This window comes from Mirounga leonina, unplaced genomic scaffold, assembly GCF_011800145.1.
Source record: "Mirounga leonina isolate KUSES-001 unplaced genomic scaffold, KU_Mleo_1.0 Mir_200, whole genome shotgun sequence".
Classification (NCBI taxonomy): domain Eukaryota; kingdom Metazoa; phylum Chordata; class Mammalia; order Carnivora; family Phocidae; genus Mirounga; species Mirounga leonina.
Genome location: NW_023270503.1, coordinates 11,386,660 through 11,456,316, shown reverse-complemented (window position 1 = coordinate 11,456,316; position 69,657 = coordinate 11,386,660). Strand labels below are relative to the sequence as shown.

General features: G+C 48.6%; 3 protein-coding genes across 6 annotated transcripts; 2 read left to right on the top strand and 1 right to left on the bottom strand.

Annotated features, from left to right (window-relative positions):
• Positions 1-16,337: 16,337 nt before the first annotated feature.
• On the top strand, positions 16,338-21,449 carry ZNHIT3 (zinc finger HIT-type containing 3). The gene is made up of 5 exons (XM_035026662.1): positions 16,338-16,495; positions 16,595-16,626; positions 18,339-18,425; positions 19,394-19,477; positions 20,903-21,449. The coding sequence occupies exons 1-5, from the start codon at positions 16,410-16,412 to the stop codon at positions 21,082-21,084; spliced, it is 471 nt and encodes a 156-aa protein (XP_034882553.1). The 5' UTR covers positions 16,338-16,409; the 3' UTR covers positions 21,085-21,449.
• A 144-nt stretch (positions 21,450-21,593) lies between these two features.
• MYO19 (myosin XIX) lies at positions 21,594-57,145 on the bottom strand. Of its 2 annotated transcripts, XM_035026656.1 has the most exons (26): positions 56,948-57,145; positions 56,097-56,253; positions 54,726-54,950; positions 51,677-51,815; positions 51,059-51,207; positions 49,234-49,347; positions 39,876-40,008; positions 38,908-38,977; positions 38,285-38,387; positions 37,531-37,627; positions 37,313-37,389; positions 35,445-35,535; positions 34,846-35,014; positions 33,026-33,099; positions 32,210-32,331; positions 31,929-32,042; positions 31,497-31,673; positions 31,031-31,183; positions 29,880-29,987; positions 28,901-28,971; positions 27,052-27,155; positions 25,269-25,435; positions 25,005-25,134; positions 23,801-23,886; positions 23,106-23,408; positions 21,594-22,076 (listed from the first exon to the last, which is right to left on the bottom strand). In XM_035026656.1, the coding sequence occupies exons 3-26, from the start codon at positions 54,735-54,737 to the stop codon at positions 21,948-21,950; spliced, it is 2,892 nt and encodes a 963-aa protein (XP_034882547.1). In that variant the 5' UTR covers positions 54,738-54,950; positions 56,097-56,253; positions 56,948-57,145; the 3' UTR covers positions 21,594-21,947. The 2 variants fall into 2 exon arrangements, with proteins under 2 accessions (XP_034882547.1, XP_034882548.1); XM_035026657.1 differs by lacking the exons at positions 51,059-51,207; positions 51,677-51,815; positions 54,726-54,950; positions 56,097-56,253; positions 56,948-57,145 and having other exon boundaries at positions 39,876-40,201; positions 49,234-50,366.
• Positions 57,146-57,225: 80 nt separating this feature from the next.
• On the top strand, positions 57,226-61,015 carry PIGW (phosphatidylinositol glycan anchor biosynthesis class W). 3 transcript variants are annotated; one of them, XM_035026661.1, is made up of 2 exons: positions 57,226-57,260; positions 59,187-61,015. In XM_035026661.1, the coding sequence occupies exon 2, from the start codon at positions 59,199-59,201 to the stop codon at positions 60,705-60,707; it is 1,509 nt and encodes a 502-aa protein (XP_034882552.1). In that variant the 5' UTR covers positions 57,226-57,260; positions 59,187-59,198; the 3' UTR covers positions 60,708-61,015. The 3 variants fall into 3 exon arrangements, with proteins under 3 accessions (XP_034882552.1, XP_034882550.1, XP_034882549.1); XM_035026659.1 differs by lacking the exon at positions 57,226-57,260 and adding an exon at positions 57,267-57,485; XM_035026658.1 differs by lacking the exon at positions 57,226-57,260 and adding an exon at positions 57,566-57,730.
• Positions 61,016-69,657: the final 8,642 nt, after the last annotated feature.

Genomic DNA, 69,657 nt, shown 5'->3' with positions numbered 1-69,657 from the left:
CCAGAGGCCCTGTGGTCTCTTGTTCGGTGGTCTCCGTAGCGAAAACTCGTTAGTCGTACCCGCTCCTGCAGCCCCCGTTTTGTAGGAGTGTTTTTCAAAGGAAATCACAGCAAGCGGTCTTCTGTGCCCAAAGCAGAGTTGGGGGGCGTCTAGGTTCCTGAACACCTGTCTACATCCAGAACTCTGGGGGTTTGCCTCCAAGCATATTCCTCTTCTTTCGCGGTCGCCCATGATATACAAGCATGGCGGCCTTGGAACATCCACTTGCCCCCCGCCCCCTCCACCCCCCGCACCTTTCTTCTGCTGGGAAGGGAGCTACGTTAGAGTAGTAAGATTTGAAAAAACAAATCGCAACACCAAAAAACCATGTTACGTAATGCAGTGCCATTTGACAGAACAAGCTGTCAACAAAAACAGGACTAGTTAATTCTCTGGAAGCGAAATTAATTGCAAATTCACAGGAGATGCCAGAACACTTCGCTGGGAGGTTTTAAGAAGTAATGGGACTCTGGAAAATTCCTAGTTGTATGGATACAAAAAAACCAAAGCTAAAGCCCCGAAGTGCAGGCTTCTGCCAGAGTTAGGGGGGCGCTTGTCCTAACTTCCATCCCACTCCCCCTGGGGCTGCCTGGCCTCTACAGGGGCTGAGTGGGGCCGGGAGCTCTGGTAGGGCGTTCTCTCCTGTGGTAGAGTCATAGCATGGGTAAATTCAACGGAGGATTAACAAGCAAAAAATAAAAGAGAAAGAGTAATTTCAAAGGTACGGGCAGTTCATTCTCTTCCACTCCAGAACTGAGCCTGAGATCAGAGGAGAAGGGGTTGGGCCCCCAGCCAGTCTCAGCTCCTGCTACCTCTTTTTTTTTTTTTTTTTTTTTTAAGATTTTACTTATTTATTCATGAGAGAGACACACAGAGAGAGGCAGGGCAGAGGGAGAAGCAGGCTCCCCAAGGAGCAGGGAGCCTGATGTGGGACTTGATCCCAGGTCCCTGGGATCATGACCTGAGCCAAAGGCAGATGCCCAACCATCTGAGCCACCCAGGAGCCCGCTCCTGCTACCTCTTAAGGTGCAGGCATTTCTCCAGGCTTAAGGGCAGTTGGAGGTGTTATTTATTTATTTATTTATTTATTTATTTATTTATTTATTTATTTTTTATTTAACATAGACACAGCGAAGGAGGGAACACAAGCAGGGGGAGTGGGAGAGAGAGAAGCGGGCTTCCCGCCGAGCAGAGAGCCCAATGTGGGGCTCAATCCCAGGACCCTGGGATCATGACCTGAGCCGAAGGCAGACGCTTAACGACTGAGCCACCCAGGCACCCCTGTTTGTTTTTAAATACCTTTTGAGGGGCACCTGGGTGGTTCAGTTGGTTAAGCATTGGATTTGATCCCAGCTCAGGTAAAAAATAAGAATAAAAAAAATACCTTTTGCTGTTTGTGCTCAGTATAGAATATAACCTTTATGAAAAAGCATAACACAACCTTCACAGAAAAGAATATTATGTTACTTCAGTGGCTGGCTTATCTGGTGGTGTATGTTTAACATTTTAAGAAACTGTGGGACTCTTTTCCAGAGTGGTTGTACCATTTTACATTCCCACCAACAGCGAATGAGGGTTCCATCTCCTTGTGTGAGGATGTATGACTTATACTTTTGTATTTTCTGCACTTTGTTTTTAAGTCAAAATGAGAAAATGCTGTTGGTATTACGTAAGACTCAGTATGTTGGCATTTGTAGATGAAACTAAAAACCACCTATAACCTCACCACCCCCCATGCTTTTGCTGTATTTTCCTGCAGGATTTTTTCTGATCACCCACAAGCCTAATGAAGGGTGTACCATGATTGAGTCATTCCTCTGCTATTAGATATTTGGATTGTTTCTGATTTCTTTAGTTTTTAAAATAATATTGCTATGAGCATGATGTTAAATAAAGTCAATTTGGTTATTTCATTAGGAGTGGAATTAGTTCATTCTTAGAAGTAGAATTATTGGGGGCAAAGGCATGAAGATTAAGCTTCTTGGTGAACACTGTCGCAGAACCAGGAAGGTATATATGCACATATACATGTACATATGTGTGTGTGTGTATCCCGGTCAAGGTGACATATGAAATTCGCCATCACAGGAGTGAATTACTGATGCATTGCTACAGCATGCATAAAACTTGAAAACACAATGCTAAGTGAAAGAAGGCAGTAACAAAGGACCACGTATTCCGTGATTCTATTTATATAAGAGGTCCAGATTAGGCGAATCTATAGACGCAGAAAGATTAGTGGTTGCCTAGGGGATGGGAGGATTTGGAGGTGATGACTAAGGGGTGCAGGGTTTCTTTTTGGTGTAATGGAAATGTTCTAAATTTGCCATGGTGGTGGTTGCACCACTCTGTGAATATAATTTAAAGCCACTGAATTGTACACTTTATTTTTTTTAAATTTTTTTAAAGATTTTATTTATTTATTTGACAGAGAGAGACACAGCAAGAGAGGGAACACAAGCAGGGGGAGTGGGAGAGGGAGAAGCAGGCTTCCCGCCGAGCAGGGAGCCCGATGCGGGGCTCGATCCCAGGACCTGAGATCATGACCTGAGCTGAAGGCAGTCGCTTAACCAACTGAGCCACCCAGGCGCCCCTATTTTTTTAAATTTTTAATGTAAGCTCTATGCCCAGCATGGGGCTTAAACTCACAACCCCGAGATCAGGAGTTGCATACTTTACCAACTGAGCCAGCCAGGTGCCCTGAATTGTACACTTTAAGTGGATGAATTATATAGTATGTGAGTTATATCTCAATAAAGCTGCTAAAAGGGATGCCTGGGTGGCTCAGTCGGTTAAGCATCTGCCTTCAGCTCAGGTCATGATCCCGGGGTCCTGGGATCGAGTCCCACATCGGGCTCCTTGCTCAGCGGGGAGCCTGCTTCTCCCTCTGCCTGCCGCTCCCCCTGCTTGTGCTCGCTCGCTCTCTTTCTCTGACAAATAAAATCTTTAAAAAAAATAAAGTTGCTAAAAATATATCAGTCAGTCATCGTAGCCAATAGAGTGGTATGTTTGGTATTTGGTGGGTGTCAGCTCAGTGACCTTATTTTTGTCTGTGTTTAAAAATTATGAAGTGGCTTATTTTGTCTCATTTTATCATGGTCTCAGAGTAACCTTCTCTGAGGTTAGTATTGTTGATTGCTTATGCCCAACAAGAGAAGAAAATGACTTGGCTGTAAGTGTTAGACCAGTTCGTAGCAACGCTGAGGTCTAACCTTGAATGTCAAATCAGTTGTGAATGTCAGGGGCTGTGTTTTTTCTTCCTCAGCAGACACTGGGAACCTCAGTGGGGGCCTCAGGGACCCTTGGGAATGCAAGTTAACACACTTGGGAAAGCCACAGAAGCTCTGGTCCCAGCCCCCTGCTGGTGTGAGCTTGGGCTTGTGTGCGTGGGACCTTGGGAGGTGGGGCCACTAGGCTGGAGGAGAATGTATGCCATCTGTGTTGTAGGGACTTTTTGTACTTCTTATGTCTGCTGCTATTTCAAAGTATTTAAAGGCAAAATGTTCCTTCACTCGCTCTGCCAAGGAGGCCCCGTCATACTCCAGTGACCACCTCTAGCCTTCTGCTTTGTTCACTCTCCTAGGATTCCCTCAGTAGCCCAGGGAGGACTTGTAGGGTTGAGGTGAAGGGGAGGGAGGGGAGCAACAGCTTTTTCAGGCCTGGCAAGAAGAGAACTTTTCCTGTCTTTGCTCTCTATTGCTGTTGATTAAGCCTTGTTTTCTGTTGGGTTTAATCCCAACAGACACCTGGGGGCACCCAGAGTCCCTGCAGACTCCTCCTGGTATCACTGCCTATCAGAGGATGCAGAGGGGAGGGTCCAGTGGAGGTTGGGGGTCCCAGTGAGCAGAAGGCAGGGGGGTGGCATAGAAGGAGCACTGGGAGGGGGCTTCAAATTCCAGCTCTGGTTCACCAGGCCTGAGAGCCTAGCATGTGTGGGAGGCAATCAAATCCAGAAAACATCTGTGCTTCCTCCAGGCCCCCCCCCCCCTTCCCCATGGTCCGCCCAGCATCATCATTTCTTCTTTGGATGCTGTTTGAGTCCTTGCCTTGGCTGTGGGGACAGCCAAGGGGTGACACATGGCCCTCAGGCCACATGTGCCCTCCTCCTGTCCCCCTAGGATTATGTTGTTGAGAGCCTAGAGTGGTTGTTTTTTAATTACTATGGTAGCCAGAGCTGTTAGGATCTGACTGAGGGGGACCTCCATTAGCATCAACTCCTTGATGGATGAAGTGGAAAGCAGAGGACAGGAAGGAGGGTGTTATGGTGAGCTGAACACCAGAAGTTGGTCTTCAGGCTTTCTCTGGGGCTTTGGTGACTGTCCCATGCCTTCTCTTGCCCCTCTGTCTTCCCATCTGCCTAATGGGTTTGCTAATATCCACTTTGTCTGCCTCTTGGGGTCATTATGATGCCCAGGGTGACATTAGTTACTATCCATTGCCATGGAGGCTACAGTATGGAGCCCATGTGTTGGGGGGTGGTGGGATTAGAACTTCTCATCTCTCAGTTGATTGTCCACTCCATCCCACACGGGTGTGTGCCTTCAACGGGCTGAGCAGTACTGCCTATCTTTCGACACTCATCCAGGGTGCACCAGCAAGCACCCTGCATAAGGAGATGGGCAGGTTCCAAGAGTCAAGCAACATTCACTATGCAGCACAATAATTTTAAGAATCCTCATTCTTGGATGGTTCAACAATCCTGAGGCCACTGCCTGCCCTTCCCCCTGGTGTGAATTCATCCCTACAGTAGTACATGGTCCCCTGGGGCTCTGCAAGCTATGTCCAGCCAGAATGCTCTCTATACCCTGGAGAGCCTCAAACTGGAATGGCTGGTATTTGTAGGCGCTGGACCTGGGTCCCTTCATAAATCTCTGAAGAGCAGGACGTGACATTTACTTCTGCCAAATGAGTGCTGACCACATGCTCAGCTCCTCTGGAGTGTTCTCTCAAAACCCTTTTGCCTCAGCTGGTACCTCAGCTCTCTTCTAGCCTGAACTGAGGCCAGCTGATGCTAAGGAGGTATGACTGGGCCCTGGACTGCCATGAGGGTCGCCATGGGATCCTGGGGCAAGCCAGGGCATATGTGGGGTTGGCCATGAGCACTGGTGCAGTCATCTGGCTGCCCCTTCTGGCGTCCTATCAGCCCTCTTCTCTGGACTAGTTTCTGGCCCAGGAGCTATATGAAGCTTCTTCCTGCTGCCCACCATTACTGCCGTCATGATTATGCTGGGCAACTGTGCCATTTACTCCTCCAGGACAAGATTCTAGACTCTAAGTTGCAGAGCCCTTCACTGGGAACATCTGGTCTCCCCTGCCTGCCTGGACATTGGGTGGGGGGGCATCCACAAAAGTTGGGGGTCATCCAGAGTGGAGGGAGAAGCATCTCCACTGCAGGGAATGTGTACAGGAAGAATTCCAGGGATTGTCTCACCTCATCCTCTTCAGGTAGCAGGGCCTAGTGGGTTTGGATGCAGGTGGGAAGAATCAAGTTCCTGGAAAGTGAGGCGACCCTCCCCTGGGCCCAGTCTCCCCGCACAACTCATAGGACAAGTTGGGAGAGGGCAGTGGAGATGCTCATGATGTGTGAATGCCTACTCATTCCAGAATGGAGCATAGGAATTGAGTACTGTCCACTTTCCTGTGCTTAGTGGCCCCTGGAAAACATTGGCCCTCCCTTGGCCCCCTCTGGGAAGCTCGGACCTCCAAGGTGATTCCCTTTAAACCTGCCTAGGCAGACAAGCATCCTTGTGGATTATTAGGCCAGCGTGAACAAGGCCTGGAGTCTGAGGGTTGGGAACCGTGGCTGTAGGCAGAGACTATTCTCTGTTCTCTGGCTGCCGGGCCCAGCACGCTTCAGCACTGCGGGCTGGACAGCGCCTTTCAGGGCGAGCGGGTGGCGCCCGGCAAGGACGACTGTCCTCTTAACCAGACCTTCTCACGGAAGGAACAGGACGGAGTTTCAGCGGTGGACCCTGAGCCGGGTTTGGGGTGAGGGGCAGCGTGTCCTTGTCCCAGCGCGGTGAGGCAGGTGTCACGTGACCTAGCGCCACCAATCCGCATTAGCCAATGCCTGGACTTACGGCGTTATACAAGTGCAAGGAGGAGCGGCTCCGCGGGGATGCTGGATCCCTGCCTAGGAAGCCGCCCTTTCTGGCAAACGCTACAACCAGCGACTGGCCCAGAGAGGGCCTAAGAATCGTCCCAAGCCACACAGTGAGGCAGGGGAGGGCCAGCAGTAGGTAGGACCTGAAACATCGGGAAAACCTCATTCTAGCTCAAACGTATGAGAAAAATCACCGAATAAGCAGCCCTGAATTTACCCTCCTGCTATGGGCATGTGGACCCTCAGTCTGTGTCATCTCTCCACTAACCGCCTTTGTCACAGCATCATGCAGCTGAGCCAGAACGTCCAAACATGCTCTCAAGGTCCTGGCAGCCTCTGTACCTTTTTGGACACTGTTCTGGGGTTTGCTATTCCCAGAAAGCCAGCCACGAGGCAGTAAGACTGGTTCTCAGGCCACATAAGTGGAGAATGTGACTTGAGAGAGTGGTCATTTGTCAGCTACCAGGAGAACCAGAGTTGTTTGGATCTGCTTGGGAGGAAGAAGTGCAGATATCAGCTGTCTGCAAGTGTTCCTTCACGGAGTAGCAGAGGAATCAGGTGGAGGCGGATGGGCAACACGCTCCAGCCTGTTTGTGTGATGGGAAATGTCCAGAGGAGACCCTGATGCAGGAAAGGGCACTCTTTAAAAGCTATGCTAATTTTTAAACTTCTTATTTTGAAATACTTTGAAGCTTACTGGAGAAGGTGGTTCTTTGTACCAGTAAACCCATCACTCACATTTTCCCAAGTTTCTACTATTCTCTGCCTTCATTTTCTCCCTCCCTCTCTGTTTCTCAAGTACACGCACACACATGCAATTGTTATTATCACTGTTGTTTTGAATCACTTGCCAGTGAATTGTATAGGTCTTACCTACTCGTAGTCTGTGAAAGAGCCAGGTCATTGGGCCCCGCTGGGAGCCACAGCCCAGGGGGGAAATCAGCCTGTGGGGGATGGGGTAGGTGGGGGTCTGAGTAGAGTGATCAATTTAGTGGGGACACTGAGGGAGCCTGGATCTCATGGTTTCCATCTCCTCAATGAGCCTGCGGGGCAGGTTGTTTGCACCCCCCCACCCCAGACTCTGTCAGGGGAGGTACCCAACCCAGGGGAGGAAGTCAGCTCTAGTTCCTACCTCAGTGAACAGGCTGGAGTTGGGGAGGGGCCGAATTATCCCCCTGCCACTTCCTGACCGCCACTGACTGTTTTCACCCATGTGATCTCTCTTCAGGGGGACCAGATTCTTGGCATGGGGCTTGGAAGTAGGAAGTGAGTCCTGTCTACACATAGCATGACACCCACGCAAGCCCTATTGAGACAATCTGCTTAGTTTTTCTCCCGTCTTGGGTGCAGTTTTGTTACTTTCATTCTCTCTCCCACCTCCCTTTTCTCCGTGGTTTACTTTCCTCTTCTGTGCCTCTTGCCTCTGGCTTCTGGTTGTAATGGATTTTTTTTTTAATATTTAATTTATTTATTTGACAGAGAGAGAGATAGCGAGAGCAGGAACACAAGCAGGGGGAGTGGGAGAGGGAGAAGCAGGCTTCCTGCTGAGCAGGGAGCCTGATGTGGGACTCGATCCCAGGACCCTGGGATCATGACCTGAGCCGAAGGCAGACGCTTAACGACTGAGCCACCCAGGCGCCCTTCCTCTATGACATTTTATGGTAGCATTTTTACAGATTCCCCCTGAGCTTTTTGGAAGAGAAGAGTGCAATCACCCAGGGAAGGCCAGAGTGAAATGTGACTTGAAATTTTGGCTGGGGAGGAAGTAGGGATTTGGCACAGAGTTCCTTTTGAAAGAGAACCAAACCTTAGTTTTTAATAAAGAAAACTTTGCCAAATATTATAATCTTTTATGTGGTCTACCTTCACTATACCAAAAATTCAAAGGTTTAAAAACAACCATTTGGCAGTAAGCAAATGTCATGTCAAGTTGTCTTTCCATAGGGAATTTGCCACCTTGAGTGCCTCCATATTTCTGTGGAGATGAGCCTGAAGGCTTGAATGACTAGAACATTTAAGGAGCGCTGGTCTCTAGTAAACTTCAACAGGTTCTTGCCTCGGAACCTATTCCCTTTTTTTCCAGGCCCTTTGAGAGATACACACCCTTTTCTCCTTAGTTCCTCTGACCCCTATTCATTTATTGGACTGATATTTCTTAGAAAGTATCATGCCAGAATTTCTCCCAAAAGGAGGAAATAATTCTAGAATTTGATGATAGTGATCAAAATAGCCAACCTGGGGAATTAAATGGCCCTTTGCCATCTCTTATTTGCTCCATCTCTGATAGCACTATACCTGAGTCTGGGGACACTGATCATTTATTCCTATGGATCAGCTACCCTCCTCCTCACGGGCAAAACCCTCAACTGATATTGCAGAATCCGCAGTGCACCTCCCATCAAGATTCAAATAGATTCCTTCAAACCTTTCTCCAGAATTAATCAATACCCTATAAATAACAAAGACCTTTAAGGTATCAAGCCCGTAATAGAAGAGTAGAAGCCTCAAGGCCTCATTATCCCCAACACTAGTCCCTAGAATACCCTTATTTTACCTGTGAGAAAACCCAGTGGCTGAGGATGGAAGTTTGTTCAGAACCTCCGAGTAATAAGTAACATTACTATCTTTTGCCGCCCTGTTGTTCCCAAACCCCATGTGCTACTCACATCCATTCCCACGGAAAGCAAACCTTTTCACTGTGATTGATATATGCAGTGCATTTTTAGTATGCCAGTTGATAAGGAGAGGCAATATCTTTCTGCTTTCATTTGGGAAGAATGGAAATGCACCTGGACAGTAACGCCCCAGGGTTTCACAGAGTCCTTTTTACCTTTCACAAATCTTAAAAGCTGATTTGGATGATGGAAGGGTTTCTGCAGCTTCCCCTTGGTCACAGTGAGTAGATGATTTGCTTCTCTGTTCCCCTTCTCAATCCTCTTCAAAAGGAAGATGGCATCCACCTGTTAAAACTTTTGACCTTAAAGGGACATAAAGTCTCCAAAGAAAACTATGCAGTTTGCTCAAAGTTGGGTTCAGTACTTAGGGCATCTGATCTGGGAATGAGGATGACATTCGGACTCAGATGAAACCCTCACAACTTCTTAACAATGACAGATTACCTTTTCACCCCCATGGAAATTTGCAGAAAACTCTAACAAATGCAGATTATTCGTAGTTTACCAATGGTTCTTATTTATTTTTTTTTAAGATTTTATTTATTTATTTGACAGAGAGAGACACAGCGAGAGAGGGAACACAAGCAGGGAGAGTGGGAGAGGGAGAAGCAGGCTTCCCGCTGAACAGGGAGCCCGATGCAGGGCTCGATCCCAGGACCCTGGGACCATGACCTGAGCCGAAGGCAGACGCTTAACGACTGAGCCATGCAGGCGCCCCCAATGGTTCTTATTGAAAGTATGAAAATGGGGGCGCCTGGGTGGCTCAGTTGGTTAAGTGACTGCCTTCGGCTCAGGTCATGATCCTGGAGTCCCGGGATCGAGTCCCACATCGGGCTCCCTGCTCAGCGGGGGGTCTGCTTCCCCTCCTCTGCCCTCTTCCCTCTCATGCTCTCTGTCTCTCATTCTCTCTCTCTCAAATAAATAAATAAAATCTTTTAAAAAAAGTATGAAAATGGTGCATTTCTTTCTGAGTCTGCTATTGTAACTCCTTTTGAAGTCACTGAGGCAGCACCTTAACCCTTCCCTTCTTCTGCCCAACAGGCCGAATTATCTGCCCTTACTCAAGCTTGTACCCTAGCTAAGGGTGAAACCACCAACATTTACACTGATCATTGGTATGCCTTTGGGGTAGCTCATGACTTTGGAATATTATGGAAACAACGAGATATCCTTACCTCCAATGGGAATAGAATTAAAAAATGGCTCTTATGTCCAAAAATTTATTAGATTCCATCCTTTTGCTGGCTGCTCCAGCTATTATGAAGGTTTCTGGGCATTCCAGACGTGACTCCCTGGGAGCCAAAGTAATCTACCTTGCTGATATTTCCACCGAAAATCCTGCTTTCAAGGAAGCCAATACCCAAACCTCAGTCATGGTTCAAAGGGATGTTCTCCCAAATGATAATTTGTAAAAGTTGACAAGAGATACCCAAACACTGTCCCAGAGAGGGAAAAATTTAATTGGAAATTTAGTAGTTATTGGCTCAATAACAGATAATTCGGTTTGGACCAAATAACAATCTGGGCCTACCAGAAATTCTAAATTCCCACTACTTGCCACTGTACGTGCATTGAACCATTGGTCTCCTAGCAGAATGATAGAATTCATAAATGGGTATTTGTGGGGAAAATTAATAAGGCCACAAAAAGTGCCCACTTCTCTTGTCCCAGCTGTCCAAAGTAGAACCTGGCAAAACCTGTTCACACAAACGGATTTCATACAACTTCTCCTCTCATTATGTTTCATGATATGTTGAATAAATCTGTTTTAGTCACGGTTTGTATATGTTCTCACTGGACCAAAGCTTCCTGTTGTAGACAGGCCAATGCTTTTTCTGTTGGAGATTATCCCTGCCTGGGGAACCCCTCTCAAACTTTATGGTGATTAGGGAACCTATTTTACCGGTCAGGTGCTTTGATGAGTCTGTGCTATTTGGCTAGTTTTACAACATATTTTTGTCTTGTTTTGTTTTAAGTAGGCTCCACGCCCAACCTGGGGCTTGAACTCACGACCCTGAGATTAAGAGTCACACGCTCTACTGACCAGCCAGCCAGGCGTCCCTACAACATTTTCATTGTGCACACCATCCTCAGTCCTCAGGGTTAGTTGAGCACGCTAAAGGCACCACTAAGACTCAATAGGCAAAATTTGTCAAGCCCCTCCAAAAACCTTAGCCAAAAGCCTTGCCATTGGTCCTTCTAAATCTCAGATCTACCCCTTAGAACAGGATATCCAATATACTTGGCCCCTGCCTCCTTTGACCCACTGTTGATCAAGGAGATAGACTTCAATATTGTAAAGTCCTAATTGCTTCTATTAAAAGTAATCATGCTTTGGGGCACCTGGCTGGCTCAGTCGGTAGAGCATGCAACTCTTGATCTCAGGGTTGTGAGTTTGAGCCCCACATTGCGTGTAGGAATTACTTTAAAAAAAGTTTCTGTTTAAAAAAATTAAAGGAAAAAAAAGACCAGAAAGACTCTTCCGCCTCGATGGAAATGTCCTTTTCAGGAACTGCTCACCAACTCTTGTGTCACCAAAGTCCAGGAAACAGACTCATGGAGTCACATGACACGAAACTTTGGACCAGCACATCATCTGATGACCCGAAAGTAAAGATTTCCAGGAATTGGAGCCGACGACACAGCTTTGCCAAGATGTCCAGACTAGGCCTGTACACCTTTTTCTTACTGTTGCTTCTTCTGTCTCTTTTGTGGCAAGAAAATGCCCTTGTCCATGTTTCCCAAACTCTTATGAAAGGGGGTAACCTCTTTCATAGACTATGGCCTTTCGGAGACAGTCTCATCATGCTCCTGTGACAAAGGAATTTTTCACTTGCTTTTTCTGAAGGGTTAGAGGGTTCCGAATTCACGAAATTCTTCTTTCATCTGAACTATTACCTGACTCTGGATTCTTATTCATGTTCATGGTTTCTGAATTTACATCTTTACAAACTGTATTACTGTATTACTGTTTGGTTCTAAACAGTTATTTTGAGATAACATTAGTGTTTTAAAACGTCTTTGAAGTTGTGCTGTTTTGCAAAAAGTTCGTTAGCTGTTGCTCTATGTTTATACCTGCCCTGAATCTTCCCAAACGCACCAGGTTCATTCTTTCAGAGCGTTCCTGCACGTTCGCTAATTACTGCTCTCCAGTTGCTTTAAGCGGAGACGGCAGGAGGCGTACGGGTCGCCAGGTCTGCTCTCACAGGACGGACCTGTCCCCCTCAGTCTCAGTAAGTGCCAGTTACTTTCAGACCTAGAGTCCTGGTTCAGAACCATGATTCCATTTGGAACTGTTATGATACCTCTTTTGGTATGTATAATTGTTTTAAGTTTTGTATTTTGTTGCCGGTCACAGTGTAAAAAAAACACAAAAAACAAAAAACAATGCACCCAATAAGGGGATGCTGGCTCAGTGCTTCAAGATGACCTCTGACACCTATGACCTTGAGAAGATACGGAGTTTAGATGGGAAGTACCTGAGACTTCTCCCTCCTAGTCTTCCCTATTACTCAAATGTGACCTTAAGTGGTTTCCAAGTGTTATGCACTTTCCCTCTGATGTAGGGCGTGACGAAAGATCTTGATCAAAAGGGGAAAATGTGGAGATTAATAAAAGGAAACCTTGTTTAGAATGGAGTGGGGAGGGGCGCTTCCGTGGCTCAGTCGGTTTAGTGTCTGTATTGGACATCCTGTTCCAAGGAGTAGATCTGAGATTTAGAAGGACCAATGGCAATGCTTTTGGCCAAGGTATTTGCAGGGGCTTGAGAAATTTTGCCAACTGAATCTTAATAGTGCCTTTAGCGTGTTCAACTAACCCTGAGGACTGAGGATGGTATGCACAATGAAAATGTTGTAAGGGCGCCTGCCTGGCTCAGTCAGTAGAGCATGTGACTCTTAATCTCAGGGTCGTGAGTTCAAGTCCCAGGGTTCTGGGACCGAGCCAGGCATCAGGCTCCCTGCTCAGTGAAGAGCCTGCTTCTCCCTCTCCCTCTGTCTGCAGCTCCCCCTGCTTGTGCTCTCTTTGTCAAATAAATAAATAAAATCTTAAAAAAAAAAAAAAGGCAGCAGCAGCAGCTGAGATTTGGCAAGGCAGCAGAGAGCCCAACCTTATGAACCTCCCACCTCTGATAACCGGAATATGTAGCTCAGGTTGGGTGATCAGATCCCTCTGCCCACCCCATCATGGCACGGAGGAAGGTGCAAGGAAGAGGCTCAGGCCCTAGTTAGTAACCTCGCGCTCCCGAGAAGTACGGTTAAACTTCCATCAGCTAATGTGGGTGGCCACCTTGCAGCTGGATCTCCAGCCCTTGGGAATGCCAGGAAGCGTTGGACGATAAGCATCGGTGAGTTGGCCCTGGAGGGCCAGTTGCAGTTGGAGCCCTCTGCTGATACGGGTCTCACTTTCGTGGAGGAGACACTCCTGCCCATCCAGTCGTCGGCTTCAGCACCGCGCCCTCCACGCTCTTTCCTGCCACTTGGCGATGGTCGAGGTACCGGCCAACGCCTGGATTTACCCTCCCCTGCGCCCCGAGACAGCCTTGGCTCAGACACGGAGTGGGGTGGAGTTTACTCCTATCCCGCTCGAGCTCCGCTACACCAGGCCAATCTGGACCTGGAGCGCCCTCTGGCGGTGCTGGGCGGCGGGCCTGGACCTCCACGCGCAGTGCGAGGCTTTGGGCTTGGTCCCCAGAAGGCGCTGCCGGGTGGCGGAGCTCTGAAAATCATTCGGCCTTGATTATTACCTCACCCCACTCCAGGTCCGGCTCGGGGAGGCGCGATGCAGCCTTACACAGCTGCTCGGATGGGTTTGGACGGGGGTCAGGGAGAACCAGGGTACTGCTAAGGATGGGTACGTCACTGTGGACATGCCGTTGCTGGGCCTGGAGTCATACGTGTTGTTTTTCTCTGAACTGGCCACTGCCAAGAAAATCTATACTGGCCTTGCTTGGCCTTTTGATGTTCCCCAACCTCATCACCACCGCTGTCCTTTCCTGGACATTGGAGCAGGAGGGGGGCAGCTGTTTCGGGACGCTGGGGGTCTCCCAGAGTAGAGGGAAGGCTGTCTTTACCACGTGTAATGTGCATGGGAGGAATTCCAGAAACTTTTTCTTTTCGCTGATGCCACCATCTCTGGACCCAAAGGTAGAGGAATCAACGTGGTTTGGATGTGGGTGAGATGGGGTTGAGCCCTGAAAATTGTGAAAATTGGCCTCAGCCTCCAAAGACAGCTCACGGTAAAAATCTGGAGTGGGTTGTGGTGATTCCACAGTCAGCAAATTTCTACCAGGTGCCAGAGAGGGCACAGGATTCAGATGTGGCCTGGACAAATCGCTGACCTTCTCTGGCCTTCCCAGGTAAGCGTGGACCTTCTGGGATGGTTCTGGGGTGGTCACGACTATTGAATACAGGGAATGCTGCTGATCATTGGGTCAGTGTGGACATGTCTTAGATTTCAGGCAGGTCCTGGTATACCCAGGGGTAGCTGCATGCGGGGCAGGTCGGCGTCTATGCCACCTCAGCACTAAAGACTGGACAGCACCCTCAGGACAGTTTCGCAAAGCCAAAGCAGGGACGCCTGGTGGCTTACGCCCACCGAGGGTGGCCCGTAGAGGCTGCCGGCAGAACCCTTTTGGAGGGGCCTGAGCTTCGGGACCCCGGCCTTGAGGGACTTGGGGCCTGACATCTGTACTCATAGGGTTGGGATCTGAGTTCCAGGAGTTCCAGACTCTGGGTATCAAAGAACCCTTTGTAGTGCTTCGAATTACAAACTTTTTAAAAATTCAGTCCATTTCTTTACATATATATTCTACATAAGTTACAAATCCTCACTTCTGCCACTCTGCTAGAACTTTTCCAGAAAAGCCTCCATTTCTTCCTTGATCTTGTTTTCTACCAGTAATGCGAAGTTACTGTGTTTTGAAGGTTATAGTTGTTTGTAAACACCTGTTTGTTGGTCTTCCTGGCTAAGTGCTGGGCAAGGCCAGTGGAGGTCGCCATGTCAGAATTGTCTCCAAGAAGGGAGGTAGACACAGGGATGGAATCGTAGCTTTGCACATGGCCACCTCGAGGCTGTGCAGGTGTGGTGTGGCCCCCACCCACGGGAAGAGCGAGTCCGTCAGCTGCATGATATGGAAATGGGTGAGCTGCTCCCACAGCCTTGTGCTGAGAGACGTCCTCGACCTTGGCGGCCCGCGGCCCCTTCATGCCACCCAGCGAGCCCATGGCCCTCAATCATCGAGACTCTGGCTCCGCCCAGATTACATACACTTTTACACATGGTCTTTTCTGTGCTTCTCAACAGCTCAGGAGAGCAGCCCTGCACATCCACACTAATAGGTGAGGGACCTCAGGGAGGGTAGAAGTCACATAGCCAGGGAGGGGTTTGAGCCAAGACTGGAACAATTGCCTTGGTCCTTGCAGATTTATCCACAAAAACAATGACAATCGTGTGGAGCCCTTATAGTAGTGGGATCCTGAGGGCTGATGGGCTCAACACAAGGGAGGAGGGACTTGGGAGTGAGAATGACTTATGGCCCTAGGTGGGCACTGTGCATGTGGGGTGGGAGCCCTGGTTAGGCTGGGCAGTGCTTAGGGCTTTAAGGAGGCCCAGGCTGCTAATGAAACATGACTGTTCGTAAAGCCTGAGGTGCCACTCAAGGCCCATCACAGTTCATCTATCCAGACTCGTTAGGCCAGGACCCCCTCCTTTGGGCCAGAGCTCACTCATCTATTGCCTGACCAAGCCATCCCAGCCAGGGCTGGGACTAGGGTGAGTCAAGTAAGGAGCCTAGGGTGCAAGATTTGAAGAGGCATTCACTGTCAGGACCGTGCAAGTGCAGGCTAGCACCAGCAGGACCCTAAGACAGAGTCTCTTCTACCTCCCCTCTCCCTCCTGCCTTCACTCTAAGCTTTGAGCTCCTAGAGGGCAGAGACTGTGCCTGCTACTCCCTTGGGGCCCCCGGCCCAGCATGTGGGCCGTGCAGTGCTGTTCTGAGAACTCAATAAACATTTGTCCGTGGTCAAGCCTCAGCTTTCGTTCCTGAAAGAAAAAGAGTTTAAGCAGGGAAGAGCATGTGTGTGTCACTCAATCTAACCGATTCTGGTTTGGCCAGGGTCTGGACTTCTCATTTGCTAAATATAAGCAAATGGAATGTCGAGGGGGAGAACCCAGTGCCCTTGCAAGATTCACAAAGTCCAAGTCAGGGGCGCCTGGGTGGCTCAGTGGGTTAAGTGGCTGCCTTCGGCTCAGGTCATGATCCCAGGGTCCTGGGATGGAGCTCCGCATGGGGCTCCCTGCTCAGCGGGGAGCCTGCTTCTCCCTCTCCCACTCCCTCTGCCTGCCACTCCCCCTAGGGACGACAGCGAGATCTAATCCGGGAAGTCAAAGCGGCTATTGGATGTGCATCGAGTGTATCGACTTTCTACTTATCAGGACTGGAGCAATGAGCAGGATCGATCCATTGCTTTTGACTGCCAGTGAGTGCTGCGCGCTGATTGGTCCGGGTTAAGGAAACGAGGAAAAAAAGGCGTGCACGTGGGGGCCTCGGTCAGAGACTGGCGCGGTGGTGGGAACGAGGCCGGCGAGGGACCATGGCGTCGCTCAATTGCAGCGCCGTCGTCTGCGTGATTTGCTTGGAAAAACCCAAATACCGTTGCCCCGCCTGCCGCGTGCCTTAGTGAGCGCGGGGGTTGTGGGGAAGGGGACCGGGCGGGGGCCCCGGGAGGGTCCGCACGACCTTCCGGGCTGACGCGGCTCGTGGCCTCTCTCGTTACAGCTGCTCGGTGACCTGCTTCCGGAAGCACAAAGGTAAGGCCCCGGCGTCCCCCGCCCCCCGAGCCGCCGCTCTCCTCGTGCGGGCAGCCCCCACGTCCCGCCGCGCTCCCTCCCGGCCTTGCCTCGCCCGATCCTGTCGGAGCCCCAGGGGGAGCCTCTGCCTGTGAATGCCTCCCCGGATTTTGAAGTCAGAAACTTCTGCTCTGCCTTTTCTCCTACAGACTGTCCTCCCCCCACCCCCGGCGCCCCCCTTAAAAATCGGCGACTGCTTTGGCCATCGAAGTCAGCCCTAGCAGTTTCTTCATCTTAGTATTCTGACTCAGAAGCAGCGCTGGCTGTAGTTAAGACCATTTTCTTTAAGTGCCTGGCTAGAAACAACGAGGTAGATCTGTTTGCCTTAAGGAGTGATGAGTGCTGTTAAATCTATATTTTAACTACAATCGGGAGCCTCTTAGTCCTCAGAGACCGTTCCCCACGACCTCATGCTGAGTTGACTCTGGTTAAAGTCCTGTTGGTTTTTTGCGTCTAGTGTGATTCTACCCGCCCCGCCCAGTCTCTGGCTTAGAGGTATGTTTCAAGCTGCATTGCTCCGCCTGCTATTTTTGTTTTTTACCCTAGTATCTCTGGAGCATTTTTAAAGGAAATTTGTCAGTTCCAGATAGAGAGGAAAGAAGTAGAACTGTTTTGCTGGAAATAGGGTTGGGGAGCCAGGTAGGTTAGCTTTGCTCTGGCTGTGCAGCCCTGGGTGGCCCCTCTAAGAACCCCTAGGGCAATCCGGGGCAATCTGGAGCTCTTCAGTGTGGCCCTGCTGCTGTCAGGGTTTCTCCTAAAATGCACATTTGAGTAATTCACTCCCTTGTTGAAAACTCCAGCCTCTCTAGCAAAGGGAGGCGGTGGTTCTTAGCCTAGGTATTGCTCTCCCTAGGGAGACACATTGTGACAATGTGTTTCAGGAGCTGAGGAGGGTTGGGGCCACTTCTGGCAATCGGTATTTGTGCAGATAAATATCCTTTGGTGTGTGAAACCATCTCACACCGGTAAAGACCCTTCCACCCTGAACATCACAGTGCCTTTGATGAGAGACACTGGTCTTGGGAAGAAAGGCCATCCTCCCGTGTGGCATTCTTCTCCTGCTTCCTCCACTTGCAACCCAGCCACCTGCCAGGCCTGCCCCGTCAATCAGCCGCTAGTCGCGCATCACTGTGTCCTTGCATGTGACCCTATTTTTCAGGGGTCTGGTCCAGCTGTAGACCTTTCCCTCTGCCGGGAATGCTCTTTCCACCTGGCAGCACCTCCTCTTTGTCTCTCAGTCCTCTCAGGTGACATCAATCAGACTCTTATCGCGGGCTCTAGCTGCCAGCCATAAGGCTCAACTCCTTGAGGTGGGCCTGATGACTTTCATCTGTGTCATCCCAGTGGCACGTAGTACATGCAAATTTGGTATCTGCAACTGCTGAGAAAATAATTTCGCTAATTGAAGTCAGTGTGCTACTTAATCTTGGGGAGAGCCCTGTGAGGTTAGGCAGGGTGAGAAGGATGGGGACAGACCTCAGGGTGCATGAGGCCTGCTTCCTCCACCCTCTGTCAGGCTCAGGATTGCTTGTTTTCTGGGTGCTGCCCTTTGATTGGATCCCTCAGTTCCTCTGCGTCCATCTCCATCCCCACCCACATCCCTTACCACGTACATGTTTCCCACCTAGATGCTGACTCGGTGGGGAGGTGCATCTGATTTGTGTCTCTTTCAGAACAGTGCAACCCTGAAACTCGTTCTACTGAGAAAAAAGTAAGGTCAGCTGTTACGGCAAAAACTATAAAGCCTGCGGAAAACAAAGGTGGGTTGCTTGACTTCAAAAAAACCACCTCGGAAGGGGTTTCAAACAGAAGCTGAAGGAGGAGACGTGGGTTGGGACAGGGAGTCAGGAACGAAGCCTTCATCTTAGCTCAGAGCACCAGGAGGGGAGGCACCTGTTGTGTATTTTAGAGCAGCCTGAGGGCATTGTTAAGGACAAGAAATAAGGGGGTGAGAGGCAGCTGGCTGTGGTCTGGGGGTGAGGGGTGGACCCTGCTGGCAGGAACCTTCTCCAGTCATAGCTTCAGGTCTCCCTCCCTGGGCCTGGATGGAGCGGTCCGTTCACCTGAGCTAGGCTCAGGTGGGAGGCTGCCTTTGACCTAGCTTACCTCCCTGCTGCTGGGGGCTCCTCATGGCTTATTGTGGGAGTGGGCTGTCAGCCCATCCATCTCTACAGATTTCAGTATCTCCTAGGTGTCAGGCACCATGCCAGCGTCGGAAGGCAGCCCCTCCTGGTGCCAGCAAAGAGGTATTGAACATTCACAGCATGGGATAGCCTATTTCTGCCCTTTGAGAAACTTCCTTGTTGGGTTTAGGCAGTGTCAGAAATTTTTGGCCATGCTGAAAGCACAAGGTATTCATGGTAGGAGGTTTTTACAGAGCACCTAGTTTTTTGGCCCCTGACAGAGCTGGAGCCATAGTGAGGAGAGCTGGGGGGATAAGAACTGGAAAGTCAGGCTCCTGGCCCAAAGACCACAGAGAAACAAGTAGAACAAGCATGTGAACATGCTAGGATGCATTTGTTAAACTCCCCAATTCTTAGCTTCACCCTCCTTCCCCAAAAAGAGGAATGTTGGTAAAGTCACAAATTCCAGAAAAGGTCATTTTTGTTTTGTCAATACCTGCTTACCCCTGCTGCTGTCAGTCACTGGTGTGCACATTTATCTGTTGGAGTAGTTCGTCTGGCAGCTAGGTTTCTAGTCGTAATTAGTTGTGTTCTGTATTCCTCAGATGATGATGAGGACTCTGTAGCTGACTTTCTCAATAGTGATGAGGAAGAGGACAGAGTTTCTTTGCAGAATTTAAAGAATTTAGGTAAGTGTGCTGTGCTTGCTTCTGTATCAACCACTGATACATTTAATCCAATGTATAGAATGTGATTTTTTTTTTAAGTTACTAAATACAGGTGACCTTTGAACTGCACAGGAGTACGGCTCCCTTCCGTCCACCCTGCAGTTGAAAATTTGTGTATAACTTCGGACTCCCCTAGAACTTAACTACTAATAGCCTACTGTCGACTGGAAACCTTACTGGTAACGTAGTCGATTAACATACAGTCTGTATGTTGCATGTATCATATGCTGTATTCTTACAATAAAGTAAATGAGAGAAAAGAAAACGTCAAAAAAATCATGAGAAAATACATTTACATCACTGTATTTATGGGGAAAACTCCATGTATAAGCAGACCTGTGCAGTTCAAACCTGCGTTGTTCAAGGGTCCCTGTACTTGAGTGTGGCACGCAGAGCCCTTCAGCCACATGACCCTGTAAACACTCAGGGCTTCCACACTTCCCTGCCTTCTTACAACTCCCTAGGCCTGGAATCCTACTGGTTCTGTGAGTTGGCAAAATTCTCCTCCCTCAAGCTTGGTTCAGGTTACCCTTCCTCAGCTCAGTTTTTCTTGATCTTTTGTCTTTCTCAGAAGCAAGCACTTTTCACCTTCCCATGGCGCCTTGCAATATACCACTCGTATTTTATGGTACCTTCTCTCCCCCACACCGGTCTGTATGGCAGGGGCCTGCATTTACCCCACCTCCCCAGTGCTCTGTACGTGGTCTAGCCATTCAAGCAGACGGTAACCCCAGGAGTTGGGAGTTTTAGAGGGATGAGGAGGTTCGTAACACCCGGTGTTTCTGTAGGCCCGTGTGGTCTGGCCTTGGGGCCATTCTGTGGCCCAAGTGATGAACGGGCCAGGGTAGTTCCTACACGTGGGAGGTTTCACTTCCGTCTCACCGTCAGGCCTACCCTGCTGCGCACCCAGTCCCACAGCAGGGAGGAGACTGAGGGCAGGTGTGAACAGTTTTGTAAACTAAGGCACCATGCAGATGTTGGCGTCTGTTCATTGCTACTGAGCCTGCAGTGAGGGTCATGTGCTGGTTTCTGCAGCGTTCAGAGTCTTTGGCGTAATTCTCCTCATCAGGGAGAACCTTTAGGCCTGTGAAGAATAACGTGCCAACAACTTCATGTTGTTCGTTGTATTTGTGCTGGTATTTTTCTTAACTTGAAATAGCGTAAATTTATAGAGATGCCAAGAACAAGAATGTGTGATGGCATTTAACTGGAAATCATGCCGTGCTGACCTCCTCTTGTTTATGTGGAGCACTGGTTCCATTCTTGGGTTTAAAAGTGGAGGGGATGCGGCACCATTGATCTGTACTACATCGGACGCATTTAGCTTTTAGCTGTCTGCATCTCTTCCCACTTGAACTCACACTGGCTTTCTTGTTCATTTTTAAGGAGAATCTGCAGCATTAAGAAGCCTGCTGCTCAACCCTCACCTTCGACAGCTGATGGTCAGCCTCGATCAGGGCGACAACAAGGCGAAGCTCATGAGAGCCTGCATGCAGGAGCCCTTGTTTGTGGAGTTTGCAGACTGCTGTTTAAGGATTGTGGAGCCATCCCAGGATGAGGATTCCTAAGATGGATCATTGTGCTGCTCCCTGGAACATGTGCATGACTCTTAGAACCTGCCCGCGCCCGCCAGGGAAGAGCTAGCGTGGGGCCCTCAGCAAGGATGCTGACTTCCAGGCTGGCTGGCGTAGGGTGGGCCCTACAAAGGCTTTATCTCCAGCACTGTAGGCGTGGGTTTCAGGCAAGAGGAGGATACTCGAGGTGACAAACCCTTTATGGAGGGAGAATTTGACATTCCAATGGTGGTGTTTAAATGTTTTAATTTTGGTAGCGTTTAGACATCACACATGATTTGTCAAGTTTCATACCCATTTGAGTTAAAACTTGCTCACTGTTGCTAAATAAAATCAGGATATGGTGATTCTATGGTAAATGGCATTGTTCATCCTTAGTTCATAATTGCTTGAAATTACATTAAATAAATCAACACATTAAATAGGTTTTGTTCCTTTCAAAGGAACTAAATGCAAATATCCCAGTCGAAATTTGGGGGCTACTTTCAAGCTAACTCGGCCTGTTCTGTTTGCAGGGAATCGGGGGTGCCCCACTGTAGTGATGGACTACACAGTGAGTCGGATCTCTGAAGGTAGTAAAATGGGGGAAATCCTTTGTGACCCTGAGGTTTCTTAGCCCTGGTTTGCTAACCAACCCCTGACGTCTGTCAGGGCCTGAGATGTCCACAGAAGCCCCAGGCGAGTGCAGGGGCTGCAGCAGCTGTCGCTCGCTCACAGGAGCTTGGAGTCGTCGTGGGAGTAGTGCAGTGGCGTGTGGATTAAATGTCTTTGGCAAAGCAGCTGGCAGGAAAAGGCCTTGTAGACACAAAGGCACCAAGGGGTTGCCCAGCCAGGTGAAGCTAGAAGGTGAGAAGACCTCACCTGTGGCCCAGGCTGTCTCTCTCCAGCAGAATCTGATTAAAGCCAGTAACACTGTAGGGTAAGGGTTCAGGGCAGATGTCTGCGTATGGCAGGGGAGACTTTCTGCAATGGAACTTGATCGAGCCCTGGGGGAGGGGGGAGGGAAGAGAAAGAGACTGCTGAACCCCAGCTCCCGGGAGTGCCAGCCCTCCGGGTGCCCCCCCCCTTGCCGAGCCAATGCTAGAAATGCGGAGATGTGGACGAGCACTGGTAGGAGACCAACAGCAGGAGCAGGATTGGGTTCCTGCTCTTTGCTCATTCTAAACCAGTGGCAAATTAAAATACAACATTTCACATCCATTCGGTGTGATGGATGAGGGAGCTCTCCCCTAATAAGAGTATTACCTGCCACAGTCTTAAGACTGCTTAAAACTGGAAGAGGGGCGCCTGGGTGGCTCAGTGGGGAGCCTGCTTCTCCCTCTGACCCTACCCCCTCTCATGCTGTCTCTCATATAAATAAATAAAATCTTAAAAAAAAAAAAAAAGACTGCTTAAAACTGGAAGAGAAAACAATCCCACTTTTGTTTATACTCTGGCTGGCCTGTGTGTTGTCATGGGAGATCTTCAGGTTACGTCCTATCGTAATTCCTCTGGTATGAAAACTCACTGTTTTCTTTTGACTTGTGTCACTTAATCCTGGCCGGGACCCCATGTAGTAGGTTGAGCATTAGCCCACTATGTGTTGGCTGACTCTTTCCTCCAGCGGCCCGTAATATAAAAACAGAGCTGTTGAACCGCTGACTACCTGCTTGTCATTTGTGCGGCTGGAGCAGGGGATAAACCAAGTAATAATGTGAGGAAAATAGGATGCTAACTTCAGAATAAGCTGTCATCACAACCCAAATTTTAAAAAGTGGGACTAATTAAATGGAGGTTCAGAGGAGAAGCCAGAACACTCAGAGGCAGTTTTTAAAAAGTGAAAGGGCTCTGGAAAATTCCTACTTGTAATGATGGATACCACCCAAACCAGCCAGTTGGGAGGCTCAGGCTTCTGGCTTCCCGAGCAGGGTCAGGACGGCTCTTGTCCTAGTCTCAGTCCTGCTCCTGCCGCGGACTCATGGGCTTTGGCTCCTGCCTTCTACAAGGAGGTGTGAGGGACCCAGAGCCGTGCTTACCTGAGGCAGCGCTCGGATGGATGTGACACCAGCTTGTCCTTGGGCCGTCTGGACTGTGTAGCTACTGGGGCTCCCCGTGGGGAGCTGGAGGCAGGCCCAGACCACCAGCTTCCTCTGAAAGCCGCGGACACCCACAGCTGCGTTGGCCAGGACCAGTCCCAGGGGCCACAGGCGGATTACTGCCGCCAGGAGGCTGGTCTGTGTCTGTGGCAGCAGGAGGGAGCCCGTGGGAAGGGGAACTTGAGACAAGAGGTTTTCTTCCACACCATCCAGTTCTTTCGAAGCAAGGAAGGCCATTCCAATCTAAAAAAAAAGAGTGCCACTTTATAGCTTTTAATGTATTAGTTCTTAATGGAAACCAAAACTCTCTTTAACAAGGTAGCTTAACAAGGTGACCTGAAGGGCACCGGGCTGTAGAACAGCTGGATGCCTTCAACTAGATGGGCGCCATGTGGCCAAACTTCTTTATGCCCAGGGCACCTGTGCTTAGGCCTTACGTATGCTACTGTAAGAACAGCCTTGAGATCTCATTGATACACCATAAAATTCACCCCTTTAAAGTGTGTAATTCCATGGTTTTTAGTATATGCCCAGAGGGGCTGATGCCGCCCTTTCTGTGTCCCAGGAACCCCACCCCAGGGCCGTCGGGTACCGGCCGGCCGCTGCCCATCCTGCCCGCGGGGTCAGATACTCACTCGCCACCTCCGCCACGCACGCCCGATGACCGTGGCAGCTGCATGCAGCCTCCGCACGTGTTTCCGAGCTAGCCAGGACCGGATGGCTGAGGGGTTTGCCCAGAAACAAGAAGTGAACTGTTCTTAGAACTATGGGTAGCCTGGCCCTGCAGCCACACCCGAGCTGCTGAAGAAGCTTGGAATCGGCGCCTCTTCAGGGGATGGCTAGCCCACGCCGCCCCGGGAGGGAGGGAACAGAAGTGGGTACTGAAGTGAACTTGGCTCTGAAAGACGCCCCTCAGACCGTCAGCCTGGGACAGACGTCGTGTGCAAGGGCCGCAGGGAGCAGGCTGAAGTTGCCTAGCGGCCTTACGAATTCATAAACTGGGACCCCACTGGGCACCCACGTGTTGGTAAAGGTGACACTACTGGATGGCAGACTGTGGCAATTTTCATTTCCTTCTGCAATTTCAGCATTTTCTGGTTCTTTTACATTCAGAACAGGGGCTATTCCATTCAATATGTTTGGATTCTAGAAAACTAAAAAGCTTAAAGACCGATCCAAATCCTGCTATCTCACCAATGCAGACAGTTCTTTAGTTTCCTTACTCTGTTTTTTTAGGCCCATACACACAGAAACACACCTGAGGAAGGTGGCATCACCCTTGACGTGCAGTTTGGCATCCTGGTTTGAACATCACATTGGAAGTAGTTTTCCATTAAATTTAAAATATTCTTCTAAAACACTTCCTAGCTGCATCATAAGGATGGTCCGTAATAGCCATGACTTTACCACTGCCAGCTATGTGGGTGGTTTCTAGTATTTTCAAAGTAAGACTGCAGGGAACATGGTTCCTATAGCTCTTCCTTTGATGATCAAATCTGGTCAGTTTTTACCTTCTCAAACTCATTACAAGCCCTGGACCCAACACATAACGATTTGGCATAGAGGCAAAGGAAGGTGGCATCAGCCACTCTCTAGGTCTGGGAAAGGGGCATTAAAGGCAGATTTTCAGCCTCTGCTGCCTCCAAAGCACCCTTATTTGTGGTGTCACCTGGTTTCCACTGAACTGGGGAGACACTAATGAGAATTCGAACCCCAATGTACCATAGGGTCGTACCGTCAGTGTCTTGAGGCTGGGACACAGCCTTGGCGTCTCCAGGGAACCCGGACCACGTGGGGTCTGCACGTGGGCCATGTGCCCCGAGCCCATGCACCTCGTACCTGCCTGGATGAGCACGGCTGCCCGCCTCCGCCTCCCCTGCTTGCGGTACCAGTGTCGCCTCCAGCTGCCCTGGATGCGGCGGGCACACTGCTCCAGCACCTGGGCACGTCCATGTTCCAGAAGCTCCAGCTGGGAGAAGGGGCATCCGCTGAGGGCCTCAGCCTCTCCTCCCCCTGCCCTGAAGTGGTCCCAGACCCGGTCCTGCTGAGGAGAGCACGCGGCTGGCTTCGGGGAACTCCCTGCCTCCTCACAAACCAGCTTACCGTGGAGTCTGTCATGAACACCTTGGTCCTGCCACAGTGAACTGGGGCTGCTGAGGCCTCAGCTGGGTCACCAGGTGCGGTGGCTGCCTGAGTCAGAGCTGGAAGAGTGTGGAGGATGTCCTGGAGGAGAGGTTGCAATGTGGCCGCCTCGGTGCATGGAGACCATTCTGTGGGATGGGAAACGGAGGTCCCATCAGCTCTTGGTCATCCACACGCTTCTGTGGACTGGAGAAACCGGTTCTGGTCTCCCCAGTACTCCACAGGCTTCTCTGCTGCTGTTCCTGCCTCTAACCACTTCCCCATCCTTTTTTGGGGGAGGCCAGAGGTGACCCCTCTAGTGTTCCTCAGGCCCTGGCTGTTGGGAGGAATACAGGAGTCCCCGCTTGTGGCTGTGCCCTGGGCTGGCCTGCAGCCTCCATCCCCACCAGTCCCCTCGGCAAGCCGGCAAAGGGCGCTCGGTGCCTGCCCCCAACCTGGAAACCCAGGCTACTCAGCTGGCGTTTGTTCCAAGGCCCCAAACGTGCGGGGGACCAAGCAGGGCAGCTGGGCCGCTCCCTCTGCCCTGGACCCCTTAACTCCCTGCCACATATGAGAAAAGGGAGAACAATCCCCGTCCGACAGAGGCCCAGCAGGTGCCCCTGCCTGCCCTCCCGCAGTGTGCAGGGCTGGCTCCTGTAGAGGATTTACCTGAGGGCTCTGACCACCTTTTGCTGCCCAGCGCCTCTCTGGAGAAGAGGCTGCCAAAGAGGACACCGCAGACGAGAAACCGCAAAATCGACCGGGGGCGAAGGGGGCTTTGGGCACGAGACACAGAGCAGTAGAGCAGATCATGAAGAGGGGAAGAAAGAAGTGGGGGAAAAGAATGAAAGGCAAGTGACAAAACTGTGCCTCAGAGAGATGGGAAAGCAGAAGTGTCCCAGGTGGGAGCCGTGGCTGCTGGGCTGGGGTCTGGCTGGGCAGGGGCCTCGCACTCAGTCCTTGACCCCTTCTTCCTCCACCTGTGCGGGGCGGGGGGGGACTTACCCTACATGCTGACAACCCCAAACCGGGACCACACGCCAGACCTTTCCCTTGATGTTAGAGCTTGCCAACGGGATGACTCCAGGGACCTGGAGCTCAGGTCAGCCCTGTGGGGCTCAGCACCTCCCCCAAACCTCTCTTCCCCACTGGCTGGGGGGGGGGGGGGGCACAGTCTGACCAGTTTCTTCCCAACATTGCCCACTGTGCCCACATCTCTAGCTTGACTCTGGCCAACGTAATAGCCTCGCTCCTATGGCCTCCAGAAAGCACAAGGCTGACGTCACTCCCTTCCTCCTCCGAGGTGCCTCCATCTGCCCAGAGAATACAGCTTGGCTTCTGTGACATGGCCTATCACCCCAGTCTCACTTCCAACTGTTCTTTGCCCGTATGGGCAAGCAACACTGGCCCGGAGTTCCTCACACACAGGGTTGTCTCCTGCATGCAGCCCTCCATTCAACTATCTGTTAGGTGGAATGCTCTTCACCTGGCCAATACCATCTGTCCTCAGACACCACTTCCTCCAGGAAGCCTTCCCTGATTCATATTCCGCAGCACTACCCACGGCACTCTGTTCCCACCTCTGCCTTTCCACTTTTCCCACTGTTTGTCGTCTTTTAGTCTGTTTTCCCGACTGAACCAAGAACCAAGAACCATGAGGGCAGAACTCTGCTCTGAATGCCCAGCCCCTAGCCCCAAGATGACTCAGGATAGGCGCTCAGTCCACTGTGGCTGAACACACGACCAGCAAATGGGCCCCACTCACCTGAGCGCCCTTCAGCAGGAAGTGGGCTGTGGGGGCCAGGGGATGTGTGAGCACGGAGCCTTCTCAGCAATTCATATCGTTCCACGAAGTTCCAGTGAGGGATCCTGGAAGCCAAGGGCGGCGGAAGAAATGAAGTGTCTTCATCTGTGAGCCTGGAATAGCGCTTGGGGCCAACGGGAGCTCCTCTATTTAATCTACTCAGCAGCTGCCTGACTGTGCCCACAATGAATGGATGAGGTGGTGGTTCTGAAGGGATGACTATGGTCACTCAAAGAAGCCCGTGGAGACCATTTTAAACTGGGTCTGCTCTTCCTGCCGTCTTGGTCTACCCAAACAAAGCTGCTCGCTCTTCTTGTAGGGGATTTGCGACCTGCCTCCTTCCAAAGGGGCTTGCAGGCTTCTCCCCAGTTGGATGGCTCCTGCTGCGTATGTGGTCAGCCACATCTGTGCCTTCTGACCCCACAGCCTCCCTTGCTTCCTCCTGATTTCTCTGCTCCCCTTCACTGCAACACTTAAACAGCTGGTGACACCTTGTATCTATCTACTCCTCCTCCTCCTGAGTCTGGCTTCTGTCCCCAACACTGTTCCCGTGTGGCTCTTTCTGCAGCCATCAGCAGACACCACGCCACCAAATCCAGTGGCCAGTGCTCTGACTGGCTGACGGGAGGTGCCCGGCTGACCCCCGTGACCCCCGTGAGCCTGGCTTCCTCCTTCACCCACGACTCCTGCCAAGTTGCCGTTGTTGGTTTCTCGTCCCCTACCCTAAGTGTGAATGCTCCTCAGGGAACAGCTTCAGAGCGCTTCTCTCTCCCCACCGTGATTTCCTCCTTGCTCCTGATGTTACAACCCACTGAGGACAGATCCTCATGCGCCCTCCAGTTCCCAAAGCTCTGGGCCCCGAGCTTGTCTTACAGCCACTGCAAACCTGACGAGGTCACGTTCCTGACTCTCCTCCCATCCCACCTCCAGCCTGTGCCTTCCCCAGACATCCTATCTCAGGGAACTGTCCCCTGATGCATCCATTAACCTCCGATGGAAGCCTGAAGTTTCCTGTGTGAGCTGGAAGCTGACTGCTCCCCTGCCCACACCCCATGGTCATCCAACCCCCAGTCCTGTTTCTATTGCAAGCCATACTCCAATTTCACCCATTTCGCTCCATTTTTCACAGCTGCCCCCCTCATCTGGGTCACCATCTTGCCTATGTACCGGCAACAGCCTTCTCACACATCTCCCTTCTCTCCTGCCCCTACGTCCAGCCTCCACACAGCCACCACAGAACATGAATGGGAGCACAGCACTCTCTCCTCACAACGTCCAGTGGCTTCCAGGCCCTATGGACAACTTGCCAAGTCCTCGTGGGACCCATGCGGCCCCTCTCCCCCAGGTCTCTACGCTCCCATCACTTGGGCCTCTTAGTTCGTAAGCTGGGAGCTTTGTGCTTGCTGTTTCCTCCGTTCCCAGAGGCCTGAGCTGCTTAGAGGGCCCCTCCCTGACCAGCCCCAAGATCCTCTTCCCCCATTAGTCTCCCAGCAGCATTTTTTGTTTCCTTCCTACACTGATCAACTTTATACTTCTTGTACGTGTACCCACAGGAACGTATGCCCCAAGAGGCAGAGGCTCACCTTCCTTATTCACTGATACTAGAAACTGCTTGGTACAAAACAGTACACAGAAAGTGCATGGATAAACAAACGAGTGAAGCCTCTCGAGTTGCAGGTTGACCTCCGCAGACCTGCTTCTTTCTCTTCACCTCCACCTCCTATTCTGGGCTGGGCAGCTCTTGTCACGCCTGAGTCCCAAGCTCCACCCCAGCACCGGCCCTGCCCCGTGCAGCGCTCGGCCCACTCACCGGACAGGGAAGCCAGCAGCACTGATGTGGATGGTCTCCACGAGGCCACAGGCCTCCAGCTGACTCAGGACCTGCAAGGATGGGAGACAGGCTGGGCACCTGCAGCCAGAAATACCACTCCTGCCCTCTCTCTGAGGCTTTACTGTGGCCTTGGTCCGTATGAACCTGCAGGCTGTCTAGAGGCGTGGCTGATGGGGGTCTACTCCTTGGGACCTCAAGAAAATCTCCCTGCTAAAAAGGGTCCTGGTGGCCCCAGGTCCCCTTATCTGATGCCTGGCTTCTGATGCAGCTGAGGCAGGTGCTGGTCCTGCTTTTCTCTCGCTCCTCCAGGCAGTGCAGAGGTCCTGCCTCACCATGCAGCCCAACCCCATTTGTTTCCTATTTATTTTCTATTTTGTGGGCAACAGAGTAAATCATAGCTGAGAGGGAGGAGAGGTTATATTGTAAAGATTCTTCGGGACCAGAGTGGAGAGATCCTGGCCTTAAACCCCCAGGCCAGTTGACTGTGGGACACTCTCCAGCACTGTGCAGCACTCAGACTTCATCCCCATCTCAGAGCCCCGTACCCTGAACAAAGGGCAGCTGCTGGCCACCGACTGCTTTTGTGCGAATCAGAAAACACTCGACCTCCGGTCAGAAATGGCTGCAGTGTGCAGGACTGTAAGGCGACGCAGGCTTTCAGCGAATCACAAAAGCCACCCGTCCCTTGGGGCAGCTTCGGTCTCATCAGGGCACGTGATGGGCGAACAGAGTGTCTGATGCAGTGCAGCCTTCCTGGCTAGCTCACTGTGCTGTGCACAGACCACAAAACCGTATGTGACCGTGCTGCCAAAGCAGGGGACACAAGACGCCCTCGTGAGACTCAGCCCGAGAGACGCACTCTGGGCACTCCATTTGGAGCCTAAGTTCTGCCTTTTGGCCCTTTAGGGCCTTGGCCAGATGGAGCTCCCCGCAAAGCAGCTCCGGCCCCGTGAATTACCTCCTCCTGGAGAAAGGTGTGCGCCTGGCCCTGGCTGTTGGGCTTGATGCAGCGAATGTAGTGGGGCGTAGTGCTATCCAGAACCTGCAGAAGCTGCTCCAGGGAGGCCTGCAGGGGGGGAGACTGCGGGGTCAGGCAGACTGGGGCTGCCTGCACGCATCAGCTGGGCCGTGGTTAGTGACTGCCTCAAACACCTGAGGCGGTCCTCACAGCCCTGAGGCGGGGATGCTCCTGGGCCCTGGGATGATTATGGGAGGTGCTCACTGAGTCCAAGCACCCTCCTGGCCTGACCTCCCACTGCTCCTCACCCCTGCCTCCTGGGGCCTTCCTGACCTGCGATCCTGCACCTGGTTGGTCTCTGCTGCCCTCCCCCCACCCTCACTGGTGCAATCTTTCTGGAAGAGCACAATCTCGGAAGCCAAAGCCATTCATTCAGGCAACAGCTGTTCTCATTAAGCCCATCCTGTGTGCCCGGGGAGCTGTGCTGGGGCAATGACAAGGTCAGTCTGCGGCTCAGAGCCCAGGGTCTGACAGGCTACACAGACATGGGGTGGGCCCCCTCAGTGGCATGTCTGAGGCTAGGCAGGAAAGTGCCAACAAAATCTGGGCTCCACAAGGTGCTTCCTCTAGGAGGTGATCAGGCTGAGGTTTGAAGAAGGAGAAGGAATCAACTTAGGACAAAGGGTATAGAGGGTGGGAGTGTGGGGGGAGGGGTAGGGGCATCCCAGGAAGATGGAGCAGAATGTGCAAGGGCTCAGAGGTGGCAGAAAGCAAAAAGTGCTAGAGAAGGTGACAAATCTGCTAGCCAAGGACAGCTGGAGCAGGAAGCTGGAGAACTGGGAAGGGATGGGGGCACAGAGGTTCGCGTTAACTATTGCTCTTCCATGACCGCCCTATCGGCAGTGGGTGAGAGACCCTCACTGTGCCACCCACAAGCCCCTAGGCTTCCAATCATGTCAATTATACATCTCTTTGTCAGTTTCCGGTCTCGGTCTTCCCCATGAGACTACCAACTCCGCGTGGACTGGGACCACGTCTACTTGACTTGTCAACACTCCCTGGCACACAGTACCAATCCTGGAAGGTGCTGGGTAAATATCTGAGATTGGTGAATGAACCAAGCACATCATATCAACACCCCCCCAACCCACCTTGAACTTGGACACCACAGTCAACACAGGGGCTCTGCTCTGGCCAGAGGGCTCCTCCTGGGCCTTCTCTTCAGGGTCAGCAGGAAACAGCACCTTGAGTAGGGGGTCCTGGGATTGCTGTAGGAGCCTGGTCAGCTCAGGTGGGACAGGGTCCTATTGGAAAAGGACAAGGGCAGCAGGTAAGGGCACGTGGAGTGCTACCCAGGGCTGTCTACAGGTGTGCCAGTCCTGCTCACCAGGGCCCCAGAAGATGGCTTCTGTGGGAGCCCCACTGTGACAGGAGTCATTTCTGGGCAGCTCATGCCTGAATATCAGGGACCTCAGGCAGGCCCAAGAGGTGACTTTGGGCTCTGGGAGGATGTTCAGGAGAGAGAGAGTGCATGACTGCAAACTTCCATGTATGTGCAGCAATGACTCAACCACCTCATTTCACACCGGCCCCCACAAGCCACAGCCCAGCCCTCACCTTGTTCTTCTCCACCAGACCTGCAGTGTGGTACTGCACAGGGCCCGCGTAATGGACCACGATGAAGCTGGGCTCCCGGCTGAGTTTGTTGTGGCCCAGGCAGGGGCTGCCGGCCAGCGCACTCTCGATGCGTGTCTGGAGCTGGGCTGCACTGCTTGGCCGATTAAGGCGGCATTCCTGCATGGGATGGGATGGGCAGTCAGCCAAACACGAGACGGGCTCACCACAGCCCTCATGGTCCCCACGCCCTGTGGTCCCCCAACAGCAGAGTTGTCACACAGTGGCTCTCAGAGGGAAGGAACGTAGGGATTAGCAAGCCCACTTGGCAGATGGGAAGACAGAGGCACAGGGTGGGTACAGTATAGTCTCCAAGGCCCCAAAAAGGCCCCAGAAAGGCCCAACTCTGGTGCTCAGCATACTAGCTGACCCCACCTCATTTATGAGGGAGCAGATGCTGATGGGGCTCCCCTCGAGGAGATCCAAGCAGGGCTGGTTGTCCTGGTAGTTGACAAATGACCACTCCAGACCCTCGACTGCATATTCCTCCTAGGGGACAAAGGTGGGGGTTGGGTGGCAGGAAAAGGCAACTGTGATCTGAGGCCCAGATGGCTCATCCACGGCTGGCCTCAATACCACAGCATATTCCAGAATGACATCAAAGAAGGAACTAAAGGCTCCTGGTAAGATCCTGGAAGAAGCATTCCACCCCTCACCTGTTGAGCCCTTAGGTAGTGAGCCACAAAGTGCTGTTGCAGCTTCTCATTGGCGTAGTTGATGCACAACTGTTCCAGGCTGTTGTTGGGAAAGGACTCAAATCCGTACACATCCAGCAGGCCTGAGAGGATGGGGAAGAGCCCATGGGGCCGCTGCAGGGGCGGGGGGCAGTTGGGGGGACTACAGGAGCCCGGGGCGAAACCTCACGCTTGGCAGCCTAGAGATGAAGTTAAATGAGCATGACACCCGGCAGTGGGCACAGCTTACACCCCGCCTTGGGGAGGGGCCCATCTCTACTTCATGGCCCCGCAGAATTCAGAGCAGGAAAGAAGGCTGAATGAGGTTTGAGGGGCGGCCTAGAGAACATTTTCTATGTCTAATCCAGTTTGGAGGGCCTCGATCTCACCAGCCCAGCTGGTATCTAGAATTCCACTGTCCCTTGAGCAAACTTCACATCTTTGAGCTTGACTTCCTCCCCTGACTATCCCACCCCAGTTCCAACCATGTTAGCGTGTCCCCCAAACCCCCTCTAATCTAGCTATTTTGCCTCTCCCCCGACTGCTCTCCTGAGGCCGGACCTGGGTCTCAGGAGAGAGGAGGGGCCCTCACAGACAAGGCACCATCTGAGTCTGCCTAGAGAGCTACAGACGGGTCAGACATGGGCACCGAGGGCACAGAGCTGTCTTGCCCAGACGTTGATGGATGAGGAGGGGGGGGGGGAGAGAAGGGTAAAGAGAGAGCTGTGTGGAGTCGCACAGTGGACTCTACTGTTCTTTTTCTGAAGGAGTGCTCCCAGAAAGGTGAGCCCCTGCTACCTATGAAAGTGGTCCAGGAGTCAGGGTCTGCACAGATGCTGCTATTGATCACGGATACCAGCCAGTCAAACAGCCTGTTGGGGTGGGGGTGGAGGGAGAGAGGACTCTGGTGAGAGGTCAGGTGAGCCTGAGGGGTGGCAAGACTGCTCCTCTAGCCAGGGTGCCACACTCTGAAGGGCCTGTATCCCAAGCCTGACAGGCCAGAGGGTCAAACCCTCTCCTCCAGTTCTCTGGCCCATCCTGTCTTGCCCTACCACGGATGCAGTCTATGGTCATGCCTGTTCCTAGGTACACATAAACCTGGCCTGTCCTGCCAGCACGCTGAACACAGGACAACGAGACCTTGGGGCTAGACAGGGAGTGAGTCTCCATCAGTCACTTGGCCAGACACCCAGCTGGTGTCTTGACTAGAAAGGAAGGGGCCGATGGGTAGGCCTGTGTGAGGCTTGCAAAGAACCAAGTTCATTAGACTCCCCTGCAAAACTAGACCTGTGGTGCGTAGAGCTCAAGATCCTGCCACATCCCCCCAACTCGATCCTGCACAAGTGGGCCCCGAGTCACCTGAGGTCAAGTGGCATCCTGCACTCTGGACCATCCCCCACCCCACCCCCAGAAGATGAGGCAGTCACGGTCCTGGGGACATGTTCAGCACGATGTACGGTACTATTAAGGAGTCTCTTTCTTACGGTTTTTCTTAAAGTGACTGCTCTGCAACTTACTGCAGTCCAGTCACTGGTTTCTATTTTCGCCACAGGGGCTTCAAGTGCCCGTCTGAGGTACTAAACACGAGTGACCTGGTGACACAGTGACCCGACCTTTATCCTGTATGAAATGTTCCATTTCACACAGGCTCACTCTGTGGTCATCATATTTATCTTATCTGCTCATTTTGCAGTTACTTGACACAAAGGCTTTAGAAGACTTTGGCCTGAAATCAGCTTCGGTGCAGTGGGAACGAAGTCTCTTGCTGAACTGGGGTCAGTCTGAGCCCAGCTGCCTTGGGCCATCTTCATCTTAGCAGTGCATCTCAGGCTCTTAGACTCTTCAGGAAGTTCATGAAAGCAGAGGACCCTCTCTCCCCAGTGCCCAAGTTCCCATAAGCACGTGCATACGCACATGTATGTGTTCTGTCCCATAGCTGTGCAGGATTCCGGGCCCCTTGATACCTTTACTTGGTACCCTGAAGGTTCTCAGAACCCAGGGCGAGACATCACCCTTAACCACATGGCCAGAGTCCACGTGGAGATGCCCAAATAACCGACCAGGGAAAGGCCAGGACCCCCACCTTCACCACGTTCTGGGCTTGCACTTGCTGCATATTATATCATGCGAGACTGTGGGCCACACTGCTGGCTCTCCTGTCTATCAGTCTCCCCAGGTAACATGAAAACATGAAGTGCGAGGGCACATGGAGACAGAGGAGCCGATTCACCCATAGGTCTAAACCTGGAACTGAGTGGGCCCCAGATCGCCTTGGCAGCCTGCTCTGCCAGTGAAGAGCCAGGCAGGCTTTCCTCACCCACTGCCAAGGGCAAGGCAGGCTCCTGTGCTTTAATAATGAGCTGAATCTAGCCCAGACTGTGGCAACTTCCCCACGCAGAGGACTCTGGAATTAAGGTCAAAGGCCTTGCTCAGGAAAAATCCAGGAGCTACTCCCTGCTGTCCCCGAGGGTCTGGGAAGGGTCTGGGAAGCAGGGAGAAGAATGTGTCTGCTTTATCTGGAAGCCTCCACCGTGGCCCTGGGCCTACTGCCTGATGGTGTCTGGTCCAACTCCAGACAGGGGAGAACCTGGAAGGAGGGCAGGGCCCCGAGTGCTTACCGTGCGTAGACTAGTTTGGCCACACAGTCTCTGCGGATGTCGCACTCGGCTCGGGAACAGGGCTTCCGGAACACCTGCTGCCTGCCTGCCCTGATGGTTCTGATCCGCAGTGTCTCCAGCAGTGGGTCTTCTGGAAGCTGTAGCAGCGAGGCTGACGTCCTGATAGAGCCTGAGAACGACAAATCCCCTCCATGCAGGCGGCCCTCTTCACAAGACAATGTGATGTCATCACAGTGGAACCATGGTGCCCCACGTGGACGGAATAAACCCTGGTTCAGGTGCAGGAGGCTTGCCCGAGGCAGAGGCAGGACGTGAACTCAGGCCTTCTCTGTCCCAGTCCACACTGCCCCACGTGGGACAGATCACGTCATAAACCCTCTGACTTTTTTCTCATCTGTAGAACAGGGCCGCTGCTGTCTGCCTCCCCAGAGATGGGGGTGAGCAGGAACATCGTGGTTTCACCAAGGGCATCGCCTTCCACATTCCAACCTCCCCGCCCCCCGCATCCCACCCATGTTGGCCCTTTTGCAGACAGGGCGGGCCCTGCTCCCTGGCGGTGTGACCGAAGCCTGAGCCCCAGGCCCCCGCCCTGTCCTCACACTTGGCATCGCCCATCAGCTGGCAGGGCTGAGCTTCGTCCTCAGAGTCGGCAAAGCGGATGTTGCCGAGGTGCAGCAGTCCGGCCAGGACCTGAGTGGGCAAGGGGACATGGTGTGAGCTCTTTCTCCAGGGCTGGAGCCTCGCCCGGGAAGCGCCCGTCTCCTGCTCACAGAGTCCCGGTACCAGGATCATTAAGACAAGCCCCTAACTGATGCCCCCTGACTACGAGACCCTGCCAGGCACAATTCTGTTCGAGTTACATGCATCACCTTGTTTAATCTTTTCAACGATCGCTAAGGAATGTGCTGTGACGATGCCCATGACAGACAGGGGTGACAAAGGGAGAAGTTCAGTCATAAGTCTACAGGGCACCTGGCTGGCTCAGTGGAGTGTGTGACTCTCAATCTCAGGGTTGTGAGTTTGAGTCACACACCGGGTGTAGAGATTATTTAAAATAAATAAATAAAATTTTCAAATCACAAGCCTGCAGGCCACAGACTTGGTAAAAGACAAAGGCAGGATGAGAAGGCAGGCAGTCTGACTTGAGATGCCTCCCAGGGCAGCCAGTGGGGCTCCCACGTCACCCGTCTGTCCCTGTGCCTTCCCTTCTCTAGAAGCAGACTATGAGACCACTCCTATTACCTGTGGGCCAGGCTTACTTCTGCGTGGCCAGTGGGGCTTTGGCCCTGGCTCCCTCTGGCCTTCTCTCAGCACTGGGGCTCTGACAGCTCAGCCTGGGGTAGAATCTGGGATTTTGGTCTCTGCACATTGGGCTCGATGTCCCAGGCCACACTGTACAGTGGATCCACATGGATGGGTCCCCATAGGCTACAGAGAAGAGACTCAAGTCCAGCAACTTGGAAACCCTCAGACCCTTATTGGGAGAGCAAGGCCTCTCCCACCATCCCCGTCTGGTCCCATGCCGGAGGTCTCCACATGCTACCAGTGTTCAGGCCACAACCTACCTTGGGAGAAGACTGCCATACCCAATGGGCAGAGGGTCATGATACTTCAAGGCCAGAACCCTGGGGTTGTCCACTTGCCCTGGGTTTGTCCCCATGTGCTGTCCCTCTGGCCAAGCTCTGGCCTGATGTGCCTATGCTGGCCATGATCCCCTCCCTGCCTGAGCAGCCCCCATCTAGAGGTAGAGGTCACTGTCCACTGCACTGCCACCTCCCTGCAGAGGCTTCCCTGTGGCTGCTGCCAGCCTATCCTGTATCCCCACCCCCTGCTCTGGTGGGTGTGGGGGTGATGGGGAGGGCGGCAGTCAGCTCCGTCAGCAGACACAGAAGGGAGAAGGGAGGCCACTAGTGGGATGATGGGGGCCCAGCTCACCTGGGTCAGCACTCCATCTGAGAGGAGGGAAAAGTGGGAAGTCGGAATTACTACGTCTGGTACAAACTGTCACTTAGTGATGTCCGACCCAGGGAGGTCACTTTACCTCTCTAGTTTTCTCAAGCATAAAAATGGGAAAAATCTCCACACACACAGGACTGTTGAAAAAACCAAGTGGACTAAGAAGTATGAATGTGATTTTAAAGTCTGAATATACTAGACGAACCTGTGATAGCATTACTTCTCTATTCTGTACTCTGATCACTGCAGTAATAACTGACCTGGCCCTCCCCGCCCCCAGCCCACTGTTAGGTTTTACAGCACAGCACTGCACACTCAATCACTGTCCTTTATGCCCTGTTCTCCCCGATGCCCTGTCCGGGCTCAGCGGCTCAGAGGGTAGGTGACTCCTTAGAGACTGCACAGTGGGGCTTAAAGTCCTAGATCTTCAGAGTTCAGAGAAGGGACGTATGAAAGGGGCTTCCCATCCATCACCTCTGCCAAACACAAGAGCGGTGCCTTTTCCTCTAACCTGAAAGATGTTGTTCTGAGTGGGGGTGTCGATACCCAAATGAAGCATGGCCTCTCTGGTCACCTCGAAACAATCCTCTGAAAAGGAATCCAAGTCACAGCCCAGGGTCAGGACCAGAGGTCAGCAGGGACATCGAGGGGTGAAGAAGGCAGGCCCTGCGCAGAGGGTGAATGGGTACTGACGGGCTAGCCCAGGGTGCTGGACAAGGCTCCCCCTACCTTCCAAGGTCCTGTCCGGGTTGGGCAGCCAAGAGAAGGCTGCTCCCTCAGGGAGGTGCCACTGAAGCCTCTCGTCCGTGCCGGCTCCTTTACAGATCTGTGGGAAGGGGTGGGCAGGTGGCCGAGGTGAGGGTGTGAGGAAGCCCAGGCCTGCATAAGCCTGGGGTTGCCATGAGAGGAGAAATGCTTTGATATCACAAGGTTGAGAGGTCCCTGCACAGAGCCCAGGGCAGGCCCAGAGGCAAAAGCCTTAGCAACAGTTCTGAATGTCTCTAACCTGATGCAAGAAAAGCCTGCTGAGGGGGCCTGTGGTCTGATGAGGAAAGCACAACTCCTGTCTGGGGAGCCCCAGGTCCCATCCGAGCAGGCAGACATACTATCCAGGCTCTGGGGGACACCAAGTCTGATTTATAGGAGACACATCAGACACAGCTCTAGGGAAGCCCTCACTCTGTTGGAGACAGTTGCCATTGTAAGAGTCCTCGGTCTGATTAGGGGGACCCAGTCGCAGTCCCAAGGACCTTTTGGTCTGATAGAGAAAGCAAATGCATCTCCATGTCAAAACCATCCTGGGAGCTAAGGTCCAGCATGAGGCAGAGGAGTTGCACAAAGTCTGCAGGAGTAAGTGGCCGCCTCACCGAAAGTGTTGGGCGGGGCAGGCCTGGAGCATGGGGGCGGGGTGGAGAGGAGGGTTTGGAGGCTCAGACCCATCTCCATCCTACATCTGGGCAGCTGTGGGCCCAGCTTGACAAACCTGGTAGAAGATGTGGAAGTTCCTCTCACTGGATGCCTGACAGGCCACTCGAGTTTTCTCCAGGAGGTACGTCTGGACTGCAGCTCCGGTCATCTGCTGGGCCCTGGACACAAGCAGGTAGCCATTTATTAAGGACTTACCATCTGCCAGAATGCAACCTAGCCCCTCCCCCCAAATCTCTTCCACTTAGTCAAAGTGGGTCTTGAGGACTAGGGACCACTCAGCAGGTCCTCGGGTGGTCTGGAACATTCCCCTGTGACCACCTCAGGTGGACAGGGCCAAGCCCTCTATATACCATTTTGTCCCATCTCAAGGCAGGAACGGAAGCCCCAGCTTCAAGCTCAGGGGTGCAGTCCAGAAAGGTGGTAGTTTAACTAGAAGCCCCAAACCAGGGTAGAAGCCAGGAGGAACTCACAGGCCGTAACAAGCACACCGCCTCAGGGTCTCTAAGGCTGGAGTAGCTAGAATTCTCCAGGTTCAAAGATCACCCCCAGGTTCATTTATTCCATGCCAGGAGGAGCAGGGTTCTGCCCATAGGAGTAGCCCAGGCTGGAAACCGCCCCAGCCACATTCGGCCTCCACATCCCCATCCTCCCATCAGCCATAGTGGCAGTGGCCATTACCTGTTCAGCTGGAGCTGGATGAACTTCCCAAAGCGACTGCTGTTGTTATTCCTCAGGGTGCACGCATTCCCTAGAGATCACACCGAGGTTTATAACACTCCCCCATGCTGACCAGGTCCTCGTGGGCCAAGGTGGGGGCACGTCTCGATCCTCAAGTCACCTAACAGCCCTTTCGTGGGTTTCCATGAAACAGGGGACAGGACTAGGGAATGGGCACTCGCGCTTTAGCAAATGTTTCCAGAGTTAGAACTTCTTGGCAATGAATTGGAATAAGCAAGTCTAGGTGGTCAGGGACTGTCTTTGAAGGGAAAGGACCAAAACCAACAAGCTGCCACTATTGAGTTAGACAACATCTAAGTACAACAGACCTATCTCCACCCCGCATCTGGGCAGCTGTGGGCCCAGCCGGACACATCTAGGCTCGAGTCCCAACATGGGACACTCACTGGTGAGCATTCTTTTTTTTTTTTATAAAGATTTTATTTATTTATTTGACAGAGAAAGACACAGCGAGAGAGGGAACACAAATGGGGAGTGGGAGAGGGAGAAGCAGACTCCCTGCCGAGCAGGGAGCCCGATGCAGGACTCGATCCAGGGACTCCAGGATCATGACCTGAGCCGAAGGCAGTCGCTTAACCAACTGAGCCACCCAGGCGCCCTCTGGTGAGCATTCTTAGACAAGTCCCTTTCTTCTCTGAACCCTCAGGAAACCATATGTAAGAACAGGATTTGAACTAGGTGAGCCATGAGGTCCTCTCCAGCACACTGTTACATCTGCCTAGGCCAGAGGATGGGGTGACTCTAATGGAAGGAGCCCAAGGGCACCTGGGAGGTTGAGGGTCCAAGGCAATGAGGCTCTCATCCTCCAACTCCCAGAGACGGGCTCAAAGCACTACCCCTCTCTCTGGGTGGTGGCAAATCCCAGTGGAAACAGAATTGAGGTACTGTGCAGAGGATACCGAGCTCACCAAAAGCTTCCATGACAGGGTTGGAGTTCAAGATTCGCTGCTCAATCCTCTCTGCAATCCTGTGGCTCTCCCAGGATGTGGGTGAGGCGGCCACCACAGCATAGAACTTCATCAGGCAGCGGGATGTCCAAGTCTGCAGCAGAAACAGCCCTGTGGGAGCTGTGTTCACGTTCCCTCCCTCCGTACCTCAGGATGCGGGGCCCACCAGAGTCCTCTTCTCTACCAGGCACATTGCTGACCGAATGGGGGAATGTTGAATTCAACTGTGTCCTTTACAGTGAAATGGGGGGTTGCTCCCTTCTGCTGCTCCTAGTTCCAGAGGACACCTTTAAGAAATGAAGGAAGGAGGGATAGAGAAGGGACAACCCACCTTGACCTGGGCAGGCTACTCAGTGTCTCTGAGGGCGCACAGCTAATACTGACTACTCTGTGGCAGGCGCTGAGCTAAAAAGGATGCTTTCTGTGCATCTTCTTACTAAACCTATTGATACACGTGCCAGGACATACCTGTTTTTAAAATGAAACTGAGGCAAATAAAGATACTTAATTTTATTGAAGATCACACATATAGTAAATGACAGAGTTCTGATTTACACCCAGGCAATCTCTTAGAAAATTCCCAACTTGTTTTTAATCAGCTGAAATGAGGCACATTTTCACCTCCAATTGTTTGTTGCTAGAACATGGAAATACGATAGATTTTTATTTATTTTGTTTTTTAAAGATTTATTTATTTATTTGATAGAGAGAGAAATAGTGAGAGAGGGAACACAAGCAGGGGGAGTGGGAGAGGGAGAAGCAGGCTTCCTGTGGAGCAGGGAGCCCGATGCGGGACTCGATCCCAGGACCCCAGGATCATGACCTGAGCTGAAGGTAGACGCTTAACGAATGAGTCACCTAGGCGCCCCAGATTTTTATTTATTTACTTTGTAACCTGTTACTTTGCTCAACTCTCTACACACCTCACTACAACTTCTTAGTTGTAGTAAATTTCTGTATATTCTTTTAGGTCTTTCTATGAGGTGGGAGTTGTTCCCTTCTATTTTCTGAAAGACTGTGTAGAACTGGTTAACATTACCTCCTTAAATACTTGATAGAATTCACAAGTAAAGCCATCTGGGCCTGGAGCTGTCTTTGTGGCCAGGTTTATTACTATGACTTCGGCATCTTTCATTGATAAAGGCCTGTATATTTCTTGTGTGAGCTCCAGCAGTTTGGGTCTTCCAAAAGATTTCTCCATTTCATCTAAATTGTAGAATTTATTGGAATAAAGTTGTTCATAATAATCTCTTACCAATCTGTAGGATCTATAGTAATATCTATTCTTTAATTCTGATACTGGTAACTTGTGAATTTTTCTCTCTTTTTAAATTTTGACTAGAATGTTATCAATTTTATTAATCTTTTAAAAGATATGGCCTTCCGGGGCGCCTGGGTGGCTCAGTCGTTAAGCGTCTGCCTTCGGCTCAGGTCATGATCCCAGGGTTCTGGGATCGAGTCCCATATCAGGCTCCCTCCTCGGCGGGAAGCCTGCTCTCCCTCTCCCACTCCCGCTGCTTGTGTTCCTGCTCTCGCTATCTCTGTCTCTGTCAAATAAATAAATAAATAAATCTTAAAAAAAAAAAAAAGATATGGCCTTTGACTTCATTTATTTTGTTATTTTTGTTTCCTATTTTATTTTCACTTTATTTCCTTCTTTTTATTATTATTTAATTTAAACTCTAGTTAGGTGACAGTTCAATATTGATTTCAGGGGTAGAATTCAGTAGTTCATCATTTACATACAACATCCAGGGCTCATCGTAACAAGTGCCCTCTTTAATCCCCACCCACACACCTCCCTCCATCAACCCTCAATTTGTTCTCTACCTTCAAGAGTCTCTTATGGTTTCTCTTTTCTTCCCCCCTCCCATATGTTGTTTCTTAAATTCCATATATGAGTGAAATCACATGGTATTTGTCTTGCTCTGACTCATTTTGCTTAGCATAATACACTCCAGCTCCATCCATGTCATTGCAAATGGTAAGATTTCATTCTTTTTTTTTTATTCTTATGTTAATCCCCATACATTACATCATTAGTTTTAGATGAAGTGTTCCATGATTCACTGTTTGTGCATAACACCCAGTGCTCCATGCAGAATGTGCCCTCCTCAATACCCACCACCAGGCTAACCCATCCTCCCACCCCCCTCCCCTCTAGAACCCTGTTTGTTTTTCAGAGTCCATCGTCTCTCATGGTTCATCTACCCCTCCGATTTACCCTGCTTCATTCTTCCCCTCCCGCTACCTTCTTCTTCTTTTTTTTTCTTAACATATATTGCATTATTTGTTTCAGAGGTACAGATCTGAGATTCAACAGTCTTGCACAATTCACAGCGCTTACCAGAGCACATACCCTCCCCAGTGTCTATCACGCAGTCACCCCATCCCTCCCACCCCACCCCCCACTCCAGCAACCCTGTTTGTTTCCTGCAAGATTTCATTCTTTTTGATAGCTGAATTTTCCATCTTTTTTTTTAATTTAAATTTTAGGTAGTTAACATACAGTGCAATATTGGTTTCTTTTATTTCCTTCTTCCTTATTTTGGGTTTATTCTTTTTTCTCCTAGCTGCTTAAGGTGGAAGTTCAGATCACTAATTTGAGTTCTTTATTCTTTTCTAATTAAGCATTTAATGCTACAAATTTCCCTCTAAGCACTGTTATTTTTTTAAAGATTTTACTTTATTTATTTTTAAAGATTTTTATTTATTTATTTGAGAGAGAGAGAGAGAGAGCATGAGAGGGGAGAGGGTCAGAGGGAGAAGCAGACTCCCCACTGAGCAGGGAGCCCGATGTGGGACTCGATCCCGGAACTCCGGGATCATGACCTGAGCCGAAGGCAGTCGCTTAACCAACTGAGCCACCCAGACGCACAGCACTGCTATTTTTTTAAAGCAGATTTTGATATGTCCTGTTTTCCTTTTCATTCAGTTCACAGTATTTTTCTAATATTCTTTGTGGTTTTATCTTTGCCCATAAGATATTTAGAAGGGTGTTAATTTCCAAATGCTTTGGGTATTTTCCAAGTATCTTTGTTACTTATTTTTAGTTCAATTCTACTCAGGACAGAGAACACAGTTTGCATGATTTTAATCTTTTCAAATTGAGATTTGTTTTAATGGCTCAGAATGTGGTCTGTTGGTGAGTGTATCATGTGTACTTGAAAAGAATGTTCAGGGGTGCCTGGGTGGCTCAGTCATTAAGTGTCTGCCTTCAGCTCAGGTCATGATCCCGGAGTCCTGGGATCAAGCCCTGCATTGGGCTCCCTGCTTGGCGGGAAGCCTGCTTCTCCCTCTCCCACTCCCCCTGCTTGTGTTCCCTCTCTTGCTGTGTCTCTCTCTCTCAAAAAAATAGAATCTTAAAAAAAAAAAAGCTCAAATCTCAAACTATAATTTTGATTTTATCAAATTCTTTCAACTCTATCCACCTTTGCTTCATGTATTTTGAAACTGTACACATTTAGTATTATCTTCTCTTTTTTAAATTTTAATTTTTTTAGGAATCTCTACACCCAATGTGGGGCTTGACCTCAACCCCAAGATCAACAGTCACATGTTCTTTCTAACTGAGCCAGGCAGCTGCCCCTAAAATGTTCTTTGTTCTGTATAACTGCTTCAGCTTTCCTTTGATTAATGTTGGAATGATGTATCTTTTTCTGTTTTTTTACCACAAACCTACCTGTATAATTATAGTGGGTTTTTTGAAGACCTATAACTTGAGTCTTGCCTTAAAAAAAAAAAAAGAAATCCAATCTGATGTTGTCTTTTATTTTATTTTTTATTTTTTTAAAGATTTTATTTATTTATTTGAGAGAGAGAGAGAGAAACAGCACAAGAGGGGAGAGGGTCAGAGGGAGAAGCAGGCTCCCTGCCGAGCCGGGAGCCCGATGCGGGACTCGATCCCGGGACTCCAGGATCATGACCTGAGCCGAAGGCAGTCGCTTAACCAACTGAGCCACCCAGGCGCCCTGATGTTGTCTTTTAATTGGAGTGTTTAGTCAATATTCACTTAATGTAATAATCACTATGGCTAGGTTGAAATCTACCATCTTATTATTTCTTTGTGATTTGTTTCACATGATCTTTGTTACTTTTTTCTTCCTTTATGGTTGAATTTAGTACTTTTATGATTCCACTGTATCTCCACAGTAAATTGTTACTATCTTTGCCTTAGAGTGAATTATTTTTGAGGTTTTTTTTTTTGTTTTTTTTTTTTAAGATAGGGGGGGAGAGTTGGGGGGGAGGTGCAGAGAGAATCTTAAGCAGGCTCCATGCGCAGTATGGAGTCTGACATGGGGCTCAATCTCACAACCTTGAGATCATGACCTGAGCCAAAAACCAAGAGTCAGTTGCCTAACCAGCTGAGCCATCCAGGACCCCCTAGAGAGAATTATCTTGTAGAGATAAAAAATAAGATATCACATCCCCAATGTTCTTTACTCCTTTGTATCAATCCAAATATTCACCTGCTTTCATAGTCCTTTGGCCTAAAGAACTTCCTTTAATGTTTCTTGTATACAGGTCTGCTGGCAATGAATTCCTTTAACTTTTGTTTGAAAGTCTTATTTCACTTCCATGGTTAAAAAAATTTTTAGGGGTTGCTCAGTTGGTTAAGCAGTTGCTTTTGGTTCGGGTCATGATCCCAGGGTCCTGGGATCGAGCCCCGCGTCGGGCTCCCTGCTCAGGGGGGAGCCTGCTTCTCCTTCTCCCTCTGCCTGCCTCTCGGCCTACTTGTGCTCTATCTCTCTGTCAAATAAATAAATAAAATATTAAAAAAAATGAAAGAAGCAAAGAATTAAAAAAAAAATTTTTTTCTTAAAGTAATCTCCACACCCAAAGTGGGGCTTGAACTCATAACCCTGAGATCAAGATTGTATGCTCCACTGACTAGCCAGCTGGGCATCCTGTGTTCTCATTTTTTTTAGATATTTTGGTATTTTTGCTGGTAATAGAATTCTAGGTTGGCAGATATTTTTTTCTTAAAAAAACAAAAAAACAAAAACAACTTTCCTTTTTATTAAGTAATATCTACACCCAATGTGGGGCTTAAACTCACAACCCTGAGATCAAGAGTTGCATGCTCTACCAACTGAGCCAGCCAGGTGCCCCAAAAGATATTTTCTTTCAGCATTTTTTTTTTCTTTTTTTCTTTCAGCTCTTTAAAGATGTTGCTATTTTTGAAATGAAATGAAATGAAAAAATATCAACTATTTGATAAACCTCTTTTACATGAATGACAAATATCACAACAAATGAAGGAAAAGGAACCAGAAGGAAACAGAGTCAATGCAAGGAGAAGACAAAAATCATGAAGTATCCTCAAAAAGGATACTTTGGACTTGCAGTTCTTGTTTGTGTTTGTTTTTGTTTTAGAGATTTATTTATTTTCTGGGGTGCCTGGGTGGCTCAGTCCTTAAGCGTCTGCCTTTGGCTCAGGTCATGATCCCAGGGTCCTGGGATTGAGCCCCATATTGGGCTCCCTGCTCAGCGGGAAGCCTGCTTCTCCCTCTCCCACTCCCCCTACTTGTGTTCCCTCTCTCGCTGTGTCTCTGTCAAATAAATAAATAAAATCTTTTTTTTTTTTTTAAAGATTTTATTTATTTGAGAGAGAGAGAATGAGAGACAGAGAGCACAAGAGGGAAGAGGGTCAGAGGGAGAAGCAGACCCCCTGCTGAGCAGGGAGCCCGATGCGGGACTCGATCCTGGGACTCCAGGATCATGACCTGAGCCGAAGGCAGTCGCTTAACCAACTGAGCCACCCAGGCGCCCCTAAATAAATAAAATCTTAAAAAAAGAAAAAAAGATTTATTTATTTTTTGAGAGCAAGCGAGCAAAAGAGAGCTAGAGAGAAAGAGCAAGCATGAGCAGGAGGGGCAGAGGGAGGGAGAGAGAACCTGAAGCAGAATCTGTGCTGAGTGCAGAGCCCGACGCAGGGCTAAATCCCATGACCCTGACATCATTACCTGTACTGAAACCAAGAGTCAGACACTCAACTGACTGCGCTACCCAGGCATTCCTGGGCTTGCCGTTTTTGAAAGATGCCCGTTGTCACTCTTATCTTTGTTCCTCTTTTTGTAATATTTGTTTTTCTGGTTCCCATAAGAGTTTTCTCCTTTTGGTTTTCAGCAATTTGACTATAATGTGAAGTATATTTTCTTTGTATTCATCTGCTTATTGTTTTCTGAACTTCTTGGATCTGTTCCTGCCATCTTTTGTTCATTGTATAAGATATCACCTCTGACCCATGTGTTCTCTTTCTCCTGGCACACCAAGAACAACTATGGTAGGACCACAGGATACTGTACCATAGCTCTCAGATGTGCTTCTTTCTTTGTTTCTCAATTTGAATTATTTCTATTGATTTACTGTCAAATTCATTAATGTACTCATCTGCACATCTGGTCTGTTGATAAGCATGAAGGAATTATTCATTATATTTTTAATTTTTATCATTTTCATTTAACTCTTTATAGTTTCCATATCTCTACTAAGGAATCTTTTCTAGAGACACTGACAAGCTCATGAGAAAAGTTATGGACATTCAGGGTCCCACAAGTTTAAAAAGTTACCTACAGTGAGGCTCCCTGGTTGACAATCCTATCCATAAAGATTCTAATCAGTTGCTGAATGAGGCATTTAATAATAATGCCTTATTCTTAAATATGAACAGAAACTTACTGATCATCAACTATTTGATAAACCTCTTTTACATGAATGACAAATATCACAACAAATGAAGGAAAAGGAACCAGAAGGAAACAGAGTCAATGCAAGGAGAAGACAAAAATCATGAAGTATCCTCAAAAATAAGATACTGAATCTATGAAATAAGACCAGGATGGTGGGGGCTGCGGGGAATAATATTCAGAGAACAAGCGAGAACTCTTAGAATTAACCCTTTTTCAACAAAAAATTCAAAATTCAAAAAATTGGAAGGTAGAGAATATCTCCCAGAAGGTAGAACAAAATATTAAGAGATGGAAAAATAAGTGAGAAAAATAAGAATATTAGACAATTAATCAAACTTCCTTCTAATAGGAGTTCCAAAAAGAGAGAACAGAAGGAAGGAAATTATTAAATTATTAGCTATAATACAAATTTCCCCAAATAAAGAACATGAGTTTTCAGGATAAAAAGAGCCACACAAAATATCCAGCACAGCAAACGAAACAAAACAAAACAACCATACCAAGACATAGCACTTGTGTTTTAATACCTACAGATAAAAATGAAGACTATAAAAGCTTCTGGAAAGAAAAACAAATCGCCATTATGGACTGGGACTATCACAACACTCAAAAAATATAGAAGAAAAAAACCTTATAAATTTGGAAAGAAAATGGTCTCTAACCAGGAATTATAAAATCCAGCACAAGGTGCAACAACTCAAAAATCTGCCCTGCATGTAACTTTTCTAGGAAGCTACTGAAGAATGTACTCCATAAAAACAAGGCCCTTAAGAAGTTGAAGCCATGGGCTCCAGCAACGGGTTAGGGGTGGGGGCGTTGTCATAGGACAGAGGGCAACTTGGGGGATCCCCAGAGTGAGGCAGAGAAGCTCCCAGGTAATAACTGTGTGGCAACACCCCTTGGCAGCCACCAGTCCAGGTGGGAGCCAGAGATCTGGGCGCTGTGGGAAGAATATCACCAAGAAAAAAAAAAGGACTTGATGTACTTGCTGGTGGATAGGTGTTATCCAGCTTTGGTGATAGGTTTAGTAATAACTTAATAGGTATATAGAAACTAAACAAATGAAAAAACAGCAATTATTAAGTAGAGGGAAAGTAAAAATTATACAAGAAAGGATATTATACTGCTTTGCTGTGAACAATATACACATGGCTGTAATACTGCCTATTAATTAGAAATCGTGATATGATTATGTATGTATTGGGGGGCAGAGAAAATAGGGCTAAAATCCTCATCAGAGTAAGAAATGAACGGATTAGGTAAAAAACTGAAAAATTAGTAACAATATAATGATGTTATTTAGAAATACAAATGCAAATACCCAAATAAACTGCTAGAAGATGTGAAAGTAGCTGCCTCTGGAGAGAGAAATAGTCTTGATAGATATGGGGTACGGCTGCTGTTTTTCTTTGTAAGCCTTGCAGTATTGCTTGATTTTTGAACTGTGTAATTATGCTACTACTTATTAAACAACCACACAGACCCAGCAAAAGACCATAGCGGCTGCTCAATGAAGGGTTACTGAGTTCCAGCGGCATGGGTTTCAGGCCAGGTCCAGCCTCAGCTCCCCAGAGCAATTCTGGAGGACAGTGGGCTTCCTCTGGGGGCTGGGTATGAGCCACTGCACTGGCCAGTTTGAAAGAGCTCTTGAAGATCCTCTCCACACCCAAGTCCCAGCTGTCATCCCTGCAGCTGTCTTTCCTAGTGGACTAAGAGCCCCCTGAAAGCCGTATGTTGCATTTTTCAGCTCTGTTCCTCCCCCTGCTACTCTTCAGGGGCTAGCCCATGGCCTAGAAGCTGGCAGGTACTTAGCGCTCGGCCATTCTCTCCTATGTAAGTACAGGCAGAGGCAGTTTCTGGTCTAAAAATCCCTTGTGAAGGTACAAGCATTGTGGAAAAAGTGGGGTGGCTGGGTGAGCCTTGGCAAGAAGGTGGCGAGGCCTGGCCCGGTGGCCTCCTCTGACCAGCTGTGCAACTCCTTGACTATCCTTGTGCAACATTCTGTCTCACCTGTGGTGGTTCTGGCACCTAGGGGGCCACATGACCGCATCAAGTGCTTCTGTCCTTCCCCATAGCCAGCCCAGTGCACCGTGGTTGCCAGCATGGGCAACCCTGAGGGTACAGGTGGGCTACTCCAGTAACCCCTTCCTACGAGTCACCCCAGCTACTTTTAGGAGTGCTGCTATGTGCCAAGCATACCAAGTGCCTATGTGCACTGGTCCATTTAACTCTCGTAGGAGTCTCAGGACTTACATGCTGGTCCTCCTGTCCCTGTCGTGTTACAAATGGAAGAACTGAGGTTTGCAGAACCTAAATACCTTTCCGATGTGCTCTTAACCGTATTCTGGAATCCCCAATACCTAACTTTTGTTTCCAGTGGTGTTAGAGCTAAGACCTTTGAGGAGAAAATGAAGGCTGAGAGAAAAAGTATCCACCCAAGGTTACATGGAAGAGCCTGGACTAGAACCCCATCTCTTGACTTCTTGCCGAGTGCTTGCTCACCACTGCACACTGACTCCCTGCTTGAGCCAGCCTATCTGAGAATGATTAGGCAGCAAAAGAACTCCACAAGGAATGACCTCCTCCCTCTCTGCCCACCCTACCAGTCACGAAAGAGGCCCTCCTACCTTTCCAGCACCACTCTCTCCGCTGACAATAATAGACTGGTTGACGGGCTCAATCAGGCTCTTGACATTCCTGTAGGTCTGTTCACCCACAGTGAAGATGTGGGGCTTCAGTTTCTAAAACATCAAGGGGTGAAAGGTCACATGAGGGAATGCCTGTCTCCAAGGAGTGGTTGATCCAATGATGGCTGAGATAGGGAGGCTTCCTCTAGAAAAATCTCCTGGATGTAACAGTGTTAGACCCAACTGCGGGACCCCTGTGGTGCCTATATCCGCTCATCTTTTAGTATGGAAGCAGCGCTGGCCTTGACCAGTCTATGACCTTAACACTTTATCCTCCCATTTTATTTTACCTTAATAGTCTTATTCTGCTTATTATTTTACATTACTATACTTTGCAGCATGCAAAGAACTTTCCTACAAGTTACTGCCTAAAAAATCTATTCATTAGTTGGGTAGCTAATCCTATTTTATGGACGAGAAATCTGAGGTTTGGAGGGGTTAAATAACCTTCCCAAGGCCACTCAGCAAGTAAAGGCAACTATGTGATTTGAATTCCTAGGCCACTATTCTTCTTTTCACCCACAAATATTAATTATCCTCAATGTGCTGGGCATTAAACTGGGCACTGGGGAAACAGGAAACCATGACATGGCTTTTGCCTTTGAAGAGGCTGTCAGTGAGATATGGGCTCTCAGGGAAGACTTGGACACTTAACCATGCATGAGCTTCCGAGGGCCAGGCCATCTGCACAATGCCTGGCCGGCCCGCACTGCCCGTCCAGCAATCACCCCCTACCCAGCTTCCTGGAGAGAAGGTACTGTTGTGGATAATGTCAGAGCCATCCCTCTCTGCACCTGCACCTGCCTCTGCCCCAGCCCCTTCTTCCCTGAACTGTTAAAAACCTCCAACTGTTCTCCCTGTATCTTGTTTCACCTTCCTGAACTTGACTCCCCCAACTTCCCGAGTAATTATCCCCATGGTGGGCTCCAGTCAGTCCCTCCAGCCCTGGGGAAGCAGCACTGTGCATACATTCTGCCTGCTGTGGTGCCTCAGACCCTTCGCCAGCAGCCCTGGCTTATCTCATCTATTGTCTCTCTCCCTGACAGCACCCTTCTTTTTTTTTTTTTTTTAAAGATTTTATTTATTTATTTATTTGAGACAGCCAGAGAGGGAACACAAGCAGGGGGAGTGGGAGAGGGAGAAGCAGGTTTCCCGTCGAGCAGGGAGCCTGATGCGGGGCTCGATCCCAGGACCCTGGGATCATGACCTGAGGCGAAGGCAGACGCTTAACGACTGAGCCACTCAGGCGCCCCTGACAGCACCCTTCTTGCCAGCAAGTTGGCTCTTGCCTCTCTCTGAAGACATCATGCACTTAAACACCAGCTAGCCTATTCCCTGCCTGCACCACCTCCAACCCCATCAGAATTTATTCCTCTCATTCCTCCCACTGAGAGGAACAAATGCTGAATTTCCTAGGGCACTCCTTATTATACATGATTTTATTCTTTCCCCCAAAAATGGTTCATTAAATACACAAATATACCTTTGTAAATCCTTCCCTCTTAATAAAGTCACAAACAAGAAAAAAGTCCATTATGCTATGTCCTTATTCTAGGTTCCAAACTCCGTTAAACATTTATCTCTCACTTGGCACCTACTGTCACGTGTCCAAAAGTCTTCGACCACCTGGTGGGCAGGGCTGTGGCACCAGCAGATTCTGGATGACTGCATGGCTGGTGAATAGATGGATAATGACAGGGAAGCTGCAAGGAGGCCCAGGGGGATATGGCGGAGCCCTGAGGCCCAGGAAGTGGCTGAGCCTTACCCGGGGCTGAGGCGCAGCGTGGTATTCTCTCATCAGTGCTGGTGAGTAGAGCTGAGGGACGGCCTTGAAGGGGTTCAGAGCGACCAGGGTGCAGCCAGCATTGGTGTAGAACGTGTCTGCTGCGTACCGAGCCTGCAAACACCTCAGGACTGAGGCAGAGGCACCTTTAGCAAACTCTGGCTCAAATACAGACCCAACTGCCCACACAGACAAACACTGGCCTAACAGTGTTACCTTTGCAATTAGCCAAGTGCCGTTAGATCCCAGCAGCTCCCTGATGGATAGGTACAAGATCTAATTAAGATGAGCCCCAAATCTGGAGCAAAGTCTGCCCTGGGGAGCCTGGGCGCAGCTGCCAGGCAGACGTCTGGAGCAACCCACTGGCTCGAGGTCAGGAGTCCTGCCTGCCTCGGTCTGGCCAGGGGAAGCTGTGCAGACTACCCACATCACACCCCTACCCTCTTGGAGACAGCCCTTTTTTTAAAGATTTTATTTGTAAGTAATCTCTACACCCAACGTGAGGCTCAAACCCACAGCCCCGAGATCAAGAGTTGCACACTCCACCAACGGAGCCAGCCAGCACCAAGGGGTGCCTCTTGAGGACAGGGAGGCCCATACCTGTCTCCGGTGTCACGGGATTCACCTTGGTGAGGTCATCCAGCTGGTGCAGCGGGGCTTCCCCGCTCAGGAACTCCCGCAGGTCTTCTCTGAGGGATTCCCCTCCTTGGGCACCAGAGCCTGAACTGTGGCCATGAACCTGAGAGGCCACGAGAAGAGGGCCATGAAAGCTGGGACTGAGGCCAGCTGGCAGCAAGGTAGGGGTGGGGGCCTGAGTAGCAGGAGGAGAAGAGGCCTCTAGTATCATAGTCTGCTTGGATTCAAACTTCAGTTCTGCCACTTACTAAGCCTGTGAACCTGGGTAAGTTACTTACTTCTCTGAGTCACAGCTTCTTTATTTGTAAATAAAGGAAAATAAAACCAGTTCGCAGGGCTACTGGACAGAAAAATAAGAGATACACAAAGCACTTGGTGCCTGGCACACAGTGTGTACTCAATAAATGAACAAATGCTATCCCCTCTCCTCTGAACAAGCTCCAGCTTCCAGGCTGGCCCAGCTAGGGGTGGGGCCCAAGGTGGGGGGCTGCTACAGGGGATAACCCCTCCCCCCAAAAGAACCATGGCTTGGGCTTTTGAAAGAGAAAGAGACCATTTAGCTTGTGATGAAAAACCAGCTGTGAGGTAGCCCCATGCCTTCATCACTTGGCTCTCGGGGCTTAAATTTAGTTAGTTTCCTCTGCCCTGGGTCTACTTGAGAGGGAGCCTGGCTTGGAAGTTGGATGAGGTTAAGAATAGGCACAAAGGGGAAAAGGCTGTTTCTCTTTCGCCCTCGCCGATCCTTGATGCCAACACTTTCCACGTGTTTCCTCTTTCCCAATTCCTCCCATGGTCTCATTTTTCCTCTGATCTCTCTGGAGACTGCAGGGAAGATGGGGTGGGGAGTAGGAAAAGACAGTAAGTAAGTAGTACCTGGCTGAAATCTGCTTTTGGAGAAAGGAGTCTGTAATAGGACTGTGTAGGCTTCCAATGAGATTAGTGAACCCTAAAAGTTCAAACCCCTCAAGCCAAGGTGTCAAGTGTCATCTGAGAGGCCCAGCAACAAGTTTCTTTCCAAAGATGTTGCCTGTTCTCTGAATTTGGGCCCACCATAATCCACAAGGCAGGCTCTTGGCCTCCAGGATAAAGGCTGAGGTCAGAGCATGGCTGGATCCATGCAAATCCCTTTGCTCTGGGCGGGGGGAATCACAAGCCGAGCCATAATTTATGATGAGCTCTGATCCAACCAGAGAAGTAGCTAAGTATAATGGTCAAGAGCCTAGACCTTAAAGCTAGATTCCCTGGATTTGAATCCTGATTCTACCACCTACTAGTTGTACAATGTTATGTACATTTTTTAATCTCTCTGTGCTTCAATTTTCCTATCTCTAAAATGGGAATGCTGGTAGCACCTAGGTCAGACACTAATAAGCACATCAAGTATTTAGAGAAGGCACCTGCATATGCACCCAAAATTAGCTATTATTATTTTTAAAAACAGCTCTTCTTTAATTATGCAGTGATATATCAAGGCCTAAAAGGCACACATGCCTCTTTAGCCTGCAATTCTTTTAGAAAACGATCCTATGTAAAGGCCATAAGAATATTCAGTATATTTTGAGCTACTTATAATCGTAAAAAAGTTGAAAACAACCCACATGTCCTAATGGTGGACAATTTACAGTATATCCTTACAATGAAATAAAGCATTCAAATATTTTAAAAATACATATTTAGAGGAAAAATAAAGGATATTTTCTAAAATGTTATCTCTGGTTAGTGTAATTATGGGTAATTTTAATGTTCCTTTTGCTTATATTTTCCACATTGCTTACAGTGAATGTGACCTTGAATAAGCCACATAACCTCTCTGAGCTTTATCTCCAAAACGGGGATAGAGTAGCACCGTACATATAACACTGTAACTTGCTTGAGGACTAAACAAAATTATTCATGTAAAATGCTTAGAACAGTAGCTACTACTTAGGTAGGGCTCAATACAGAGCAGCTGCTAGTATGGTTATGATGAACATTACTGCTTTTTAAATTAAAAATAAATAATAAATAAATAAATAAATAAATAAATAAATAAATAAATAAATAAAAAGTTAAACAAACAAAAAAAGCCCAGAGCAGACAATTGTCCTGCCAGCTTCTCTCCAGTCTCAAGCTCATTTCATAAGACAAAAGTCTGGAAGATGATCAAGCAGTAGTGTCTACCAGGGCTCCCTTGAGGCTGGCTGGCTTTCCTCTTGGTCATCCTGATAAGTCTCAGGCACCTACCTGTCTAGGACTCCACTAGACTGTGAGCTCCTGGAGAGCAGGTATCATCTTAAACATCTGCCGCAGACCGGTGCCTGGCCACATTTTGTAAATAAAAATTCAGCAAATATCTACCTACTGGCATTCTCTTTGGACCGAGAGCTGCACGAGAAGGATGATATGGACAGGAGATGGGTGATTTGGAATCCTGAAGGCCTGGGGCCATAGTAGCCTTTTTAGAGAGGCAGAGGCCTGGAGTAAGGGCAGGTTTCATGCTGCAGTAGCAATTCCCCCACCACACGCTTCCTGATCCATTCATCAGACTCCTTTATTTCCACATAGGCATCTTCACCCACTGACCCCTCTGCTTGGACTGCTTACTTCCCTTCTCCACCTGGCTAATTCCTACATATTCTTTAAGGTTCAGCTTCAAAGAATACCTCCTCTTGGAAGGCTCAGGCTTCCACTGTACCTCAGCAGTTCAGGCTGGCAGGGACATCTCTCAGGACTCCCTCACCGGTTCAGGCTTGTGAAGTCACCAAAGTGCCCTAAGGATTCCCCTCCCCATCCCATCTTACTCATCCCAGGAAAAAGAGCTAAAGACCACAACAGGAGAGATTCAAATTAGGTATCAGGAAAAGCTTCTCAATGATAGGTGAAAGGCACTGGAGTGACTACATGAAGAGAGAAAAGGTCTTTCTTCTTTCTTCCTTCCAGGTCAGGGTAAGTGGAATCTTCATTCAGCTAAGTGACAGATGGGAAAGTGCCTTAGATGCTTCAGGGCCTAGGTTACCTAAGGGTGAGGTTTTACCTGATGGAGCATCTTGCTTCAGTGTGGTCAGCCAGGGTTCTGGGTCACAGGCACAAAGAGTGCTATCCACCTGGTCATGGGGGCACAGGTGGGAACATAGGTCCAGTAAAAGGCTCAGTTCTGGAGGAATCTGAGATGAATCACCTCAGAGCCTACGACATGACAGAGAAGACAAGGGCCAAACACAGGTGAGGGCTTCTTCAGGGTGACTCACTCCAGCTCCTCCTGCCAAGCAAGAAGAATCAAAATAAGAATCAGGGCGAGCCTGGGCAGAGAGGGAAAGTCTGTCCTATCCCCTGCCAATTAGGAAACGGGAAACTTTTATGAGGGCCTCCAGAGGCTCCCCGGGCTCTTCAGGGGCAGTTTTACTACAGAGGTTTGGGGTGGGGCTGCATATGTTCTGAGTCAGTGTGCTGTGGAGAATGGAGACACTGGGAGACAGAGAAGTCTCATGCCCTACCCTCTCCACTGGACAGAAATAGCCTATTTTTGTATAGCCAGTAATTGATAGACCAGGGAGGCTAGAGTCAATTCTTGATGCTCTAGGAAAGTTGTTGTGTGGGAGCAAAATTACAGCTCACTCACAGGAAAGCCGTATCACCTTCCTGGCCCACCTTGATCCTTTATCTTGAACATGGGGGTAGTAAAATCTACCTCACAAGAAGTGGTTGTGAAGGTCAATGATGTCATGGAGTACAAATCTGAATATTCAGTCATAGGGGGAATATTGTTATTAATAGTAAGGACTACCGAGGATGGATAATGCATTTGGCGACACTAATCAGGTAGAGCAGCCCAGTGTCAACTTTAAAAAGGCAAGCATTTCAGAGGAAGAAAATCTGAGAGGGGGGTGTTGTGAGGCTATACCTAGACCAATCTCTGAAAAACTGTAAGTGACCCTAAGACTCAAAATATCCCAGGCCTCACACCTTCCTAGCAGGGAGGGATGAGGATGAGGGGTGTCTGTAATGGATGGACCCTGGCGGAGACTTGTTTGAGGCTCTGAATACACCTAGCATGTGAAAGAATTCAGGGATAGGGACTTCATGCAAACTGAAAAAAGGACAGAGAAGAGCATCAGGAATGTGTTGGGTACATTCACCTTGGACACTGATCATATGCTGCCAAGGGACAGCCATGGAGAGGGCAACCCCAGAGTCAAGGAAAACAAAGCTCCCTCACCTGGAAGCTCATTTTAAGAGAGAGGATCAGGGGAGCATAATAGGTTGTGGAGTTAGAAATCAAAGCCCACAACTCCTCCAAGGCAGATCACAAGAGCTCTCTAAGCCTTATTCCATTTACTCGTTTGCAAAAAGGAATACTAATACTTACACCTCAAAACACTGAGTTAAGGATCAAATGGGCTAGTACCTCAGAGAACGCCTTGCAAATGTTGGTTATTATGATGCAGCGTCCGTTCCCAGCCAAAGTCAAGTCAGATTAGAGCGGTTTTCTCCAGTTCTCCCAGCTCTTGCTCTCCCCCAGCTTCGCGGTTACCAGCCAAGACTTTCTGGAAAGGGTGTGACCACTGTGGGCAGAAGGGAGATGGTAATGAACAGATAAAACACCAAGTCAAGGCAAGAGGCAACCTGATCACTAGCTCCTCCGCCTCCTCCCCAGCCTCAGGTTCGTCCTCCGCTTGGAGGACAGTGGGAGCGCAGGCGAGAAGAGCTGGGTAAGGGTCCTGGGAACCCACCTGGATCCGCCCCCAGCTTCCCTGCGGGAACAAGGACTCCCTCTCTGGACGAAGTGCCCGCAGGGACGACGGCTGGGACGCCGCTCCGGAAGCACCTGGCACGGGGAGAGTATGCCCTTCCCTGGAAGGTGGATGTGACCCCAGCCAAGGGCGCGGCTGCCCTGACGCTTACCCGGGCCAGCTGCCCCTTCCCCGGTCCCTAGGATTGCGAAAAGAAGGGCAGGAGACGGGACTCAGCCTCCCAGCTGAAACCCTTCCCCAACCCCGGGCCGCCTCCTGCCAGCAAGGTGGAGAGGTGGAGGGGGGACCATGAAAGGCTCTTGTTCTAGGCAAGGGCCAAGAGCTGGGCTACCCCCTGCTGAGATACGAGACGGTCAAAAAGGAAATGGGAAAGGGTAGGCAAACGGCGCTCTGGAAAAAGGAGAGGAAGACGCCCTCCGTTCCTCTGCGCTCCAGGGGCAAACCGGCCTCCCTGCCCTTTCGGGGTCGCGAAGCGCTTCGGACCTGGGCTGGGGGTGACACTCACCGGTTCCACGGCCTGAGCCGCCGAGCGCGCGGCCCCCGCCAGGCCCGACTGGAAAGGCAGGCGGGCGGGCTGGGAGAGACGGCGGGAAGAGCCCGGGAGGGGAGGGAAGAGGAGAGGGCGGGAGCGAGCCGGGGAGAGAGGAAGCCGGGACCGCCAGAGCGCACGGGCCGCCCGCCGCTCTGGCCCAGTGGCCGGGAGCCAGCCGGCTCCTCCCCCGGGGCGGGGCGCGCACTGGGAGCGGGGCGCACGTGGCCCGCTCTGGACGCCTGGGTCGAAGTTAGGGGCTCCAGCTAGGACAAATTGAGAACCTGGGGTAAGAGGGGGTTGAGACGCCGGCCTCCCGTATTCCGGCAGGAGACGCGCGGGAGGCAGGGCCTCCAGGGCCTCACAGGGCCTGGGGTCCTTCAGTAGAGGACGCCGTGGTCGAACACTGAGCCGGGCCCTCTGACCCCACCACTCTGAGAGACTCGTCGTGGGGTTCGAGGGGTGGCGGTGAAGCGCGTGACGCGTCTGCTCCGGGCTCCACCGACGGACCGAGGCAAGAGGGAAACAACTAGCGCGGGGAGCCTACGCGGCTGGGAAACGGCCTCCGGTCCTGGGCGGGGCGGGGCGCGCGGGCGCGCGGAATCAGCCGGCCCGGAAGCGCAGGCCGCCCGACGTCGGCCGGAAGCGCGGCTCGGGAGGCGGAAGCGGGTTGCTCCCGCATGGCTCTGCGGTTGCGTTGCGAGTCGTGCAGCAGGGACCATGTAGACGGCCGGCTGCGGGGGCGCCGGGACACCGAAGGCACGTGAGGTGTAAGGGCCGGCGCCGCCGTGGCGCGTGTCAGTCAGGAAAAGGACTCCTTTATTTCTAAAAGCCAGTCGATTCAGATCGGTTTGTCATCGAGAGGAATTGTTGCTGGCTCAGGCCGTCAGGCATGCGTGCATTCATTTGTTCTACATGGTTCTGGTTTGGCCAACAAACGTGTTCTTTCTGTGTGCCACTTTAAAGACATTGAAATATGAGAGAGGTGTTTTACATCCCTTTGAAACCACGAACACTAGTGTGTGCCATACGCCCAGGCCTCCCCCGCCCCGCCCCCTTCCCCAGGATTAGCATCCATTCTACCCATCTACACTTAACCTGAAAGCATGGCTGTGACTGAGGTAAGGAGCAGCCTGGGGCTTAGGATGTCACTGGAGGCTAGTATTTTGTCTTGGAGGCAATGGGTTCAGAGAGGCTCTTCACACAAACCAAGGTCTCCAACTCCAAGGTGTACTTAAATACCTTCTCCCTATCCTTCTCTGATTTGACTTGAAGTCATTAGTTAAGTGTGTTCAGTTTGCATTACAAAATTTTAATAACCTATCCTAATGCTTTGTAATAGGAATTCCTATCTGTGATTCCATTTTCAGGGTTTATATGCCAAATTAATTTTCTTTGTGAGTCTGCCTTATACAGAGAATAGCTTTTTAACCAATGATTTCATACTATTAGCATGACATTCTTATCCTTTTTTAAGATTTTATTTACCTGAGAGAGAGAGTGAGCTCGAGAGAACACAAAGGGGGAGGGAGAAGCAGACTCCCCACCGAGCAGAGAGCCTGAGGCAGCACTGGATCCCAGGACACTGGGATCACGACCTGAGCCAAAGGCAGATGGTTACCCGACTGAGCCATCCAGGGGCCCCTCCTTTTTTTTTTTTTTTTAGATTTGAGAGAGTGAGAGCACTAGCGGGAGAGAGAATTTCAAGCAGACACTGTGCTGGGCGCAGAGCCGGTGGGGGGCGCTCAATCTCAGGATCCTGAGATCAGGACCTGAATGAAACCAAGAGTGGGATGCTTAACCCAGTGCGCTACCCAGGTGCCCTGACATTCTTATCCTGATGTGTTAGCTTTCTTCCCACAATCCTTGGGGGAGGAATCACAAATTCTATTTTCTGCCCTGATTTGAAATCATTAGGTCTTAAGTTCTGCTCTGAAATCTAGGAATATGAGTAAAATCGGGGGCTCTGGGTGGGGCAGTCGGTTAAGCGTTAGACTCTTGGTTTCAGCTCAGGTCATGATCTCAGGGTCTTGAAATCAAGCCTCACGTCAGGCTCTGAGCTCAGTGAAGAGTCTGCTAAAGTTTCTCTCTCCCTCTGCTCCACCCCACGCACACATGCTCTAATAAATCTTAAAAAAAAGTAAAATTAAGTCATATATATGCCTATTCCACAAGAACATTGCTTTTCCAATGTATCCCTTTGCTCTTATCACAGGAAGAAGAAAAAATGTCTCAAAAGCAGATGAAGGAAGCTTTTGTCAGTAACCACAATGGAACCAGTGTGCTGGAAGTCACCCAGGGCCTGTGCTTACCTGCATTCTGTATCCTGTGCAGAGGGCTTCTGATCATTCTCTCACAGCACTTGTGTTCTTCACATACCTGGAAAACTAGATTCTTCATTGACTTTGTTTTCCTGATAGTTCCCCTGGTGGCCACTTTGACCATTTTGTCTTCATTTGTCCTCCTTGAGCACCTTGCTGTAATTATCCTTGGGGCAGGGCTATTCTATCAAATATACTGCAGGAGAACTTGCTGTGCCAGAATGCCTGTCCAGAAAATACTTGAAAAATTCATGAAAATCAGTCTGGAATCAGAATACGTTCCAGCCATCTCTTGTTTCCGTGTAATTAACAGTGCATTTACTGCTATTGCCATTTTGGCTGTGGACTTCCCACTTTTTCCCAGAAGATTTGCCAAAACTGAGCTCTATGGGACAGGAGCAATGGATTTTGGAGTAGGAGGTTTTATTTTTGGGACTGCAATGGTTTGTCCAGAAGTCAGGAGAAAATACACGGAAGGGTCCAGATTTTATTATCTTACAAAGTCCTTGTACTCTGTTTGGCCATTAGTTTTCCTAGGAGTAGGACGATTAGTCATTATAAAATCCATAGGCTATCAGGAACATTTAACTGAGTATGGAGTTCACTGGAACTTTTTCTTTACCTTAGTAGTTGTGAAACTGTTAACATCACTGCTTTTGATTATTTTTCCTCTAAATAAATCCTGGATTGTGGCCATCAGCACTATTGTGTTATACCAGCTAGCCCTCGACTTTACCCCACTGAAAAGGTTAATTTTATATGGCACTGATGGTAGTGGCACAAGGATTGGTTTATTAAATGCCAACCGAGAAGGAATAATCTCTACCTTGGGGTATGTGGCAATTCATATGGCTGGTGTGCAAACAGGGTCATATATGCTTAAAAAAAGATCACATGTCAAAGACTGGATAAAAGGAACGTACTGTATTCTGCTGACAGCTATTAGCCTCTTCATATCTCTTTACATAGTTCAGGTAAATGTAGAAGTAGTATCTCGGAGAATGGCCAATTTAGCCTTTTGTATTTGGATAGTTGCTTCTAGCCTGATCCTTCTTAGTAGTTTATTACTGGGTGATATAATTTTGAGTTTTGCAAGATTTCTAATTAAAGGGGCTGTAGTGCCATGTTCTTGGAAACCAATCCAGTTGTCTGCCACAAATAAAAAGCATTCAGAATCTCTAATCTCTGAAGCTGAAAGAAAGGAACCCAGTCTTTGTTTAATTACAGCTATGAACAGAAACCAGTTAATTTTTTTCTTGCTGTCAAATATAACTACTGGTCTGATCAACCTGTTGGTAGATACGTTATACAGCAGTACCTTGTGGGCCTTAATTGTGCTCAATCTCTATATGTTTACCAACTGTTTAGTTATATATGTGTTACACTTGCAAGATAAGACTATAAAATTGTGGTGATCAGCATAGGTACAAAGTACTTGTGTTACAAAAATATTATTTTAATGAGGAAGAATATTAAATGTGAAGAAAGTGGGCTTTTGGCAACCCAGTGCTAACCATATTATAGAATTGAGTTTCAATCCTCTATAATAGTAGTGATGCTTACTGTTTTAATGTATCCTAACACCATATAATTTTAAAGAAACTGCAGTCGTGACACTGAAAGATTAGAGGGTAGGGAGGAGGATTTTTACTTTCCATCTTATATCACAAACCATTCTGTATTTTTTTATTGTATGACTTATAATAAAATTTACATTAAAACATCTCAGCATGATCGTGAAATTGTCAACACTTCTTTATTTTTTTTTTTAAAGATTTTATTTATTTGACAGAGAGAGTGAGCACAAGCAGGAGAGCTGGAGAAGCAGACCCCTCGAGCAGGGAGCCTGATGTGGGGCTTGATCCCAGGACCCTGGGTTCATGACCTGAGCCAAAGGCAGAAGCTCAACCAACTGAGGCACCCAGGCACCCCTGTCAACACTTCTTTACTGCTCAATTTTAACCTATTAAAAACGCCTATGTATAAGAAAGCAGGTGTTGACAACCAAACACATACTATAAAGTCAGAAAACAATTAAATGCTCCAAAGAATGGACTGAATTGTGCGATGTAGTTTACATGCCTAGTAATTATGAGGTGATAGTTTTACTTCAGGACTAATTATTTTTTTTTAGCAACTCTGCTAGGGATGATAAGCAGGTTTCTTGGTATCTTGGAGCTTGTAATCCGTGGGGAAACAGACATTGAACAACCATTACAAACTGTGGTAAGTCATGAAGTATAGGTTACCAAGAGTGTCAAATCAAGAACTGATCTAGTAGAGTCAAAGTTTTCCCCACATACGGTATTTTTTTTTTTTAAGATTTTATTTTTAAGTAATCTCTACTGCAACGTGGGGGCTTGAACTCATAACCCTGAGATCAAGAGTCATGCTCTGCAGACTGAGCCAGCCAGGTGCCCCCAGACTGTTTTTTCTTTTCTTTTTTTAAGGTAGTCTCCACACCCAGCATAGGGCTTGGGGGGTAAGGGGGTGTGGCGCAAGGTGGGGCTCAAACTCACAGACTGTGAGATCAAGACCTGAGGGGAGATCAAGAGTCTGAGGCTCAACCGACTGAGCCACCCAGGTACACACACCCCTAGATGGTATTTTTTTGAGCTAGAGCTGATTGATGGAATGAGGAATTAAAATGTGGTAAGGGAAAGGGTACACAGCATTCTAGGTAGAATGAATCCTTCAGCAAAGGTCCTGAGTTGGGGGGCGGAAATCGCACATCTTGGAACTTAAGATGGGAGCTCAGAAAAAGGGAGAGGGTGGGTAATAAGCTAGAGAGGCAGGCAGGGACCATACCAGGCATCCCTCATTTAATTTACCATGTTAAGGGGAAAGAGAACCAGTGAGAAAGTCAAGCACTAGGCTGATTTAATACAATGATGGCTATATTAACGTTTAATATCCTACTGGGAATTTGAGTCATTTAACAGTTCTAAGCAGACCTTTGAACCAGCTGTTTAGAATCTAAGATTTAAAAAAACGAAATCCTTAGTTTCCAATTATAATGTTTCCTGTATTTTGTTTAAAGTGGGCAAAAAAAGGGGTGCCTGGGTGGCTCAGTTGGTTAAGGGTCCAACTCTTGATTTTGGCTCAGATCTTGATATCAGGGTTGTGAGTTTGGGCTGGCGTTGGGCTCCATGCTGGGCATAGTGCCTACTTAAAGAATAAAAATAAATTAAAAAGTGGACAAAAAAAATCAACTAAAATCTGCCTTTCTGTTGTGTTATATTTTCAAGGAAAAATCTGATTTTGCAGAAATAGTCAAGGGTCAGAATGCTCAAGTTAATTTTATATTTGGTAAGGAATCTGGATTATTTGTGGAGTATAGGTAGAGACTCCTCTAAAATTAAATTTTGGTTGCTGTTTTAATCAGTTGCCTCTAAATTAGTTAAAAATTTTATTCCTGAATTTGTTAAATATAGTCATGTTATTACACTAGTTTACTTAAATTTGTTACATTGATGATGGCTAATTTCGTATTTATGTGGCATTTTTGCCAACTATAATCAATGATATTTGGAGTTAATCTATTATTGAAAGGAATTTTCTCCCTAATCAGTATGTTGAGCAGCTATAAAAACAAAAATCAGATTCTATTTTCAATTAAAAAGATTTTTGAAATTTAACCAGTAAGATTATAGCATATAAATTAAGCATGACTAGGAAAGGTGATTGATTCTCTTGCTATGTCACAGTGCTAATACCCCATGACTTACCTGTTCAAAGCGTTCAGAGCAGGGCTGAGGAAACTAAACATACTGTTCTCTCATTTAAAAAAATGTAATTTAAATTATTTGATGACTGAACGAACATGTTGTCTAACTGGTCTGTTGGTTTTCGGTAACTGCTCCTTCATTTTTTCTAGATCTTAAATATCTCTCGACAAGTTTATGTCTCACAATTACGGATACTGAATCATAACTTAAAAGAACAAAGTGTACTCTCTGTTTTTTCTACCTCCAATTATGAAAGTCATGTAAGAGAAAGCGAATGAAATAGCATTCATAAAAATAGAAAAATTAGTTAAAAAAAATTCTGACTTGGCTCTAGTTTACAGAAAAGATCAAACACAGATTTATTGAGCTCCAGTGTACCAGATATAGGTGTTGGGAAACAGAAAATAAGACAAAGTCCCTGCCTTACATTTTAACTTGCAGACATTATTTTCCCTTAAAAGAATTTTTCCCCTCTGAAAAATTTTAAGTGGGGAAAGTATGTCTCTCTTTTTTTTTTAATTGTTAACAGACACAACAAAACTTCCCACTGTCAGCTCATAAAAAAGAAAACCAAATTCACAGATTCTCAGATTTGGAGAACAATGGTAATTTATTTATTTATTTTTAAATTTTTAAAAGATTTTATTTATTTATCTGAGAGAGAATGAGAGAGAGCACATGGGGGGGAGGGTCAGAGGGAGAAGCAGACCCCCTGCCGAGCAGGGAGCCTGATGCGGGACTCAATCCAGGGACTCCAGGATCATGACCTGAGCTGAAGGCAGTCGCCCAACCAACTGAGCCACCCAGGCGCCCAACAATGGTAATTTAAATAACATTCTGCTATTGATTTTATCACCACATAAAATAACGTGGTTATTATAGTGAAAACAACAAAAGGTATTCTAATTGGCTAATTTCCTTTTCAACTATCAATTTTTTAAAAAAATATTTATTTGACAGAGAGAGAGAGACAGCAAGAGAGGGAACACAAACAGGGAGAGTGGGAGAGGGAGAAGCAGGCTTCCCGTGGAGCAGGGAGCCCGATGCAGGGCTCGATCCCAGGACCTTGACCTGAGCTGAAGGCAGACGCTTAATGACTTAGCCACCCAGGCGCCCTTCAACTATCAATTTTTTTTTAAATTTTATTTATTTATTTGACAGAGAGAGACACAGCGAGAGAGGGAACACAAGCAGGGGGAGCGGGAGAGGGAGAAGCAGGCTCCCCGCAGCGCAGGGAGCCCGATGTGGGACTCGATCCCAGGGCCCTGGGATCATGACCTGAGCTGAAGGCAGTCGCTTAACCAACTGAGCCACCCAGGCGCCCTCAACTATCAATTTTTTAAAAAAGATTTTAAGCAATCTCTACACCCAAAGTGGGGCTCAAACTCACAATCCTAAGATCAAGAGTCACATGCTCCACTGAGCCAGTCAGCCTACCCCTCAACTATCAATTTTTGAGGACAGAGAAGGGAGGGGGATAGAGAAGAGAAGAATATAATCTGGTCTACGACTTTATCCTATCGATAACCTCCAGGAAGTAACTCATTCCCATAACTTTTTTTTTATGTTTATTGTTTATTTTTTTTAAGATTTTATTTACTTGACAAGAGAGAGAGTGAGAGAGGAAACACAAGCAGGGGGAGTGGGAGAGGGAGAAGTAGGCTCTCAGTTGAGCAGGGAGACCGATGCGGGGCTCGATCCCAGGACCCTGGAATCATGTCCTGAGCTGAAGGCAGATGCTTAACGACTGAGCCACCCAGGCGCTCCAATCATTTATTTTTTTAAAGATTTTATTTATTTGACAGAGAGAGACACAGTGAGAGAGGGAGCACAAGCAGGGGAAGTGGGAGAGGGAGAAGCAGGCTCCCCACTGAGCAGGGAGCCCAATGTGGGGCTCGATCCCAGGACCCCGAGATCATGACCTGAGCTGAAGGCAGATGCTTAATGACTTAGCCACCCAGGCGCCCCTCTCATGACTTTAATTTTACACAATTTAAACTAGAGGTATCTACCAACATGTATCAATAGCTTGTGTTTAGAAGATGACGTTTTATTTTTATTGAGCATTGACGTCCAATATGATGTATAAATCATACAAAATCTTATTTTGCTCCCTAGGAGTTTATGTGTAGTCTATGAATATAGGAAATAACATAAGGAATAAATCAGTTCTCTTCATTTCTTTTAAACCTAGGTTGCTTGGAAAATAGTCCTATCTCATTTATGCTTGAGTTTTGTGGCTGGCTCTTGCACACTGGGAATCTAGTAAGAAAAAGAAAGGTATTTTGTTGATAATTTATTACCTCTCCATCACTCTGTTACTAGGTACCAGCAAAATGTCCTCTGCTGTTGATTGCGTTCTCCTGGCCTTTCAAATCCTTCAACCTTGCCTTTCACAAGGCCTACATCGAAATTTAAAAATAGGCAACATCTGGCTTTTTTATGTAGTAATAACTTATTTTGTCAGAGTTAAGCTCTCTAAAGGCAGATACTTAGTCATGAAATATTTGCTGCAGTATTGGTTTTAGCAGAAGCTAGACCAATGGTGAAAATGAGTGCCTGCTCTAAAACCAAGAATATATGTAGTTAAAACTTTTAAAAGTTGTTTTCCAGTGAAATAATTTTCTAAGCATTTCTCCTCGAATATTGATCGTCTTTGGAGCACCCAGGCTATCGCCTTACCCCCTTAAGAACTTACCTAGCAAATTATCCACCTTTTTAACCTTACAGTTTTCACTGAATACCTATGGTATTGTCCAAAGATACTAAGCAGCATGCTCAGTGGATTAAAAGACAAATCCAGGGGTGCCTGTTTGGCTCAGTTGGTAGAACATACAACTCTTGATCCCAGGGTTGTGAACTGGAGCCCCACATAGGGTGTAGAGATTACCTAATAAAAGAGAAATCCAAGTCAGGGAAAGTAACCTCAGACGGAGACTGTTGTGGTACCATTATGTTTTATATCTGGGTTTTAATGCTTTTTCTAACTTAAGATTTAAATCCCCCAGGGTGAAAACTCTCTTCTTTGGTAGTACCCAGTGCATACTCAATAATCAAAGTTATTTAAATTAGCACCTATATATTGAGCTTGTCATTTTCAATGTCCTTTACCAACCACAACCCAAAGAAGTCTAAAAGGTATAAAGTAGGTACATTAATTAATATAGTCTTTATAAGAGTGCCTTTAGGTCTTAAAAGCCACAGTACTTTTTTTCCTCAGAGGAGTATTTTTACATAAAACACAAGATTCTCTCAAAAGTCTAAAGTTTGGGGAGTAGGAGACCTGGATTTCGTCTGGTCTCAGGAATTCAGCTGGATAGGGATCAAACCACTCTGAACATCTACAAACTCAACAGGAGATCAAAGAAAAGAATAGCAACAACTCTCTGAACAGAAAAGTGACCACTTTCTGGAAGGTAGGACGTGAGAAGTGAATTTGAGGTGTTATTTGGGAGGATAGACGGCGGGGGAGGGGCCTGCGTCCGCCGCTTCTGGCAAGTGATAGAACCACGGAGCACAAAATCGGAACTTTTAAAAGTCTGCTCCGCTGAGGGACGTCACTCTGGTGGCTAAGCAGGGGCTGGAACCCTTGTGGGACAGTGTGGTCTCAGGACCCTCAGGGTCACAGAAAGACCAGGAGTGCCTGAGTGCAGCAGAGCTCCCAGGTATTGGAGCAAGGAAGCTGGCTGCAGAGACAGAGCCCAGTGCGGGCTCTCAGCTCGGGGTTGCCATAAACCATGATCCGCGGCACAGTCGGGTCACTGCTCCTCCAGCAGGGACCCAACAAGCGGCAGATCGGGGGAGACTCACCTTCTTCCCCTGGGAGGAGAGGTGCGGGAGTGCACCGCAGGGATCTGCGGGGTTTGGAGACTCCACCCGGGTTCGGGTGCCAGAGATAGAAAAGCGCGGTCACAAGCCGGGTGAGCACAGAGTGCGGCCGGAGACCGGGGAGACGGGAGTAACTGACGGCTTTTCTCTCGGGGCTGACTGAGGAGTGGGGCCCCGAGTTCTCGGCTCCTCCGGGGCGGAGATTGGGAGGCCGCCATTTTCACTCTCCGCCTCCAAAGCTGTACAGAAAGCTTGCAGGGAACAAAAGCTCTGGAGAGTGGGGCGCCTGGGTGGCTCAGTCGTTAAGCACTTGCCTTCAGCTCAGGTCATGATCCCAGGGTCCTGGGATCAAGCCCCGCATCGGGCTCCCTGCTCGGCGGGAAGCCTGCTTCTCCCTCTCCCACTCCCCCTTCTTGTGTTCCTGCTCTCGCTATCTCGCTCTGTCAAATAAATAAAATCTTAAAAAAAAAAAAAAAAAAAAAAGCTCCAGAGAGCAAACCCGAGCAGATTACTTAGTCTGGACCGGGCAAGGGCGGGGCAATTCCGCCTCCGGCAAAGACATTTGGGAACCACAGCAACAGGCCCCCCCCACCCCAGAAGATCAGCGAGAACAGCCAGCCAAGACCAAGTTTACCGATCAATGAGAACGGCAGAACTCCAGCGCTAGGGGAATACTGCACATAGAATCCATGGCTTTTTTACCATGATTCTGTAGTCTTTCAAAGTTAATTTTATTTTTAACTTTTTTTTTTTGAATTTTTCTTTTTCCCTTTTTCAACCAACAGCTTATCAATCCCTTTTTTAAAAAAACATTTTTATTTTTCATTCTTAGAGTCATATTCTATCCCTTCATAGTAGTTACCCGTATTTTTGGCATATATATATAAGTTGTTCTCTCTTTAAAATTTTGAGATAGTTTCTTCTAACAGATTAAAATATACGCTAAATCTCTAGTGTATGGTTTTTTCCTACTCCCCTGCCTGATCACATTCTCTCCTTTTTTTTTAAATCCTCTTCTTTCTTTTTTCAAACTTCTTATCAATTCCTTTTATAAAATGTTTTATAATTTCCATCTTTACAGTCATATTCCATCCCTTCATCATATCAACCCTTATTTTTGTACATATATAAGTTTTTCTTTCTTTAAAATTTTGGGAGGCACTTTCTTCTAATAGACCAAAATACACCCAAAATCTAGTGTGTGGCACTGATCTATATACTAGCCTGATCATATTTGATCATATTCTGTTTTTTTTTTGTTTTGTTCTGTTTTTGTTTGTTTTTATCTTTATCTTTTTCTTTTTTTCTTTTTTCCTTTTTTCTCTTTTTCCTTTTTTCTCTCTTTCCCTTTCTTTTCCCACTGCTTCAGGTCTTTTCTGATTTGTTTAGAGTATATTTTCTGGGGACCTTGTTACCCTGTTAGCATTTTGTTCTCTCATTAATCTGTTCTCCTCTGGACAAAATGACAAGACGGAAAAAATCACCTCAACAAAAAGAACAAGAGGTAGTACCGACTGCCAGGGACCTACTCAATACAGACATTAGTACAATGTCAGATCTAGAGTTCAGAATCATCACTTTAAAGATACTAGCTGGGCTTGAAAAAACTATGGAAGTTATTAGAGAAACCCTTTCTGGAGAAGTAAAAGAACTAAAATCTAACCAAGTCGAAATCAAAAAGGCTATTAATGAGGTGCAATAAAAAATGGGGGTGCTAACTGCTAGGATAAATGAGGCAGAAGAGAGAATCAGTGATATAGAAGACCAAATGATGGAAAATAAAGAACCTGAGAAAAAGAGAGATAAACAACTACTGGATCACGAGGGCATCATTCGAGAGATAAGAGATACTGTAAGACGAAACAACATTAGAATAATTGGGATCCCAGAAGAAGAAGAAAGAGAGAGAGGGGCAGAAGGTATAATGGAGCAAATTATAGCAGAGAACTTCCCTAATTTGGGGAAGGAAAACAGGCATCAAAATCCAGGAAGCACAGAGAACCCCTCTCAAAATCAATAAAAAGAGGTCAACACCCCGACATCTAATAGTAAAACTTACCAGTCTCAGAGATAAAGAGAAAATCCTGAAAGCAGCTTGGGAGAAGAGATATGTAACCTACAATGGTAGAAACATTAGATTGGCAACAGACCTATCCACAGAGACCTGGCAGGCCAGAAAGGACTGGCAGGATATATTCAGAGCCCTAAATGAGAAAAATATGCAGCCAAGAGTACTATATCCAGCTATGCTGTCATTGAAAATAGAAGGAGAGATAAAAAGCTTCCAGGACAAACAAAAACTAAAGGAATTTGCAAACACGAAACCAGCCCTACAGGAAATCTTGAAAGGGGTCCTCTAAGCAAAGAGAGAGCCTAAAAGCAACATAGACCAGAAAGGAACACAGACAATATACAGTAACAGTCACCTTACAGGCAATACAATGGCACTAAAGTCATATCTTTCAATAGTTACCCTGAATGTAAATGGGCTAAATGCCCCAATCAAAAGACACAGGCTATCAGATTGGATTAAAAAACAAGACCCATCGATATGCTGTCTGCAAGAGACTCATTTTAGACCCAAAGACACCCCCAGATTGAAAGTGAGGGGGTGGAAAACCATTTACCATGCTAATGGATGCCAAAAGAAAGCTGGTGTGGCAATCCTTATATCAGACAAATGAGATTTTAAACTAAAGACTGTAATAAGAGATGAGGAAGGACACTATATCCTACTTAAAGGGTCTATCCAACAAGAAGATCTAACAATTGTAAATATCTATGCCCCTAACATGGGAGCAGCCAATTA

Bases quoted from the DNA above. Each gene is read 5' to 3' on its own strand.
- ZNHIT3 (XM_035026662.1), top strand. From the start codon at position 16,410: ATGGCGTCGCTCAATTGCAGCGCCGTCGTCTGCGTGATTTGCTTGGAA. The intron at 16,496-16,594 runs GTGAGCGCGGGG...CTCTCGTTACAG, and splicing joins CCCGCCTGCCGCGTGCCTTA to CTGCTCGGTGACCTGCTTCC. The intron at 16,627-18,338 runs GTAAGGCCCCGG...TGTCTCTTTCAG, and splicing joins CTGCTTCCGGAAGCACAAAG to AACAGTGCAACCCTGAAACT.
- MYO19 (XM_035026656.1), bottom strand. The intron at 49,348-51,058 runs GTAAGGCTCAGC...TTGATGTTTTAG, and splicing joins ACGCTGCGCCTCAGCCCCGG to AAACTGAAGCCCCACATCTT. The intron at 37,628-38,284 runs GTTTGTCAAGCT...CCCTTCCCACAG, and splicing joins ACTTCCACATCTTCTACCAG to ATCTGTAAAGGAGCCGGCAC.
- PIGW (XM_035026661.1), top strand. From the start codon at position 59,199: ATGTCTCAAAAGCAGATGAAGGAAGCTTTTGTCAGTAACCACAATGGA.